The following is a 65000-nucleotide window of genomic DNA, read 5'->3' on the forward strand; positions in this document are numbered from 1 at the left end:
AATGCTAAGCTAAACAAACAATGGCAGGAAGTGGTGCATCGTGTAGATCCTGACTAAGCAGGTGAATACGACTCCCTTCCTTAACCACATCAGAAACGCCATACAATAAGAAAACACGCACACCATACACATGCAAGTATGGGGTAAGTATCCATAATAAAACACATAAGATAATAAACCAACCATCTAATCATCAATAATAACTGAAAATAGTATAATGATCATCATGTATGCATGAAATGTAAAATCTAAATGATCTCATCATATAACCACTGAATCCATAACATAAAGTCTGATATTGTCAAAACAATACCACTAAACCATCAACATAAAACTAGTCTATTAAAGTCTGATAATAACAACAATGTCCAGAAAAGATGTGAACGAGGGTAGGCACTACATCCACCCCCCCTTGGGTTAGGCTTACCCCTAGAAGCCTACAAACAAGTAGGGATATAACTCCCTCAATCTAGTTGCATCCTCCCAAGTAGCTGAAGAATCATCAGTAGGGTCCCATTGGACCCTTACCTGCTCGATGGTTCGACCCCTAAGGGTCAACTCTCACTGCTCTAGAATACGAACCGGCTCCAAAGCCAGCTGCTCATCCTCTACCTACAACGCATTCCAATCAAGAACATGTACAATATCAGGAATATACTGTCGAAGCACTGAAACATGGAAAACATCATGAATGTGAGCTAGGCTGGGCAGTAGAGCAAGGCGGTAAGCAACCAGGCCAATCCTCTCCAAAATATTGAATGGTCCCACAAAATGAGGTGTTAGCTTAGAACCCTTTCCGTACCAGATCAGACTCTTTCATAAAACTAGTCTATTAAAGTCTGATAATAACAACAATGTCCAAAAAAGATGTGAACGAGGGTAGGCACTACATCCACCCCCCCTTAGGTTAGGCTTACCCCTAGAAGCCTACAAACAAGTAGGGATATAACTCCCTCAATCTAGTTGCATCCTCCCAAGTAGCTGAAGAATCATCAGTAGGGTCCCATTGGACCCTTACCTGCTCGATGGTTCGACCCCTAAGGGTCAACTCCCGCTGCTCCAAAATACGAACTGGCTCCAAAGCCAGCTGCTCATCCTCTACCTACAACGCATTCCAATCAAGAACATGTACAATATCAGGAATATACTACCGAAGCACTAAAACATGGAAAACATCATGAATGTGAGCTAGGCTGGGCAGTAGAGCAAGGCGGTAAGCAACCAGGCCAATCCTCTCCAAAATCTTGAATGGTCCCACAAAATGAGGTGTTAGCTTAGAACCCTTTCCGTACCAGATCAGACTCTTTCACAGCCACACTCTCAAGAAAACCTTATCACCCACAACAAACTGCTTATCAGTCCTATGAGCATCGGCATACTTCTTCTGCCTATCATGTGCCGTAGTCAAGTGCTCACGGATACACACTACCTGTTGCTCCATATCACGAAGCATCTCAGGACCCAACAGGATGCGATCCTCAAGACTATCCCAACTCAATGGTGTACAACAAGGACGTCCATATAGTGCCTGAAATGGTGTCATACCAATAGAACTATGATATCTGTTGTTGTAAGCAAACTCCACTAGGTAGAGATAATCCTCCCAATGTGTCTACCTATCCATCACATACATCCGTAACATATCCTCCAAAACCTGATTCACCCTCTCTGTCTGACCATCAGTCTCTGGATGATATGTCGAACTGAAGTTTAACTGCGCTCCAAGCTCATGCTGCAGCGATGTCCAGAATGTAGATGTGAATACAGGATCCCTGTCAAAAATGATCTTTCTAGGAATACCATGTAACCTCACAATATCACGCATAAAGACATTAGCTACAGAAGCTACTGTGTAGGAAGACCTAATCGGTGAAAAATGCACCACCTTAGTCAACCGATCAACGGTGACCATGATAGCATCATGACGTCAAACTATCATAGGTAATCCCACAATGAAATCCATGGAGATGATATCCCACTTCCAAGAAGGAATGAGGTTAGGCTGCAAAAGTCCAGCTGGGTGCTGATGTTCTACCTTAACTCTTTGGCACTCAAGGCACCTAGCCACAAAATCAGCAATATCTCGCTTCATCCCAGACCAAAAGAACAAACGTCTCAAATTAGCATGCATCTTCTTGACACCTGGATGTGTTGAGTAAGGTGTACGATGGGCTTCTGCTAGTATCAATGTGCGAAGCTCATCTGAAAATGGCACATAAATCCTCCCCAAATGTCTCAAAAGAACATCTGACTCTCGAATGTAACTTGCAAACTTACCTTCCAAAGATCTCCCTGAATCTATCTCTCTGCACACTTCCTGATACCAGGAATCCGTAGGAAGTGCCTGAAGAATTTGACTCCTCAAATCCACACTAAGAGTCATCGATGATAACACATGTCTCCTGTGACTCAAAGCATCTGCCACCACATTCTCCTTACCCTGAATGTACTTCACCTCAAAATCATACTCGCATAGAAACTCCATCCATCGCCTCTGGCGAGCATTCAAATTAGGCTAAGTAAAAATGTATTGAAGACTACGATGATCGCTATGTAGCTCAAATCTGTGCCCCAACAAGAAATGTCTCCACCTTGTCAAAGCATGAACTACTGCTACTAACTCAAGATCATGTGTAGGATAATTTAACTCATGATCCTTGAGCTTGCGTGATTCATACGCAATCACCCATCCATTCTGCATCAATACTACCCCAATCCCTTCAAGAGAAGCATCTGTACATACCATGAAATCACCTTCTGGATCAGGTACAGCTAGAATCGGTGCACTGGTCAAAAGCTTCTTGAGCTTCTGAAAAGCTTCCTCACATTTCTCTGTCCATATGAACTTCTTTCCTTTCCTTTGAAGAGAAGTGATAGGATGTGCTATCCTAGACAAGTTCTAGACAAATTTGCGATAATAACCAGCTAAACCCATGAAACTACGAATCTCTGACACATTAGTCGGTGTCGGCCAATCTATTATTGCCAGAATATTTGCAGGATCCACTGAAATACCATCACCTGAAATAACATGCCCTAAATACTGAATCTTCGATTTGAAGAATTCACACTTAGCTGCAATAGCATAAAGCTAATTGTCCCTTAAACACTGCAATACCAACCGCAGGTGTTCCTCATGCTCCTTCTGAGTCTTGAATTCGATGTAGAACTAAAACCAAATCTTGAAAAAGAAACCGGTATCATAAAGCATACCCCAATTTCATATTCAAACATTTAACTTCTTGAAACCAATAACTGATACCAAGAATTGACTTGGAGCAAAACAAAACTGAGATCTTTGAAATTGTATTGTAATTGGTGATGACTTCAATCACAACTCTCTTTTAAACTATTGTTAAACCATTTCATACTCATCGTGACCAGCCACCACGGTAAGAATAGAGAAATTATAGATAGCTTTAGTATCTTCAAACCAAATAGCAATTAGCGCAGGTTTTGAATACAATATAGTTCCATAAAATTTGTTTACTCCATCTATGATGATTCAAAAATTTAAGAACATAGAAATGTGCATAAGAACAATGAAGAAACAAAAGATCTGAATAGAATTAAATTCTACCATTATTCCATCCCTGATTACATTGTTTCTCCACTTTCCTTGATTCTCAAATCTTCTCATACTACTACTATTCAGAAAAATTATATATATTCCTCTCAGATTTCTTTAATTACATATATCTAAAGATATTCAAAATAAGGTAACCCAATAACTAATTCTTAAAATTGACTTTTAACTTCCCACACTCGACTCATTATAATTCTAAATATATTAAAGATACTAGTAAAGTATCTTGGAGTTTATTCAAAACTCTTAACTTATAACCCCCAATTACATCATTAAATTAACTATATAAAACTAAGACTCATCCCAACATTATTAAAATAATCATTTAAAGTGCATTAGAATCCCAAATCTTGAAAATAATTGGAATCTCTGGATGCCCCTGTATCATTATGCCTTTGCCTTCTTCCTTGTAGCTCTTGTAGGTCCCTATTTAGCTAGTTTTTCTAGCTTAGCAGTAGGAGGAGTCTGATCTCCTTGTAACCTTGTGAGGTTGAGGAGTAACCTCAACTTTTATTGCCAAAATATCAAGTGTGTCTACCACCTCTACACTCTTCGTAATGTTGTCCTTGATTGGTTTTATGCTTGTGCTTCCCAATTGAACCTTTATTGAAACTTTGCTTCCCTCCTTCATCACTTCCCATTATTCTTTGATAATGCCCTCATTTTTTCTAATATTTTCCACAAATTTCTCTACCTTCATTTTTCTATATCATTTGTATAATTATTCCCTTGTCTAAATTTCTCGTTATAAGTCCCCCATATTTATGCTTCCTTATCTCTAGGTGAGACCAACATAACCTCAGCATGTTTTTCAAGAAATTCTTAGCTAACCTCATAACCAAGAATGGTGAATAAATATCTCTCTAGGATCAATAACCTCCATGCATGCCAAATTAGTTTCAACCATAAAGCAATTTATATCTATATACTTCTCCACAACTAACCTAGGTATTGTATGCACATATTTCATCTCTATTTGAAATCCCTTGAACAAACCAAGCAGATCACAAATAATGTCACCTTTGTATTACATGTGGTAGTGCTAAGTTACCAAAGCATTTGTTGGTACATAATTAGTCGAAGCATGTGGGTGCATGTTTCTTTTCTTCATTACAAACACAAACATTTTAGTTTAATCCAATGGCTTTGCTCAATCGTTTATTGCTTAATCATTTAATGTTTAATGCTGATCATATGAGCCCTGTAATATCTAACACCATAGAATTTTAGGGCCGCCAGCCGGCATCCCCACATTCCATATGAAATCATTTGAACATAGGGAGATCTCTAGAAAATAAATGATTTTAGAGATAACTAAAATAAATGTGAGTACTTCAAACTTATCATAAGAAGGAAATCACTTATTATTTTCTTTTTTACGTTATGGATGATTTCAACTTTCAACTTCACCAAAAGACCAAGGATGCATTGAAATATTTCACTATTTTGAATGCAATTGTAGTCAGTATATTCTAAATTTAAATGTGTCAGATTATAGCAATTCTAATTTTTGTAGATACACTGCTGGATATTTTTTGTGTAGATATTTTGTATTCAACATTTTGATTTTGTTGATAAGTTATCCCTCTCTAATTAATATACTCTTCAGATGGAAATAATTAACATACATTGTCTCACTAGTACATTTGACTCGAATTTTCAACCAAAACTTTCGACCATCTGATAGTTTGGGGTAATTTTGGTTGAATTGTGATGGCTTTAGTTAAAGATGAGCCCATGTTGGTCAAAATTTTGACCAACATGGGCTCACACTAAGCAAAAATTGAAAAAATGTTATGTTTTCCACCCTAATCTTATTGTTACCGCGTGACCCAGAAGACTCGTGCATTGGGGAATCCTTCTTTTTGCAGTTCTGGGAAGATGGGTTTAGTTGAGATTTATTATCCAATATTTCTACATTCTGGAGTGGGTCGAAGGAGTTAGATCATTTCCTTGATCACCTGCCTCCATTGCACATAAGAAACCTAGTTGGGGGATTATTCCTTTTCCCACTAAGGAAATTTAATCTTCTCTTCCTGGATCTATAAGAGCGGACTTCAGTCCACCTATCTTTCAAGCACATTACTTTCTGGATGCAAATGCAAAGGTTGATAGAAGGACAAGGCTTATGCCAGAAGTAAACGCATTACCGATAATACCTTGGTAGATTTGAGAGAGATCTACAATTTACTGGATTCACAAAGTTAGCAGGAGTAAAATATTTTCAAAGAAGTATCAAGATTTATGTCACCCGTTTGCTTAAACTTGAAAGCGATTTTGTCGAACTTTAAAGTGCATGCCAAAAATTGGCAATCCAATGTTTGATTAAGAGTAGATCACAATACTCAGACTACAATGCCAATGTGTTCACGTGACAATTAGCTCAGATTGTATCAATGAGTCCCGACTCAGAGCAATGTATATAATGGTTGACCAGGGAACTTGGCTCTTAGATGTAAATGTGTGAAATGACTCCAATGTAGCGGGGTGATAATTGTTTGATGTCATAGATTATGGCATGGATTTGAATGTCTCGTGGATCTCCAATTAAATGTTCCTTGTGTGTTTCACTGAACCATTTTCTACCACTGCGATTTATGGCCAGGAGTACGCGGCAAAAGGGTTTAATAGCGTCACATTGACAGAGATTTCAGAAAGAAGGCAGCGTGAAAGGATCAAATAACAGCTGGAAACATTGAAGAGTCTCCTTCCCAACGTTACAAAGGCGAGTTGAAGTTTTGTTTTATAGATTGACATTTCTTGCCTTGTTTTGAATATATTTATATGCACCCTATACAATGTTTTCCTTTTTTTGTACTAGACATTTCTCATTTGCTTGAACCTTGAATCATGGAGTTCTTCCTTCAAGTGATCTTTATGCTCAATACCCTAACAAAGTGGTGGGGGAGTTTTATAGTGGTCATCTACTAAACTATTTTAGCTAGGGATATGATGAAATTTGCGGGGGCAAAAATACCATAAAACATTAAAGTGACACATCATGCATTTAAATTTTTAAAATTTATTAAGTTCATAAAGATTTTAGTCAATTTTTTTTTTTTTTGATGTGTAGATTTTTATTTGAGATATATAGTACCACAAACAGAGCCCACTTGTGCCAAGTGCTGCAGTAAAAAACATATAACAAAATCCCAAATGAAGAGAAGAGATATTTCTTCTAATTTGTCTCCTTTCCCTCCCACTTGTCTAACAATAGCTACAACCAATCATCAGCTAAGAACATATATATAGAACTAGTGATGTCCACCCCCATTGTAGTAGTGAGGCCTTATTTTTCAGCATGAAGCAAGTGAAGATTCCCAGTTATCGAGTGCCACAAACTTGGCCACATCATCAAATATTTGTTCAATAATCTCTTGCCTCTCCTGTATTTTCTTAAAGCTTCTCTAGGGTGAGATAGTTCTCTTCTTGTTTCTGGTTTTCACCTTCAGGAGTCACTTGGGTGTCCTTGACCTAACACTGCTTGTCTTTCTCCTGCTGACATGGAGGCGAAGTGAAGGTCTCTCCCTTTTCTCCCACCCATTTGTAATTATCAGGATTATTTGTAAGTTTTATGAAGACCCACAATAATAGAAAAAATGCACCGACACTTACTTGGAATCCAAGCATTCGACATCGAGTGGAAGATGGACCAGACTTCTTTTGCAAGAAAATGATCAACACTATATAATTAGAGAAAGGGAGAGTCCTTGCATGTTTTCAATAGGTACTCTGTGTCAGGTGCTCTATCTACCATTGTATTGGACATGGAAATCAAGGTGTGCCTTAAAGAAAAAACAAATCTTTTCCCTTCTCAGAAACATACCAGATTGAACTCTCCATTAATCTGAAGTACTAAGAATAATACTTAATTGTCCGTGAGATACCTATTAGACTGGTGCCTAGACAAGAAAATTTTAAAAAAGTACTCTCATTCAGCTGGTCCATTAATCAGTGTAAAATGTAGTGTGCCAACCACATTTTTCCTAGTTGGAACATGGCAATACAACATCACACACTTCCCATAATTTTTGTGCACTTATCAATCATTCATAGGTCCATATCAAAAACGTTATATTCTTGTTTGGCATTCAAGCATTCATTACAGACAGAAAGATAGAGCAGACTTATCTTGCAAAAAGCAATTAAAAATTACATGATAAGCACAGTAACTTTTTTGACCAGAAAGCATTGAGATCAGTTATGAGTTACTTTATAGAGCAGAAAATCATCACACCACCAAGCATTGCAAACCATCATAAATAAGTTGGATAGGGGAAAGCAAAAATGTACAATCTTTGATAACATCTTAATGGTTTTAGGAAATCAGAAGCAAAAAATATTTTGAGCCATAATGAAATGCAAATGAATACACAAATCAAATACTTTGGCCCCTATAATTTGATTATAAGATTACACAAATAAAAGCAATGTATTTTTTTAATATTTGTAAGTAGTGCAACTACTTATGTGCTTCCTTTTAATTTACTTTTTATACATAAAACTAATTACATTTTAAACATTCTTTGATGTTTATCTAATAGAATGTACAATATGTTCAAGCATATATTTTCCTATCTCTTAATAACAAGACATTAGACTATTAATATGATTGTGACAAATTTGGAACATTATTTGAAGAGGATTATATTCTATGAGATAGTTTTGGAAGGATGATATGATGGACTAGAGGAAGAAAGTGATTTATTATTTTATTTAAGATTTTATTATTTGGATGAAAAATCAGAGGATGATTCAAAGTATTGACACAGAAAATACAATACAATTGAAACATTGATGCAAAATTTCTCATTCGCAACCCCTGTAATATCCTAGTTATATAATAGGGCTTTAGATAGTTATTAAAAAACATATCTTCTTTTCAAGATCTCTATTATTCTGATGATGGATTCTCAATTTATGCCAGTGCAATACAAGCATCTGATTTGAAATGTCAATGCAAAAAAATTCTTCTCCCTTAACTCTCTGTTATACTGACGATAAAATGTGATTTAAAATGTCAATCTAGAAATGTTTATCTCTGACTCTATATTATACTAATGACAAAATGGGATTTGAAATGTTGATGTAAAAAAATTCTTCTATTCTAACTCTGTATCTTGATGATAGAATCTAAGACAACGAATTACACATTACTTCATTTTATGTTGCATGAAAGTTGGCCCTAAAAGTGCATTTAGAACTTTTTTGTGATACTGTACAAAATCTGCAATACAGTTACTCCTCTATTTGAGAAGTATTTTCAGAAATCAAAGGTGTTTTTGATGTGGTGACTATGATGAGGGTGCAATAATAATGTGTGGAGCTTGACCAAAGACCAATTTTGCATATAATAATATGAACCATCATCTTCTATTATTTAAGCAGCGCCAAAGGCCAAGCTTAGAGGGATTTATGTTGCTTCACTAATGTTAGAGTAGAATGAGAGTTCTAAAGAAGTATTAGCCACAGATCAAGTTGATAGTGCTAATATATTTACAACAGTTATTCCAGAAAACAAAATTTTGGAAGCTACAGTTAGTTCATATTTAAATCTCCAGATCTCCCCATGCTCATCAAGCTCATTAAAAATAAGAGTATTTGGATATCGTGTCTCACCACTACAAACCATTATAATTCTGTCGTTGTACATTAAAATTCCCAAGATCTGATGCAGTTTACCTTGCGTCCTCGGTAGAACCCAGAGATACTTGATATTGCCATCTCTATTCAAATCACAGACAAAGACATATGTCCCATCTTTAGAAACCCAATAGATTTTCTGGTTCTGCATGAAAATACTTGTAAAAAGCCAATTGGCATATAGTCATAAGACCTTCTTTTCTCGAAGGGAGCATCTCTTATTTCCCTTCTCTTATTCACAGATTTATAAATCAGAACAACAAATTTCTTACTTCTGACAAGGTAAAGATTTCCAATTATAAGGGTTACCTGATAGGTTTTTGTCTTGGGATCACAGTTGAGATGAACAGCCACATCATCATTATAATCTTTTATGTAATATGAAAGTTTGGTTTCTCTGTTCAGTCTTACATCTTCAATATAATGGGACTGCATAGTTAGTGGATTGACCACTTGAAGGTTCCCATTTCTCTTACAGCTATACGCCAAGAGGCCTCCATCTCCAGCTCTTAGACACCACTGCAAGTCACTACATCTCCAGTCTTCATTAAATATCTGCTTGTACCTTCATCTTCTACTGACATCATAGAAAACAAGACCTTTGGAAGATCCAATGGTTTCGTCATAAAGTTCCATCACCAGCCACCTTTGTGCATTCCCTGCTCCCATAGATTGTGAAAGTAAGTAGATCCAAAAATAGTACATTGCTATGAAGTAGAAACTATTTTCATTTGGAACAGTGTGGAGAGGAAGTTTGCAAAATATCAAGGTCAAGATTTCCTCTAGAATATGACATGGGAAAAAAAATTCTTCCCTTCCTTCTACTCTTTTGTTTGATCCATCATCACTGCTTGATGAAGCCTCCCCTCTATTTTCTATAGCATTGGCCTCATCTATGAAATCTGTATGCTTACTGGTTCCATCTTCAATGTATGAGCCTTCTTCAAGGGTAAGCCAATTGGCATATGGTTCAGTTGATCCAAAGTCACCTTCATTTGGTGCAGCCATTGCCTTACCTTTGCTGTATGGAGACTTGCTTAAGCCTTCGCCACTCCCCTCATTCTCTTAACTCGAAATGTTATCCAAGCAGATTTTCTTCTTCTTAATATTTTGGATGAACCTTGAATCATCAAGTTCTTCCTTTGAAGCCATCTTTGCACTTAATACCCTAACAAAGTGGTAAATGGACTTTATGAGGCATTTATGTTATAGTGATATCATTTCACTTAAATGACAAAATTTTCATTCTTTTATTTATTTTTGTACAAATATTTATTTTAGAGGACATGTTTCAAACTTCATTTGAGGTTCAATGTGAGATTTTTGGGGAAGAAGCTATGTTAAAATGTTTTCTCAATGCTTCCACATCGTTCCATCATTTTTTTCATAATAACAATCGTGGATCTTAGGTTCATACAAAATTTCTAGATTCAAAAGAGGATTCATGGCAACATATTTGTTTGTGTCTTGGTAGACCTGGAAGCACCTACTAGGATGTCAAGGTAAATGATGAACACCTGAGGCCTACTCTAAAGTGGATCTCTCCTCTTTAAGAGTGGTCTTAGTCAATAATTCCATATGAATATGTTTTATTTGATTGAATTAATTTATCACTAGTATCTTTCATTCATGTTGGGAAAGTGTTTTTATTAGGGTTCTAGGTTACTTCCAATAATTTCATGCTTCCCAATCACTTTATATGATTCTACCTTTATATGCTAATTTAGCCACATTTCTATTGGGACATCTTTCATTGCAACTTGTTTTTTGTAATTAGTGCAAGGTAGTAGTACTCATGGTTGTGCAAAGATTTGGGATGGAATATTGTCACAAAGTGTTAAGTGAATGTTGCCTTTGTCAAGGCTCTTTAAGCAATGATGTTGGGGTGATATTAGAGTGGATGAAAAACTCCATTAATGGGTCTTAAATATATCTTTATATATGTATTACTGATACTCTAAGATGTATGCGGGCATGTTTTGGAAGAGGGTAGCCAGCTCATCTCACATGTTAATTTTGTAGTAGAATTTATAGGTAGTCTAAGGCCATCACTCTATTATCAAATTTATATTCTGTTCTCCTTTTTTTCTTAATGTTGAGTATATTTTGTTGTTACAATACTTGGAGGATTCCACTCCAGTATTGCGTTTGGTCTATCATTTTGTACATTTTTTAGATATATCATATCTGTTTATCATTGAATATTTTGCTTAAATAGAAACTATAAGATCATAATTCCAATGCAGCATTCACCTGAGTTTTTGGTTCTGCAGCTTTTTGTCTCCATTCCTCTAAAATTGCCTGCACCAGACCCTGCATGGAATTATCCGAACCCTGTACATTTCAAGCTTTGGCATTATCGGTGGTCACAAGCATAATTATGACTAATTTTTATGATTTATCTATGCTCATCGTACCTACTTAAATGCTTACCTTGTTATAAAAGACTGCATTGCACTATTTTTAATTAGTTCACGGCTTGATTTTTTTGGTGGTACTATATCCAATACATTTAACAAGTTAATACATATCCAAACTAAATGTACTGGATATGGTGTTACATGTCTTTGGGAAAGGGAGGGCTCTAGTTTCAATAAATCCTATTTGCTCCTATACTTTTGCTTCCTTGCTTATTGATTTATAGCTACAAACCAATGCTAAATGTACAATTTTTCACATTCATCTGCATATCTTTTCATTTTGAATTCTGTATGGATTCCTTCATAGATTACAATTCAAGTTGTTTTATCAATCATTAAAATTAACAGTTAGAGCAAGCACTAATTATCTAATTGGAAATTTCTTAAACAGGAGCCTCGGTTAGGTAGATGGGGTCGCATTCAAGCTGCTTGCAACGGTGTTGCTTTGTACCCTATAGATATTTCATGATGAGCATGAGGAGAAAATTGGTATTATCGTATCATATCTTTGTTGCTTCTCTCAATGATATGACTGGTATGTACGTTAGTGTATAGGAGAACTTGGTGCTTGTTTTGGGAAATCCTTTATAGCAACACATTCTCCTGATTTGTCAATGTTTTCTTTATGTCTAAGGTCGTATGCCACATTTCAAGTTTCAAGCACCAAGATCGTTCTGACCCCTAACTGTGGCCGACTAGAATATTTTATTCGGGAATATATCAAATGTATTCTTAGGAAGTTGGCTTGGCATGAGACGTAGTGCAGAGAGAATTTTCTAGTTTTGTCCTCTCAATCTATGCATTCTTTTATTTCACAACATAAAAATGCAATGTGTTGTAACATATAACTCACGAAACCATAATCAGGAGCTAGTGATAAATTGAATGGTTGTATGTTACTGCATGTGTGGCACCTTTTATGCTAAAATCAATCGTTGTATTATTTTTGGCATTTTAACTTTATGGTGTTATATAATGTGTAATGTAGATCAAAGATAAATATGTAGTTCTTTGGCAGCTCCTTTTCAAGTTTAAATCAATTGGTGTCAATTTTCATTGTAACTATATGTTTTATACTTTTTGCAATTTAGATTAATGTTAAATTTGGAGTTCAAGTGCAATAAAATAAGCAATGGGCACTGTATGGCACACATGCAAGGAGTTACAACTCACCGTGGCTATTAGAGAATACAATGAGTGCCTATCACGACAATAACCAATAGTATTCCACATTACACAAAGAAGCGAAGTTCCACTCAGTGGTAGAGAACTGCACACATCAGAATATTGCATGTGGGGTGAACTTTATGATTTTACATTTTGAGCTTATTTGCATGCTATTTCCATAGCTATACATTTGAAGATTGACAACATTAGTTGGCTTTTGATTTGCATGCTTTTATGCAAAGTCGTGTTGAGTCTATTGGTGCAAAAACAGTGACAATCACTTAAAATCATTGTTGTTGATGTGTAAGGGCATGACATAATTTGCTTCATCAAATTGTAAATGATGACATGCACACACAAAAACTAGGCAAGGTTAGTTTCTCCATTCATCAAACCTTGAGATGAATAGATTTAAAGGCCTGGAGCAAAGATGAAGGATGACAATAATCCAAATTGTTTGCCCTAGGATGATGAAATAATGTTAATATCATATTCTTTGAATGATATAGAAAGTGAAAAATGAATTGATACTTTGCCAATTGTGGATGGTAGAGAACTTGTGCTCTTGTAAGAGGTCAAAAGTTCAAATCTGTAGTGGGGAGGGGTTGTATACCTTATATTAAAAGCATTAATATAAGAAAAATAAGAATAGCAATCGACCAAAGAGTATTGTCCTAAATTCGAGTATTGTTGAGGCAGAGCATGCTTTGAGTACTTGAACAGTAGACTTGGTGAGCTGACTGAAAGAGTCAACTCATTGAGGTGACTGGGTGGGAGTGACTTGGCGAGCTGACCTAGAGAGTTGACCTAGGGGATGGGCTTGGTGAGAAAACTTAAAGAGTCAACTTGGTGAGTGCACTTGAATTGTCAGCTTGGCGAGCAGACTTGGGGACTTGGTGGGACATGTGGGCGAGCCGACTTGGTGAGGCGACTTGGTGACATGAATTGGTAGGTTGGCTTGGTAAGCCAACCTTAAAGAGTCAACTTTGTGAGTGTACTCGAACAATCAACTTGGTGACGTGACTTCTTGGGCTTGGCGAGCCGACCTGGCGTGCGTACTTGAACAGTAGACTTGGTGAGCTAACTTAAAGAGTCAACTCGTTGAGGTGACTCGATGGGGGTGACTTGGTGGGCTGACCTGGAGAGTTGACCTAGGGGGCAGACTTGGTGAGCAAATTTAAAGAGTTGACTTGGTGAGCATACTTGAATTGTCATCTTGGCAAGCTGACTATGGGAGTCGGCTTGGCAAGCTGACTATGGGAGTCGGCTTGGCAAGCTGATATGGCAAGTCGACTTAAAGTGGCAACTTGGTGGTGCAAGTTGGTGAGCTGACTTATCAAGGCCACTTGGTGAGGCAACTTCGTGAAGCGGCTTGGTGAGCTGACCTACTAAGTGTACTTAAAGACTAACCTTGATGAGGTGCTTTGGTGGGGTGACTTGATGACAAAACTTAAAGTGTCAACTTGGCGTGCCGACCAAGTGAGTTTACATGGTAAGCGAGCTTAGAGAAGCAACTGTATGGGGCAACTTCGTAAGCACATTGAGTGAGCCCACTTGCTGGGGCAAGGTGGTAAAAACATTGGGTGAGTCGACTTCGTGAGCTGACTTAATGAGTCAACTCGTTGAGGTGACTGGGTGGGGGTGACTTGGTGAGCTGACCTGGAGAGTTGGCCTAGGGGGCGGACTTGGTGAGCGAACTTAGAGAGTCAACTTGGTGAGCGTACTTCAATTGTCAGCTTGGCAAGCTGACTTGGTCGGGAGCTGGCCTGGCGATCTAACATGGTGAGTGGGCTTAAAGTGGCAACTTGGTGGGGCAAGTTGGCGAGCCGACTTAGCGAGGCCACTTAGAGACGTGACATGGCGAGCTGACTTGGTGAGCAAGCTCTATGAGCGGACCTAAAGATTGACCTTGTTGAGGCACTTTGGTGGGGTGACTTGATGACTGAACTCAAAGAGTCAACTTGGCGAGCATACTAGTGCATTTGGGTTCATTTTTCGACCTTCATTGATCAAATTTTGTACCCAATTTTCGACCAAATTTGACCAACCCATTGGTCAAAATTTATCTACTCGAAATTTTGACCAACTCACTGGTACATGATTTGTCTCAATCATATAACTAATTATATATTTTTCATATTAGTTACTGTCAGTGTTTTTCAAGCATTCTATAAAATAGTTCACATGCCTTGCATATGATATGACATTTTGCATGTATCCTGCACTCTCTCTCATTCGGCTAATGATGGATTACGTAGAGTGATCTGAAACCATGATGCTAAAAAACACACAATCAAATCCAAAATGAACTTGCACTACAAATGGATTGTGGAAATCTGATATTGGTAAAATTGCATGCATGTCTACCAGGACAATCACAACTTAAACATATATTTGTCCTGGTAGACATGCATGCAAAATTAACAATATCAAATTTCCACAATCCATTTTTAATGCAAGTTCGTTTTGGATTTGATTGTGTGTGTTTTTTAGCATCATGGTTTCAGATCACTCTCCGTAATCCATCATCAGCCAGATGAGAGAGTGCAAGATGCGTGCAAAATGTCATATCATACGCAAGACATGTGATTGTTTTATGGAATGCCTGAAAAAAAATTTACACCTATCTGTTGGTAGAAATTTCTACCTTTGTTGGTCAAAATCTTTGACCTTCATTGGTCAAAATTTCTACCTTATTTGGTCAAATTTTTTGACCTTCGTTGGTCGAAATTTCTACCTTCATTGGTCAAAATTTTTGACCTTCATTGGTCGAAATTTCTACCTTAATCCACGAAAATTTTTAACCCTCGTTGGTCGAAATTTCTACCTTGCTTGGTCGAAATTTTTGACCCTCATTGGTTGAAATTTTTTCTTTCATTTGTCAAAATTTCTACCTTTATTGGTCGAAATTTTGACCAATTCCTGCTAGAACTTGCACATGGCAATTGAGGTTTTTCAACCAACGTATTGGTCGAAATTTTGACCAACATAAGGTTGGTCGAAATTTCGACCAAAAAAATTCCGACCAATGGGTTGGTCGAAGTTTGGTCGAAAATTGGGTCAAAATTTCGACCAATAATGGTCGAAAAATGGTCTCAAATGTACTAGTGTATGAATACAAATCCATTCTTTAATTATAATTTCAATCCAAACGTTTCCCCTTCCAAATCTATTTTTAATAAAACAATTAATTTTAATCATGAGCCCTTGATATATACCAATTAACAAATTCATAATTATAAAACATATAATTATATTTACATATTATATATATATATATATATATATATACATATACATATACATATACATATAAATACATATATGAATATATAAATTATTTATCATTTGACAAAATCGATTTAATCAAATTCGATTAATGCCAAATCGAATATGGCAAACATTTTTTTTTTTAAAACAACACACACATTATTAATATAACCGCCGGTACGCAGGACCCTACGGTTGCAGGGCCTGCGGTGTCAGTGGTACTGCGTACCACTGCCGTCGCAGTACCTGCGATGGGGTACGCTGCGTCCGCAATGGGGTGCGGGTCTCGTCCCACCCCGACTCAATGCTTAAAAATTTTTATTCTTTTAACAATCGCTACGCGATTTTCATTTGTGAAAAACGTTTATTAAAACATTTCCGCCCACGGGTATGTCATCTAGTTTTTTAACAAACATATATATATATATTATATACATATGTATGTCTATATATATAAAGGTATATGTGTATATATATATATATATATATATATGTATATACGCTCATATGCTGTGATATTTTAATTATGTATATACGCTCATATGCTGTGATATTTTAATTCTGTATATATATATATATATATATATATATAATCTACCCATATTGAGAATGCACAGTAAATTATGAAATTCTTCAGAAGACATATGGAAGACATGAAGAAGACAGGAAATGCATGATGCGAAAATAGCATAAGTAAAAACACAAGAATCTACCCAGATTCTGATGCTAAATCGCTCTTCCTCAGAAGACCCACAGAGCAAGCTCCCTTCTTCAGAATTCTCGAATCCTCCAATGCTCCAATTGCACTCCAAACGCTATGACTAAGCTTCCAGGAATGCCTGAATATAAAGAGCTTTCAGGAAACATCTAGAATACTTCTAGAAATAGCTAGAAGGTGTCACCAACTAAGCATGGGTCTTTTCCAACCTTTTTGATGAGCCATAGGGTTGTAGACACCATGTGCTTAATTGATGCACTAACCTCCGTGTTGTTGACACATGAGAAATAGAAAAGTGTGTTAATTCTCATGCAAGCTTATAACTCCAATTCACTTTTTTATATAATTTCCATTTAAATATTTATAACTTTCATTTTAATTTTTATAACTTTTATTCTTATTATTTATTTATTACTTTATTATTATTTTATTATTATTATTAATTTTAATTTTTTAGTTTTCTTTTATTTAATTCATTTTCCTCAATAATTCACATTTAATTAATTACAATCAAAATATCAAATAACATGATATTTTATATTAATTTTCTCAAATAATTAATTTATTAATTAAATCCATTTATTAAGACTTAATTAATAGACAATTCACCATAGACCTCCAAGATAGAATATGAAAACCCATCATAGAGCAAATCACTCAAAATCAATCTAAAGGGTTAAAAATCATGAATCATGTCATCTGACACATTCGGTGGGTAAAATATCCAGATAGTTGTCCTACCTCACTAGGACAATTGGTTTAAAGGTTTGGGATTTGGACTTGAGAATTTATCTCCCTTCTCTTATCATTGAGATAGTATAATAGGGTACGCTCATCCTGGCAATTCAGGGAAGTCGATACCCGGTACCTACAACTTGCAGAAAAACCATGCATGTACATACAATATATATATATATATAATGCTAAGCTAAACAGACAATGGCAGGAAGTGGTGCATCGTGTAGGTCCCGACTAAGCAGGTGACTACGACTCCCTTCCTTAACCACATCAGAAATGCCATACAATAAGAAAACACGCACACCATACACATGCAAGTATGGGGTAAGTATCCATAATAAAACACATAAGATAATAAACCAACTATCTAATCATCAATAATAACTGAAAACAGTATAATGATCATCATGTATGCATGAAATGTAAAATCTAAATGATCTCATCATATAACCACTGAATCCATAACATAATGTCTGATAGTGTCAAAACAATACCACTAAACCATCAACATAAAACTAGTCTATTAAAGTCTAATAATAACAACAATGTCCAGAAAAGATGTGAACGAGGGTAGGCACTACACATTCAACCACTCCATTTTCCTATGGAGTCCTTAGAATAGTTTTTTGTCTACAAATACCATTTGTGGAGCAATAATATTCAAATTCATAAGTGTAATACTCGTCGCCATTATCAAATCTGAGACATTTTAATCTCTTACCAGTCTCATTTTCAACCAAACATTCCCATTTCTTAAAAGTTTGAAATTCATTAGATTTATGTCTAAGGAAATAAACTCATACTTTTCTAGTTGCATCATTAATTAATGTAACCTAATAATGAGAGCCACAAAGGGAAGATACCTAAGCTAGTCCCTATACATCTGTATGCACAAGCTCTAATTTCTTATTTTTCTTTTCATTCCCACTCTTCACAAAACTCGCTTTCTTTTTTTTTCCATACACACAAATTTTATAGAAATCCATATTGACACATTTAAACCTGGTAAAACTTTTGTTGAATGAAGTAATTTCATTTATTTCTCACTCATGTGCCCAAGTCTATTGTGCCATAGCATTGTACCAAAATCTACAGCAACTGCTTGTTCTCCCTACTCAACTAGAGCAACTATTCCTAAACATTCATTTTTCTCTTAAAAAATTAAAGTAGAAGGAACAATATGACTTGTACAAATATATAAGGTGCCTACTTTAACACATTTTCTACTACAAGGGAACCATTTGAAACCTTACAATTTTTGTCATTAAAAGAAACTACACAACCCTCATCACCCAGTTGCCCTACTGAAATTAAATTCTTACTCAACCTTGGAACATGTCTTACCTCTTGCAATAGCCAATGATTCTCATTCTGCAACTTAATCTTAATTGTTTCCTTTCCAACAATCTGACAGAGTTCATTATCCCCCAAATAAACAAGCCCAAATACCCTTGGACATAATCTAGGAAATAATCCCTATGGGAAATAGCATGAAATAAGGCCCCTGAATCTAAAACCCATGAATCATCAACATTTTCTAAAGAAAGAAGCAAAGCATCCTCTTTGGATTTGTTACTTAACACATTTTCCTCCTTGTTCCCTTATGGTTTACCTCCTTCATTTTTCTTTTGAGTCCAAGAATATTTCTTCTTATATCGTGGTTTCCTACAATACCAGCAATCTCTTGGTCCTCTAGATTGAGACCTCTTCCCCTTTGATTTTCTTCTTCATTTCCCACAATTTTCAAAATTACTTCCTCTCTTAGTTGTTATGCATCTTCTTTGTGTGTTCAAAGCACTTCCTGATGTAGATCCATCTAAGGCTTTCCTATGAGTTTCCTCACTCAGAATAACACCATTCACATCATCAAATTTTGGGGTATTAGATCGAAAAACAAAATTACTCACAACCTTTACCAAGCCATTCCAACTTTCAAGAAAAGAACACAAAATTAAGAGAGCCCTAATTTCTTCATCAAAATTGACATTCACAGAAGATAACTAACTAGTAACTGTATTAAACTCATTTAAATGATCTACAACAACTCCACCTTCTTCCATCTTCATATTAAATAAATGCTTCATAAGAAATACCTTATTTGAAGTGGAGGGCTTTTCATACAACCTTGCTAGGATTTACATCAACTCTTCAGTCATCTTCACTTTTGTAATATTAAATGCCATCAATTGTGCTAGGCATAATCAAATAGTCCCAACTGCCTTGCTGTCCAAAATTTCCAACTCCTCATCTATCAAAGTTCCATGTTTATTCAATTTTCCTTTCAATGGCCACCATAAATCCTTCTAATAAAGATAGTCCTCCATTTCCATTTTTCATAACTAAAAGTTACACCCATTAAACTTCTCAACCTTCAACTTACTCTCATCTATCATTGCTCCCACTCAACCATGAGACCTTCTTGCAGAGGATAGCTAAAAAGAAAATGATGACAATCTAGCTCTAATACCACTTGTTAGGATTAACCACAGATAGAAATAACAATTACATACAAATATAACCAATATCAAAAAATGTTAAATCGCACAAAACAGAACACAAGACACAAGGATTTAGCATGGTTCATCCAATCCCTAGGCTACGTCCACCAACAACAAGTCCAATATTATTATTATCCAATAATTACAATCTGTAATCCCTTACAGCTCAATACTATCGCAAGAAGCTACAATCTCATCATACACTATGAAATCCCAAACCCTAAGCCATTTTTTACAAGCTTTTGTCACTTACAAATTTAGGGCTAGAATAAGTCATCCAATCGTAGGAAAAAAATAATAGTCGACACCTTTTACAATAGTAGAGTCATTTTTGGCTTCGGGGGCCCCAAAAACCCTCATGGGGGCGTTGCCCCTCAACCCCACCATGTATTGTTATAGGGAGCACACCTGGGGTGCTACCCCCAAACCCCCATAGAAATAATTTGGGGGGAAATTACATTGAATAAATCTCCAAATTTGATTGGGCTCCACATCACAAAAAAATGATCAAGTTATTCCTATCAGTAAGAGGGAGAGTCTATATGGAGTAATTATTGTCAAATCAAGAGCACGAGTTGAGGTGTTGCTACATACTAGAGTATGTGTTTAGCTGATAGAGGGAGCATCCTAAGCTTGCTTGGATGAGAATAAAAATGAAACTAAGAAATAAAGAACACAAACATAGAGGGAGTTGATAGTATAAGTATTGAGGATTTTGGATTGTATGGTAACTAGTGAAGTATGTGAGGTGTTTCCATCAATGCCAAAGAGGGAGATTGTTGGAAACTATAATCGGAGCAATTGTTATATTGTCATTGATGTCAAACCTTTTGGTAAGAAAGATTTTCAAACCTACTAGAGAGACATTTACAAATAGTTTAGAGTGCCATATCATTTGATTGATGAAAAGGATTTGAAAAAAGTAATAGCAAGGTGAGCTAGTGAGTGTTGATGAGTAATGAGAAGTTAAGTATCATGGAAATACAATGGACACTTGATAAGTTAGTCCTTAATAGAATAATATGTTGTATAATCAATATAGGAAGTACAGAAGATAGATGGATGAAGCGTAAAGTTAAAACAAGTCATAATGATAAGCTTGATCGAATATTAGTAGTGATCAATCAATGAAGGAGTTGAAGCAGAAGATTAAGGAACGTATGTAGAAGTTGAACAAAATAGTTCAAGTTGAGTGTTAGTTATTGCCGAGAAAATGTATGAAGAAGTGTTAGTAGTGACCAAGAATAGTAATGGCCAAGCAAGCTTGTTGATCTAGAGTGAGACAGTATAGTGTATGTCAAGCTACACAATGATGACCAAGCAGAAGAACATAGTGATTGTCGAGTGACAACAAAAGTTATAGTTTGTGAAAGAATTGAATCTAAGACCAAAATAGTTGGAATTTTGAATTAGTAAAAGCACATGGAAGATAAGGATTGATGAGCTGGCATATTTAATGCACAAGGAGAGTTTGTTACACAATCAAAGGCAAGGATTTGATCAGAAGTTTCTAGAAGGAGAAGGAAAATAAAAAGATAGAAGGATTTGATGACTTTGACCTAATCCTAATATCAACAATGATGTTTAAGAGTGAAAAAACATTGAAATTTCCTATTTAAGGAGGCATGGGAGATATTTTTTAAGGTTGGTTCGTTGTTGATTGGCGATCTTAAGGAGAAGTTGTAAAGAGCAAAATAAAAGAAGAGAAGTGTGAAGAGTTTGGTGAAGTGTGAGGAGTTGTCAAGCATATCAGTGATGAAGATGTCAATGGAGGCCAACAAATGAACTAGCAGATGAGTGAATGGAGATCTAAATTTGCAAAGTGAGTTGTACTTTATAGATCAAACCTATTGTTACATTCTAACCATTGTATCAGTCAAAATCCTTTAATCAAGGTTGACCTAAAAATCATTTTGTAAATCCTTTAATCAAGGTGATATTCTGATGGAATGATCCAAATTCCTCTAACAAGGTCACTCTTAATAGGCTGATTAAATCATTTAACATAATCATATTTAACAGTGTGTTGTATAACCTTTAACAGGTTTGGCTCTTAACTGAGCTCACTTCAGAAGAGTGGACAATTGGTAGCATGTTACTTGGTGGTTTTTTTCAAATTGGGTTTCCATGTTAAATCCTAGTGTCAAAGTATTATTTATATGTGTAGATGTTATTGTTATGCATGCTATATTTTACAATACTTTATTTACTGGCAGTCGATACATAGAAAATAGAGAGTTAAAAAATTACATGAAAAGTTGATTTGTTGATCATATGCTATATAGACTAAGTGGGTATCTAAGATTGATTAATCAATTTGAACTTAGTAAAATTTGAATTGGTACATCTAGACCTAAGGATAATTGATTCACCCTCGTCCCCCTCTTAGTTATTCTAAATCATTATAATAAGATTTTGGGTAAACAATGAAGAACAACAACATGGTATATTAAATCCTTAAAGCATATCTACCACATTGACTTTGTTAGTCATTTTTTGAGTTTGAGGATGTTGAGATGACATGTGGGATAGCACATGTGTGGAATTATTTTGGTCAAGAAAGAAGAATGACAAGAGACTTGATTAGTCCTTAAAGGATAAATCTAATAAGTGTCACCAACTGAATAATGAAATTAGGTAGCTACAACTTGATCTAGAAGAATCCAGACAGAATGAGGAATATATTGGAAGGATGAATAATATGAAATAAGGAATTAACTTGATATTGCAAATGATTACAAGGATAATTTTCATGGTTAGATCATCCAAGCTTGATACACTACTTGAAAGAAAAAGAATGAAAGACAATACACAAGGTCTTGGATTTGAAAAAGCATAATTATTTGGGTCAAGTCAAAGCAATCTCTTATCAGAGAATAAAAATGGAAATCCCAAGCAGTGCTTAGTAAGATAACCTAATGCTCAAAATTTCAATGGTATATTCTTTGTGTTGAATAAAATTTCCATAGGATTACACAATGTAGAAATAGGATGAATAATGCATCTTTTTTTGGTCAATGTTTCAAATGCAATAATTATGATCACAAACTAAGTGAATGCAAAATGAACAATGCATTAAACCAAGGTAATGCCATATGTCATTCATGCAATCATTTTAAACATGTTGCTAAGTAATCCAGATCAAGAGGAAACCAAGTGAACTATAAGTACACTCAATCAAATGTGGTGTATTATAAATTAAACAATCATGTTCACATTGTAAAATTTTTCAGAAGTAGAAATATGAAGATGAACATAAAGGTTTGGTGGATAGGATTAACATGCAAAGCAATAAAAAAGGCAAGTTGAAGGTTGATGTTTATGAAGTTAGGAAGAAGATGAACAAGATATGGATAAGAAAAGGTGATAGAAATATATATAATCGCTCCACACATCAATATGGTGTGGACATTTCTTTAGGAAATTAAGCTAAAGTCTTTGGCCTAGGGGGAGCTTTTATGAAAATTCTGTAAAAAAATGTGACTTGATTCCTGTATGCAAAAGTTTGATTTAGATGTATCAAGGTATTACAACTATTTTTGAATCAGCTTTGAAGGAATCAAAGAAGATTTGAAAGGTTCGTAGAAGAAATTTTGTATCTCTGTCAGTATGACAGGGTATTCTATGAATTAGAGTATGGAGCATTTATTATAGCAAAAAGTGGATGTGTAAAGGTCAAAGGGAGTTTCATTGTTTAATTTATTACTTTTTACATTGGAAAGAAGCATTTGGAGAGCTCTTGAAGGTGAAATCAGTAAGACCTGGTGTGAAAGATGTAATTGGACTATTAAACCCTAGTTTCATTGACAAAGAGGTATTTTACAATGTAGTTTTAAATTCTTCACTTTTAGTATGGATAAACCTCATATTAATGATATAATTGAGTTCCCTAAATTGAAATTTAAGAAACAACAATACAAATCCATGAAGGATGATCCAGAATGGGAAGTATCAATTGTTCCTTATGTTGTGTTCTGGGTAGAAGATATAGTGCTTATATTCACACAAACTTGGAGGAATTAGGTAGCTATTAGGTTCACAAACTCTATTCATCTAATTTATCTATAAATTCCAAGTTGAAAGATGAATTCAAGGTGCTTAAAGAGAAAAGCCTAGTTCAAATCATAAAATTTGTAATGTTTGATGAGAATGAGTGGGTTAAGTAGGTGCTAAGAAACATTCATGTTGAATTTATATGCCTAGATAAATCCTATAAGATTATTAAGGTAGTTATCAAGATAGTTCTAGGTTTTAATGCATTCGTGAAGTGCCTATAATGAAATCTATCCAAAAAAAAATTATTATTAATGTTATTGTATCTCAATGGGAGAAAATAACAATGACCATTAATGACATTATTGAACAAGATGTGAAATTTGCAGTTATTATTATAGGTTGCAAGATCTATCATTATAGTAATTCAGTTTCAAGCATTTCTATTTAGTAAGTTCATATAGGATGGTAAAGGAAAATGAAGAATATGACCAGTGTGAATTATTGAGGAACTATTTGATGGAGAACCTATCTAAGATTTGTTTTTAAATGCTGGAAAGAAAAAAATCAAATATAGTACCTTAATCTTATGTCTATTATTTAACTTCATGAATGAAGCCTCTGGTGTTGAAAGGGTTTATGGTGTACTGGTAAACAATTTTAGCTTGGATCAGGCAGTTTCTTATATGGTTCATAACAAATCTAGGAAGAGTACTCTGTGGGGTTTCTTATAAGATTTTTGAAGAAAAATGTAATAAAGGGAAAGGATTCCAAGGACCATTTTGGAGAAGTATGAGGACATAATTTTCTCAATGGTAGAGACAAATCAATGCCTAATGGAAGCAGGAACCTAGAAGGTTTTGTACCCTGCTCATGTAGTATGAAGTAGATGAGTATATTCTTCATATTTATGCTCAACGTCTGTTGAGAAGTCCAATTGATAAATTTGAACAAAGGTATAGTACATTCAAGGAGAAGAGCTTGAAGGTTCATTTAGAAGTTGAAAGACCTAGCACATAAAGAAGGGTTTGGAAAGAAGTAGAGAATCTAGTATGGAGTTCTTGAATCCTAGAGTGGGCATTGAGAGAGGAAAGGAAAAGACATATGGAATTATAAAACATGAAGAAAGAAGGAAAGTTAGTTGATATAGATATATCTACTCCCATTTCTTCTTCATCAAGGCCAAGGAAGACAAAATGATCTTCAACATTTGCAAGTCCACCTAAGATAATGAGTCTCAGGAAATAGTAACAAACCAAACCATCCAGCGAGGAGGCAAAAAGAGTAAAATTAAAAATCACAAGTATATGTTGGAATAATCGCCAATGCTCTCTTTTAGGATTCGTGACATGGCTTAACTGACTCGTGTGCTTTATAAGTCTAGTGGTTGTATTAGGCATGGACAAGTCAATCTTTTGGTGCAACATCAACCCTAGCTTGTAGCAAGTGGTACCAGAGCTTGGTTACAAGTTTGAATCTTCTTGGGTAATGCTAAGGAGGGGGGGGGGGATTCTTACACTAGCCATTTGTTCCCCTTTGGAATTTGAGACATGGCTTAACCAACTCCCATGTTTTGGTTGCATTAAGCATTGAAAGCTTGATCTTTTGGTGCAACAACCCCCCTAGCTTGTAATAGTATAAGCCAACTAAAGATAATGATGAGGCTACAAAGTCTGATGATTTAGTGAAAGAGCTAAATTCAAAGGGAACAATAGTGAAAAAGGTCTCAAAGACAAATCCATCTAATGAAAAAAAAGTGTGTAAGAAGATCAAACTTTAATTTGGTAAGCCTAGTATGCCAATCAATAATAGTACAAAGAATTTAACTGTACATGGTAACTTAGGGCCACTTTGCAAATTCTTTGACAAGTTTTATAATGATGGTAAGAGGGTACTTGAAGAGGTCATTTTAAAGTATCTAGATAAATATAATAAGACACTTAATGAAACAATATCTGATATTTCCAAAGAAATGTAGGATCTTTTGGAAATGACAAGGTTGAGTGTTCAAGTTGGGGATAAGAGAATAAGAGATCATGTATTAATCATTATTTCTCTAGTTATAGTTGTGGACAGAAACTGTCTAGACATAGAGAACCCTCGATATTAAATCCATAAACATGGAGAAACAACACTAATAAATTGACAACACTAACAAATCAATGACAAATTGAGAATGTACACAAGTAATATAAGCTTAGAAAATGAGAGTGGTGGACCCAAACCCTCCTCACATGCAATGAAACAAAATGTGGGAAGCGCTTGAGGAAGCTGAAGTTTTTTCAAAAAAATAGTATATGCAAGATAATGATAAAAACATAGAAACCCCCATATTTAAAATAAAAAACTGAAGAAAATATCGGGATTCATATAAACTACAACACCAAGTAATAATTAAAATTGACATTGAATACTATATCTTGACCACTTTATCTATTTATTTCTTTATATCACATTATATGCAGTGATTTCAAGCTTAAACGATTGAAAACTATAACTATCAGTGCAAGAAAATCATTACAAACACATATTGAATGATAAATAACTATAAGATAAGAGCTACTTCATGGGATAACTGATAACCCAGAGAAACCCCATATTTAAAACGAACAAAAATGAAGAAAGTGTCAAGATTCATAAAAACTACAACACCAACTAATGATTAAATCGACATTGTACAATATTTATTTCCCATTCCCTCTAATTATTTCTTTCCATGACATTAGTTGCAGTGATTTTTAGGTGAAACGATTGAAACTCTCATGTTTCACGTTAGGAAAATCATTACAAACACTTATTGAATGATAAACAATTGTGAGAGATTTGCTACTTCGTGAGATGAATGGTAACCCTGAGAAAGCCCATATTTAAAACAAAAAATTGAAGAAAATGTCAAGATTCATATAAACTACAACACCAAGTAATGATTAAATCGACAATGTACAATAATTCTTTCACATTTCCTCTAATTATTTCTCTATATCACATTACATGCAATGATTTAAAGTTGAAATGATTGGAACTTACAACTAAGAGTGCAAGAAAATCATCACAAACACTCATTGAACAATAAATAACGATGATAATTTTTTTGCTTCATGATTACTCACCTAGTAGCAGAAGAAGAAAACCCTCAATGCACAAATTGAAACAAAAGGGGCAAGAGGTGATCATGAAACTTGAAGTTTGCAGAAAAATTAGGGAAAAAATAAACAACTTTAGGGTTTAGAGGGGATAGTAATAGGATAACCCACAAGTGGTAATGTGGCATTTAGTAAATTGAAAATATGTTAGGGTAATTAGGTATAGGGTAAGGTGCGGTTAAGTTGGGTCCTCCGATGGGTGTAATAAGATGAGAATTTTGATTAACGCAAGGGACAATATTTTAATTAGAATGACCACTTCACCCCCTTTTGTACCTAGTAAGTGGGTCCACAATATAAATATTTTATTTATTCATGCTAAAGTGAATGGTTATTGTGGGTGGAGTGTTTTTGTTTTGGTTAGTCACTTGACGATCATTGAAGGGTCTACAGGTTAGATTCTAGGTGAACATTTTGAAATGACACTTTTAGACCACTTTGCACTCCACACTCCCTACAAAGAAATTTGTAAATATCCAAAAGTTGAAACCTTATCTTTAAGCTCTTCATTCACTTGTTAAGGTTCATTATAAAAAACTACAAAATTGAACTTACAAATTTAGAAATTTAGATTTCCAAAATTAGCCTAAACGACTACTAAAATTATTCCCCTAACAATCTTCCAAACAAAAGTACACATATCTTATAGAGCCTTCCCAATGATGGTGTACGGTCTCAATACAATGTGGATGATGTCCTTCATTTTATGTCACATCACTAAAAGGCATGTAAAATTCCCCTAGTTAGAGTCCATTCATATAAATGTATGATGTAAGTGGAGGAGTTAAATTTAGGATAGGTGATGAAATATAACCCACTCTAACAACTAATCCCTAGATGTACAAGGGATGCAAACAAATAATGATTCAGAAAAGGTGAGGGTGGGAGACCACAACAATCATTTCTACGCCCACTTCTCCGAAGGTCAATTGCAGTAAAACTAAAGTAACAAGTAAACGACAAAACCCATCAAACCTAAAAGCACGTCTCCAAGAAAGTGGGACCCATTGAGGCGGCTGACGTGTCAATCCGGCGGCCCGGCAGAGGTGGCAGAAGTAGGTCCCACACAGCCATTGAAAAGGACGGACGATATACACGTCAGCACGCGTCCTTCTCCGCCGCAGTCATCTCAGGCGGCGTCAGATTCCAAGTTCCCGGCTCCTAATTTACACGGCACAATTCCACCACTTTGACGCCCCACTGCGAAACGGCCTCCAACGTTAAATAAACACTGAGATGCAGTCCCACACAAACTAACAAAGATCCTCTGTTTTATCGAATGAACCTGTTAATGACGGAGTATACGGAAAAGAGGAAGTCCTACACAAAAAACCTGTGCCGTAAAGCAAAATCCCTTCGTTCTTTTTCTCGAAAAGCCTTACTTCAACAAAGCGACAGCAACCCACATGATGAAACCCATGATTTTAACAACAATTGTTCTTGCATCTGGAGAAACATCACCATGAAGCTTCTCCTCCACAACTACTCTTTCAAGAGCTTGTTCTCTAGACGTGCTAAATATAATGAAGATTCTTCTTCTACCTCTTCTTCGTACATGGAGCTCAAGGACAAAGCTGAAGCCATGGCTTCAGCTGATGAAATCCCAATTCCAATGCATGCAGTTCCTCCTCGTCTCTGGAAGCCTTCATGGAGGTGTTTTACATTTGATGAAGTTTGTGGTGCCACCAACAATTTTCATGCTGGTATGTGCCTAATACTGGTTCCAGTTTAAATTGTGTTTATATGCCCAAAAAGGGAAAAGCTCATGGAGATTTGCTTGAGCATCCTGGAGTAATATGGGTTCGAAGCTCAAGATGTTATTGACGTATGTACATGTCTGTGACAGAATCCAATGAGCTTGTATGTGTACATAGTTTTCTGTTAACGGCATATGCTTGGTATAAGTAGTATATTAAGGACCAATGTTTATAAGATTATGTGTGTTGCGGAGAACCCAATGCATTTGGGTGACTGCTGTCTATGGACGAGTACCATTGTCCGAAAGTATGCTTTCCCCTACCATAATAGCATATTTGGGTTTTTGGATTAGGCTAAGGATTCATGAGGTTATCCATGTCTGAAAATGCATATCACAAAATCAAGTCTGTAAAACTGTACTTCTGTGTTTACGTTTGTATATATTCTCTGTTGTTATATGCACATATTTGGGTATTTTGGAGTGAATAAGGATTGAGTATCATGCGATTACATGTGGGCATGCCTCTTCCATAGCTAATGTGGATATATCTATCTATTAAAGGTATGTGTGTGCACTCGTGCGTCGGTATCCTTTCTGTTTAACAGGGTATGCCTGACCATTTTTGAAGTATAAATGGGTTTTAAAAGTATGATGCCATTAATGTGAATATGTGTCTATTGCAAACCTAACATGTTTGTATACATGCCAGGCGTCCTTTCTAGTTATCAGCACAGGCTTCAACACTTTGGAGTAGATAGATAGTAGGCTTAACTATCATGAGATAATATTTGTGAGTATATGTCTGTCATAGAACCTGATGCGCGTTGTGTATTTATCTGAATAGATATATGCTTGGCCAGATGGATTAGATGTAAGATCAAACACAACAGTCTTTTGCGTGTATATACCTGTCTCAGAGAACCCAATGCTTATGAGTGGCTACCCATAAACTAGTGCCTTTCTCTGATAGTATGCTTTTTCCTACCATGGTTGTATCATGTATGGCTTGCATTTTGAAGTAAATGTAACTTCAACCATTTAAAACTCATGAGATTATCTACACATGTATATGCCTGTGATAGAACCTCATCCTTATGGATGGCTGCTAGTTATGAACAAGTACCATTGTGAAAAACTCATAATATAATGGTTGAGATTTCTGCAATACATATAGATTCAATATTCATGAGGACATCTGGCTATCTAGATGTGCACCATTGGAAGTCCTGTTTTGTGATATAGCAGCAAAGTACCCTTATGAATTACATTTTGAAGTTCACCATGTCTAGTCAGGGGTCCATGACTCATAAATGTGACAGGATACACATGTCTGGGCATGTATCCTTTCTAGTCATCAGTGTTTGCTTGGTCATTCTGGAATAGGCATTGGTTTAGTACATCAGGTTATCAATGTGTACGTATGTTTATGTATGTTATTGTCATCAAACCCAATGCTTATGTGTGGCTTGTGGCTATGGACATCTACCATTGTTACTAATTTGAAGCGTGCCTTCTCTCTTGGTAGTGAGTAGGCTCCTATATGAGGCATTTTACCACAACTAGCCTCAGGTCAAAAAATATTGTGCGCTAGAATCCTGGAACCCAATGCCAGTGGGTGGCTGTGAGGTATATGTAAAGGACCATGGCCATTGAGAATCAGATTTGTGGTGTGGCATTAAACTACACTGCTGAATGTTTTAGTTATTCGATCTTTAGCAAGTCTAATAGCAACTCTTCAACCTGATTATGTGAGAGGACATTGTGATCATTTAATGCCTTTCCTTCTTTGTAAAGCAGCATTGAAATAAAATAAAATTTTAAGCAGATATAGGTTCAAATTTGCATGAAGCATCTATTGGCAGACATTCTTGAGTAGCCATATGTTTTAAACTTGATTATGTTATAGATGCATCTTTATGTTTGTTGTAGAAGCCAATGGCTATAACTGACTCCCATATGAATACAATCATCATTTTGAAGGTAGACTTCTCACATGATAGGGAGGTGCTTTGAAATGGGAGGTGTTAGCTTAATGAGATTCCCAGGTGATGGAGATGGAAACAATTCCTCCCTTTCTAGGCCAGCTGGAGCAAGACACTCCAAACTTTCCAAGACCACACTCAAAACTTTCCGAGACCTGGGCCAAAAAGCTGTTTCTGTAGTAGGAGCCAATGCAAATAGGTGAACATCAATGTATGCAAACTATCACAATTATTAATAATTCTACTGTGTGATGCGCAAGCAGAGTGAACTTTTGAATGTTTTGGTCAGTTGAAGTTTAACATGTCTAGCTTCAGGTATGTGCCATGTAGATAACGTCATATAACCATTTAATGAGTGTTCTTATTTGTAAAGAAGCCCTGTTACAATAGATGATTCATTGATGTAGAAGCAGATGTGCCTTGGGAAAAGGTAGAGGTTCAAACTCTGTAATGTTATATGACAGAACCCATTGCCTCTGGGTGGTTCTGGCAGATAAACATTAACATACACCATTACCTGAAAAAGAGTTCAGTTCATGATAAGAAGGCTTCTAAATGTGAACCAATTAAAGGTTAGGTGTGAAACCAGGTCGACATTGTCCCATTAAGAGTTTGCCAAGACCAAAGATAAGCCTCGTTTCAGAATGCTAGAATTATATGCCGGAGGGTAGCTATGAGTCCACCCAAACTGCCATAACTTTTGAGAATTCTGCTTTGTGACTTGAGAAATAATGTTTGATGAGACTAACCAGATGACCACCGCCCATTGTATTTCACAGATTTCCTTGGATCCTCTGATACATATTTGATAGCCATATCTGTCTCTAAAACATTCTTACTATCAGAACTGAGCTTTTCAGGGTGATAATCCCAACTAGAAGCAGGTAAATGTTCCTAGGATGATTTCAGATTTTTAACTGCAGAGGCATCCAGTGTGCATGTAATTCTCCTTATGGGTACAACCAGTTATCCTTGCGTGTAAAACTGTCCTCCTATGATGGATGATGGCACCATGCCAAATTTGACAGTGTCCCTCTAGATAGTTTAACATTTGGATTTTAGCAAAATCTGTTGAAAATTCTTTACCAGTTGTCTCTATGTCTATTTTACTTTATGATTATGAGTATATGTTTGGTTACTTTGAGTTGTTGAGTAAATGTAATAATATCTAGGAAGTTATCTGTTTGGCTATTTTATATAACACTTTGCTTATGGGTGGCTGCCGCATAAATAATGACCATCATCTAAAAGTAAGCCTTTCTAATGATAGGGATTCTACTCGCACAAGGCATTAACCTAGCAATGTTAGGTATGAAACCAGGCCATTATTGTGGCAATCACTCCTCAATACCACAACACTGCTGCTAGCTGGACTCGAGGCATTTAAGGCTTAAGCCCTACCAAGATCTGTCAAAGGTATAAAATTATTGCATTCAATGACAATGGATAGCCAACATGGCTTGTAAATCACCATAACTATTGAAATTTGAATTTTCTGGTTTTTGACAGTCAATAGCAGGAGAGTGCACGTCTGGATAATTTAGATCCTTGGTGTTTACCAGTGCATAACTAATAATCTAATAAATCCCAATGACTATTTGGTTCTGTGATGGTGAGCTTCAGGGCTCCACTGATAACCCACAGTTATTAGGGTTTTCCAAATCACATCTCAGCTTCAGGGATCTTGTCACCAGGGATAGATCATTTATTATAGACCAGGAAGTTGTGGTGAACAATAGATTACACCTAATCATGGAAGGGATTCCGTGTCATTCAAATAGGAAAAGCTTATAATGCCCAAGTCTGTGTACCTAGCACGTCTGGATAATTTAGATCTTTGGTGTTTAACAGTGCATAACCAATGACTATCTGGTTCTGTGATAGTGAGCTTCAGGGCTCCACTTATAAACCACACATGCAAAACCCACAGTTATTAGGGTGTTTCAAATCAGATCTCAGCTTCAGGGATCTTGTCACCAGGGATAGATCATTTATTATAGACCAGGAAGTTGTGGTGAACAATAGATTACACCTAATCATGGAAGGGATTCCGTGTCATTCAAATAGGAAAAGCTTATAATGTCCAAGTCTGTGTACCTAGCACGTCTGGATAATTTAGATCCTTGGTGTTTACCAGTGCATAACCAATGACTATTTGGTTCTGTGATAGTGAGCTTCAGGGCTTCGCTTATAATCCACACATGCATAACCCACAGTTATTAGGGTGTTCCAAATCAGATCTCGGCTTCAGGGATCTTGTCACCAGGGATAGATCATTTATTATAGACCAGGAAGTTGTGGTGAACAATAGATTACACCTAATCATGGAAGGGATTCCGTGTCATTCAAATAGGAAAAGCTTATAATGCCCAAATCTGTGTACCTAGCAAGATGGTTGCTAGTTGGACTATGAGAGACGTCCTTATTTGTGGTAATGGTTTTTCTATGGTAGATGTCCAAGTAGAAGCATATTAACCTTAGATTTTTTTGCTCTATAACCATAGAGGCATCCACCCTGAATGTACATGTTTCTCCATGAGCATGTATAGTTATCCTTGGAGAAAAACCAGCTGTACTATGGAGATTTATTTTGACAGCATGTCCAATTGCAATGACATTCTAGACGTCTGGGTGTTTGGGGATCTATAAGGGCTAGTTGAGCGAATTTTGTCACCTTCATGTAAACAATGATCTCTATAGTTATGTTTTAACTTTAGGTGTCTTAACCCTTTTGTTTACATACTATATGGGGGTTAGGAATTCCATCCAGACTGAAACCCTATTAGGCAGTACAAATCTCTGTGGGATTGAACAAATGCATGAAAAGCTTGAAACTTGCAGCATTGATTGGAAGAAATCTGTCATTTTTCTTATTCTTTTAAAAGTCAAATGGCCTGACGAGACAATAATTTTTACCCATCTCCCAAAAAATTTAGCAGGGAAGTATAGGCCAATCCTTTAAGCTATTGATTGTAAAAAATATATAAAGTTCTAAACCACTATCATCTTTATTCTTATTTTGTGAAGAAATTGTAGGAAAGTGACCTATAATACGAAAACTAAATTTTAATTTCTTCAAATAACTGACACCAGTTTTTCTAGAGTGTTTTACTAATTTGTTTGGTTGCTAACTCATCTTCCCTGCCCTTCCTAAATACATGTATGCCTGTGCAATGTCTCTGCTAACTAACTAACCAGCAGGAAAGGTTATTGGAAAAGACCATAAATTTTTTACTTGGATTCTTACTACCGTTGTTGCTTTTGTAGATAATTTGGTGGGCAGAGGTGGATATGCAGAGGTTTATAAAGGAGTCCTACCAGATGGACAGATGATAGCAGTTAAGAGACTAGCAAAGGGAAACACTGATGAACAGAAAGAGAAAGAGTTTCTAACGGAGTTGGGAATCATAGGCCATGTGTGCCATCCCAATGCAACCTCATTAATAGGATGCTGCATTGAGAATGGACTTCATCTTATATTCCATTTCTATGTAAATGGTAGCTTGGCTTCACTTCTTCATGGTAAGTTCCATCGTCTCAAAATAGTTGTAATATCTGGGGCTACTAACTTTCCTTGTTTGACTAGTTGGGGTTTTGTTATTCAGCTAATATATAATCATACAGTGGAGCAGAAGAGATTGATAACAGAAAGTGACAAGTGTTGAATAATAGTTAATTTATTTGTGCATAAATCTAAATTTTACAGTTATTGCTGAACAGAATCCTATTTAGGTTTTCCTGCCAAAAATGAAGGAATTGAAATTTTCCAACAAACATCTTCAATTGTTTTTCACTAAATGTTTTTTTATTGAGCACTTCTTGAGTTTTTTCTCATTTTCAAGGCAACCAATGTAACTTTGGTTTAATTTCCATGGATTTTAGAGAAACAGTGTGATAAAGATCTAAATCTCAAAAATATATTGGAAACAGGCACCAGGACTCCAGTACTGGAATGGTCAATTAGGTACAAGGTAGCAATTGGAACAGCAAGAGGGTTGCATTATCTGCACAAATGCTGCCAGCGACGTATCATACACAGAGACATAAAGGCTTCAAATGTTTTGCTAGGGACAGATTTTGAACCCCAGGTGAGGAAACACATATTCATTGCTGCAATGAAATGGAACTTTGTGGGATTCCTTTAATGTGTAACTTATAAAACTCTTAGCAGCTTCATTTCTCAATCAAAAGATAGTTCTCTGTGTATCTTAGAGTCGTATATGTTTATTGATTTTCACACAATGATTGTTTGGATTTCAATAAGACACTGACAAACATTTCATCTCAGTTCAAAAATATCTCTTTATGAAGAACTTTTGCCTTTTTTGGGTTATTAATCTAATCTGTGGTTGGGCTAGTGCAGATATCAGATTTTGGTATAGCAAAATGGCTTCCAACACAATGGACTCATCATTCTGTCACACCAATTGAAGGAACATTTGGGTGCGCAAATTTTCTTTTTTTCTTGTTTACTGGACTCTTGTGATAAGGTTCTCATAATTGTCAGTCTTTTTTTTAAGCTTTTTATTCAATGTGTTCAAATGTCTTAAACAGGTACTTGGCACCGGAATATTTCCTACATGGCATTGTTGATGAGAAAACTGATGTTTTTGCATTTGGGGTACTTTTGCTTGAGATTATCTCAGGTCGTAGACCTATTGATGCTTCAGAGAAAAATCTGGTGTCTTGGGTGAGTGAAACTATTCATCTAAATAAATTTTTGCCCATCTCTAAGTCCAAGTCTCCCTTTCCTAGCCTAAACCCAAAGAAAACAAGTTCTATTTAACCACTTCATGTTGTAAAGAAGGGCATAAGCTGACTATTTGATGACATGTCTAAGACAAGTTTCTGCTAAGCATTGGCATTGAGAAAACAGGTTTCAAAATGCAAGCATGAATTTTTATCGAAAATTGCTTTTCCTTGACTTGAATTAAAGGAAACATAATTCATATGTTCTTTTATGGACCCCTTAACCATTTTTGTTAAACACACATGAAAAATAGACCAAATGAAATAAACTGATTGCCGAGGAGTATACTAAATATTTATACCAAACTTTGCTATGTTTGCTTCAGGCCAAGCCCCTATTGGAGTCTGGAAACATTCATGAACTTGTAGACCCTCGACTTCGGGGGCAATATGACATTCACCAGATGCAAAGGATGGTATTCACTGCATCATTGTGTATAAGGCATTCAGCAATCTGGCGTCCATCGATGATTGAGGTCTTTGGCTTTTACCTTAACAAATCCAACTTCTTATAAAAACACCTCTTATATTAGCCTAATTTGGTACTTAAATAACTGTAAATCAGTTGATAATATTGCTGCTTGGCTTTTATTTTCAGGTCCTACAGCTATTGATTGAAGGTCAAAATCACGAGACAGCAGATAATTGGAAAATGCCACCCTCCATTATGGATGAAGATGATGATGACTTCTGGGCATTCGATGAATCCGAAAGCGAAACTGATGTAACAGATGAGAGGAGATGACAGGAGGGATATTTCCACAGCATTTTTGACCCTGACAATGGTGTCTTAACCTATTGTCCTCTACTAACTGATGAGAAATGCCTGTGTAACACTAGAGCTTGATATAATCAGTTCAAGGAAAGGAAAGCAAAGGAAAGGAGCGCAGCATTTATAGTCCACTAAACCAGTCATCTGTTTTTTAGGCTTATATGTGGTGACAGTAATATGGGACTACCACATTCTCCTTGAAGAGGCACGTAACTATGCTACAAACAAGGCATTCATACCTTACCCCTCGTAGGTTTTGAACTTGTGACCTCTCTTTCAAAAGAATAGAATGTATTCTAGTTGCAGATTTCTTGAGTGTATCCAAAGCGAAAGGATATTGTATATGTTTTTTATTCTTCTCAATCTAAGAATGTGCATATGGTTGGTATAATACAAAGCATCCATCTAACCATGCTAGTAGTATTTTTTCTCATTTGGTTTCCTATTCTATACACAAGGTTTTAAATTCATTCATGCAACGTCTTTCAAGTTCCGAGTCAATTCTTCCTCTCCTGCAATTCTTAAGAGATCTACTCCTTCCTAACCCACATCATTATTGAGGGCTAGTCTGTAGGAATGTTCAAAGTCCTGCAAGCCATAAACTTTTGATAATGGGCATGATATTGCATTGTAGACTTGCTTCCATGGAAGTCCCAAAGACCTCATATGCCATGAATATGTTTTGAATGTCTCGTTAGTTGTGGATATGTGCAAAGTGCTGCTGGCATTCTCATTAACAAGAATTTTAGCTCCTAACCACACAGGATGCTTGTTGGTTTATTGAGAGCATTTAAATACAAAATATAATTGAATTGTATGATAGATCAGTTATAGTTGGGGTCACTAGCATGAAGACAAATTATCAAATCTTTTGAGTGGCCATATAAAAATCCTCCTTTGACAAATCTGTAATATGAGACACGCCAACATAGGTTTTGATGCATCTGCATACACATTTTTCTTCTCTATTGTTATTAGCTTATTTTGTGGTTAGGCTCTCCTGTATCCACACTATTTTTTGGCCTTACCTTCTTGGCCTATTGAAAGCGTCAATGCATATGAAATATGATTGAATTATCTGACCCTTCAGAAAGATTATCATGGGACATATGAGAAATAGTTGGCTAGCAAACAAAAGTATGTACATTATTCAAATCTTTCGAGTGTCAATAAGAACCGACCTTTGACAAATCTTTCATATGAGAGAACAGATTTTTCTAATCCTTATCAATTTCTTTCGAGGTCAAACTCTCTCGTGCACTCTTCACATGAATTCAAGGCCCTACCGTTTGAAAACCACACATAATTGAATTGCGTGACACTGTAGAAATAGTTGGCTAACTAGCCATAACTATCTTTGACGACATAACAAATTCCCCCATTGACAGCTCAAGATATTTAATGTATGTACAAACTTCTTTTACATTTCATTATTTTTTCATTTTACAGATTCTTCATGTACATGATATTTAGATTAATGCTGGTACGTTTAAACTTGGATCTGCACCATACCTACCCAGGCTTCACATGCATTATTATAAGCAGATGACAGCCATGAGCCTAAGGCCAACATAACTAACAATCAGGGCACACATTATTTCAATAGACATTGACAGTTAGGGAAAGGTTATCAATAATCCCTGTAGTTAACTTGACACCTTAAACCAAATTTCTTAATATTTATGCACAAATTTAATAGTAGTGGCTCAAAAATATCCATTACAAGAATCCAAGTCAGTGACTATTATAATATATTTTAAAAATGGACGTTTGATTATATTTTTTGGTGTGAGCAGGTGTACCCTAGAGCTAAGGAATAAAATGTATATCTTGCACTATTTTTCCCCTTTTCCATTTTGTAAATTGTTAGTTACTTTCCCTAAACTTTTATATTCTTCTTTTACGTTTTGTATATGTCAATTGTAAATATATATTTGTAGCATTTAGTTCAATTTATTTGGCACTCAAATAGAATCCGATTGTCAATTGTTTTTAAAGATTTTTTATTTTATTTTGACCAATTTTTTGAAAGATATTTTTCTTAAAAATTGGTAATTGTCTTGTTGGTCTCTATATGTCAATAAGTTTGAATTGGGTGATTGTGAACATGTATTTAAAAATATTTGTAGTCAATTAAAACAATTGTAAAGAGAGGAATATGTCATTTCTGATAGATCTATATATCAAAAAGTTTGAATTATATCATTATAAATAAATAATTAAAGAATCTTATGTAAGAAGAAAAATTTGAAATAAAATGAAAAGATTGATGGGAGTTACAAAACAAATTTAATTGTAAAAATCAATTTAAAATAGCAAATTCTATTTGAATAAAACAAATTAAGATGTGTAATGCCATTTGGCAATCATAACTATTAAGAAACAAAATAGAAAACAAATTTGATGGGAGTTACAAACTTTTTTTAAAAATCAATTTAAAATAGAAAATGTCTTTTGGCATTCAAGAAACTTTTTTCAAAAAAATTAGATAAGTTGTCAAATAAGATTCTCAAATATAAAATAGATAAAAATTAATATTAAATATGCCAAGTGGCATTTTGCTTTTGCAGAATTGATTTTTCAAATTTTTTTATAATTTTTTTTTCTAGATTTTATATTTCTAGAAGTTAGAAAAGTGTATATAGGTGAATTTAGTAAAAAAATAAAATAAGAAATTAGATACCTCTTTTTTAAAAATTATAATTAGGATGTTTCTATATTTTCTTTATATTTTTATATTGGAAATGTCATTATACTTACTTAGAAAAGCAAATATAATAGTATAGAAATAATTTAGTTATATAATGATAACAATTTCTTTCTTTTTATCATTAATCATAGTTAATGAGTTCTTTGAAAGTAATTTGAATACCATGAATGATAAATCCTAGAGAAAAATAATTCAATATGGAATATACGTGTAGTATAGGTTTATCATTAAAAAAAGCGATCATCAAATTTTTGAATTTAATATTAATCTATAATCTATTGTATATATGTATTTTTAAATTTTTTTCAAGTATAATTGTGTTGTGCTTTTTGGCTTAATGTTTCAAATCACAACTTCGCCCTTAATTGAAACTTAAACTCTAACAATAAATGTTCATGTTTCAAATCACAAATTACCTTAGATAAATTGAAAGTTACCCAATAAAATTGAGAATTGGCACTAATACTAAATTAAGTTGAAATCTAAATTTAATTATAACTCCACTTGTAATCTTAATAAAATATTAAACATTATTAGAGGGCATAATGTGTGTGTGTGTGTGTGTGTGTGTGTGTGTGTGTGTGTGTGTGTGTGTGTGAGAGAGAGAGAGAGAGAGAAGGGGGGGAGGGAGAGAGAGTGGGAAGGGGTAAAAGAGAGAGGGATAGAAAGGGAGATAGATATTAGACAACATATCTAGAAAGAAGGAGATAATAGTGAAATAATGGGGGAGAGTGAGAGAGGTGTATTAGAGGGCATAATGAGAGGGGGTAGGTGTGTGTGTGTGATTAGGTGTCATATATAGAGAGGCAAGGAAAGGGGTAGAGGAGGGAGGGAGAGATTGAGAGAGAGTTGGGAAGGGGTAAAAGAGAGGAAGAAAAAGGGAGATAAATATTAGACAACATATGTAGAGAGAGAGAGAGAGAGAGAGAGAGAGAGAGAGAGAGAGTGGCATATCTAGAGAGAGACAAGGGACCCTATTATGTTTTCAGTAGAGAGCTTAGAGAGAGGGTTCGAGAGCGATACGATGGTGAAATGGGGGGGGGGGGGGGGCAGATAGTATTGAAATAATAGGGGAGAGTAAGAGAGGTTTATTTATTAGAGGGCATAATGTGTGTGTGTGTGTGTGTGTGTGTGTGTGTGTGTGTGTGTGTGTGTGTGTGTGTGTGTGTGTGTGTGAGAGAGAGAGAGAGGGGGGCGATTAGGGGTCATCTAGAGAGGCAAGGGAAGGGTTAGGGGAGGGAGGGAGAGATTGAGAGAGAATTGGGAAGGGGTAAAAGAGAGAGGGAGAAAAAGGGAGATAGATATTAGACAACATATCTAGAGAGAGAGGGATAATAGTGAAATAATGGGAGAGAGAGAGAGAGAGAGAGAGAGAGGTTTAGTAGAGGGCATAATGTGTGTGTGTGTGTGTGTGAGAGAGAGAGAGAGGGAGAGAGAGATAGAGAGAGAGCTTAGAGATAGGGTCAGAGAGAGTGATCATGATGGTGAAATAAGGGGGGAGGGGGAGAGAGAGGGGGAGGGAGGGAGGGAGGGAGTGAGGGAGTGAGAAAGAGAGGGAAGGGGAGGGAGAGAGAGATTGAGAGAGGGCGGGGGGAAGGGGTAGGGGAGGGAGAGAGAGATTGAGAGAGAGTGGGGAAGGGGTAAAAGAGAGAGGGATACAAAGGGAGATAGATATTAGATAAAATATCTAGAGAGAAAGGGACATAATAGTGAAATAATGGGGGAGAGTGAGAGAGGTTTATTAGAGGGCATAACGAACGAGAGAGAGAGAGAGAGAGAGAGAGAGGGGGGGGGGGGGGGGGGGGTGATTAGGTGCCATATATAGAGAGAGGCAAGGAAAGGGGTAGGGGAGGGAGGGAGAGATTGAGAGAGAGTTGGGAAGGGGTAAAAGAGAGAGGAAGAATAAGGGAGATAAATATTAGACAACATATCTAGAAAGAAAGGCATAAGAGTGAAATAATGAAGAGAGAGAGAGAGAGAGAGAGAGAGAGAGAGAGAGAGAGAGAGAGAGAGAGAGAGAGAGAGAGAGAGGCATATCTAGAGAGAGACAAGGGACCCTATTATGTTTTCAATAGAGAGAGGGTTACAGAGCGATACAATGGTGAAATAAGGGGGGAGGGAGAGAGGGAGAGAGAGAGAGAGAGAGAGATGAGAAAGCATATATATAGAGAGAGGGATAATAGTGAAATAATAGGGGAGAGTAAGAGAGGTTTATTAGAGGGCATAATGTGTGTGTCTGTGTGTGTGAGAGAGAGAGAGAGAGGGCGGGGGGGGGGGGGGGGGGTGATTAGGGGTCATATATAGAGAGGCAAGGGAAGGGGTAGGGGAGGGAGGGAGAGATTGAGAGAGAATTGGGAAGGGGTAAAAGGGAGAGGGAGAAAAAGGGAGATAGATATCTGACAACATATCTAGAGAGAGAGGGATAATAGTGAAATAATGGGGGAGAGAGAGGTTTATTAAAGGGCATTGTGTGTGTGTGTGTGTGTCAGATATATATATATATATATATATATATATATATATATATATATAGAGAGAGAGAGAGGGTGGGGTGATTAGGTGTCATATATATAGAGGCAAGGAAAGGGGTAGGGGAGGGAGGGAGAGATTGAGAGAGAGTTGGGAAGGGGTAAAAGAGAGAGGAATATAAAGGAAGATAAATATTAGACAACATATCTAGAGAGGGAGGGATAAGAGTGAACTAATGGGAGAGAGAGAGAGAGAGAGAGAGAGAGAGAGGCATATCTAGAGAGATACAAGGGACCCTATTATGTTTTCAATAGAGAGAGCTTGGAGAGAGGGTTAGAGAGTGATACGATGGTGAGATAAGGGGGGGGGGGGGGGGGGGAGAGAGAGAGAGAGAGAGAGAGAGAGAGAGAGAGAGAGAGAGAGATTAGAACACATATTTAGAGAGAGGGATAATAGTGAAATAATAGGGGAGAGTAAGAAAGGTTTATTAGAGGGCATAATGTGTGTGCGTGTTTGTGTGTGTGTGTCTGAGAGAGAGAGAGAGAGAGAGAGAGAGAGAGAGAGAGAGAGAGAGAGAGAGAGAAGGGGGGTGATTAGAGGTCATATATAAAGAGGTGAGCTAAGAGGTGGGGGAGGGAGGGAGAGATTGAGAGAGAATTGGGAAGGGGTAAAAGAGAGAGGGAGAAAAATTGAGATAGATATTAGACAACATATCTAGAGAAAGAAGAATAATGGTGAAATTATGGGGGGGAGAGAGGGGTTTAATAGAGGGCATATCGAGAGAGAGAGAGAGAGAGAGAGAGAGAGAGAGAGAGAGAGAGAGAGAGAGAGAGAGAGAGCTATACGATGGTGAAATAAGGGGGGAGGAAGGGAGGGGGAGAGAGAGAGGGGGGGAGAGAGAGAGAGAGAGTCATATTATGTTTTTGATAGAGGTATAGAGGGAGGCCTAGAGAGAGAAAGAGATGATTAGGGGCAATATCTAGAGAGATAGGCCAGAAATCCTATTATGTTTTTAATAGAAAGAGAACTTAGGGATAGGGGTAGAGAGAGGGTTATTAGAGAGTGTATATATGTATATATATATATATATATATATATATATATATATATATATATATATATATATATATATAGAGAGAGAGAGAGAGAGAGAGAGAGGATTAGGTGGAATATCTAGAGAAAGAGGTAAGGGATCCTTTTATGTTTTCAATAGGGAGTGCTTAGAGATAAGGGTAGAGAGAGGGGAGAGAGTGAGTGAGGAGGTGATTAGGAGGTGTGTGTGTGTGTGTGTGTGTGTGTGTAGAGAGAGAGAGAGAGAGAGAGAGAGAGAGAGGAAATGGATAGGGAAGGGAGGGAGAGATTGAGAGAGAGTGGGGAATGTGTAAGAGAGGAGGAGAGAAAGGAGCATAGATATAGGCAGTATATCGAGAGAGAGAGAGAGAGAGAGAGAGAGAGACTCATAGTATGTTTTTAATAGATAGAGGAAGACTTGGATAGGGGGTAGTGAGAGAGAATGTGATTAGGGGGCATATCTAGAGAGAGAGGCGAGGGGTCCTAATATATTTTTAATAGAAAGAGAACTTAGGGATAGGGGTAGAAAAAGGGTTATTAGGGGTATTGTATAATTGGAGGTAATGGATAGTAGGGGGAGGCAGAGATTGAGAAAGAGATGGGGGAAGGGATAAAAAGGGATAAAAAGAGATGGCGAGAGAGTAGGGGACATTCATATATATATACAGAGAGAGAGAGGGGGGGGGGGGGGGGGGAAGGCGGGGGTGGCGCAAGGGATCCTATTATATTTCTAATAAAAAGAGAACTTAGAGATAGAGGTAGAGAGAGGGTGATGTCAAAGAGAGAGAGAGAGGGAGAGGGGTGGGGTGGATTTTCAATAATATTAGAGGTAGGGGTAGAGAGGGATAGAGAGGGATAGGATGGCGAGATGAGGGAGGGTTGAAAGGGAGAGCAAGTGATTAGAACACATATCTAGAGAGTATATAAAGGGCATGTGTGTGTGTGTGTGTGTGTGTGTGTGTGAGAGAGAGAGAGAGAGAGAGAGAGAGAGGTTCATATTTTTATTTTATTTTAGAGACGGAGACTAATAGTAGGGGATAGACAACTAGAGAGAGAGGGGGGGTTATATTAATATGGTATATTATAATTATAACCCTAACCTAAATAAAATTTAATTATAATTATTTTCAAAAAATAGTAATTGTCACTTTGCTATAAAAATATAATAATTCATATAATAGTTAGGCTAATATTAATATAATATAACTATATACTTAGATTAAAGTTTTTTAAAAATGTCTTCCATGGTGTATGATAACTGCTACTAGCTTATATATACTTATATATATAATATGCCGAGAGTCATCCTTCTCAAGGCACCTAATTTAATTCAAATCCCAACCCACACAGAAAAAACCATAGGATTTCAATTAAAATAGGTGCTTATATATAAGTATATATAAGCTAGTTATATATAATTAAAGAATAAAACAATGCAAAGATACCAAGCTTTCCAACGATGCTATGATAAATGAGAATTCTCCTATATGATACAACACGTGCTTTTCAATTACTTAATATCATTAAAAAAAGGATAGGGGTAGTTGCTAGTTTCACAATCAAACATTTCTTATTGAATAACAAGTTGAGGTGTATGAAGAAAACTTTCAAAGAGACATGTTGTTTTATTGTTTTCTTAATCCTTATTCAAATAGCATTAAAATTTAGTTATTATTATTCAAATATTAGTTATTATTTGATTATGAAGTTGAAAAAAAATGGTTTGGGATGTAATTTGAAAAAATAATAACCATGAAATGTAAGAAAAATGATTTTTTTTTTTGAAGGGAAGAGGTTGGAGTCAAGATTAATTATTATTATAAATTATTAACTTTGAGAAGTAGATCGAGTCTAGGACCAAATCCAAGACCTCCTAGATAAAAGACTTACTGTCATATAAATTTTATTTTGCGTCATGATCTTAATTATTATTCTATTATAAAAATAAAAATAATGGTATGTGTTATGTTTTCCATTTTTTATTGATATAAAATTTATTTCAAAATTAATAATATTTAATTAAAAAACTAATGCTATGATTCATTGTAATAAAGTAGCTACAAATTGTATATATCTGTGCATATTTTTATTTAGTTTTGTGTTGATTTTGAGAGGATGTCTTATTCTGATTACATTTAGTGGCATTTCCCAATTATGCTTTTTTTATAGTAGTAATTTGTATTAATGGAAAAAATGAGTACATATATATTTCTAGTCAACTTGTGACCATGGTATCGGGCACTAGCTAATCTCCAAACAAAATGCACTAAAGATAAAATAAAGTTAAACATGTTTTTTTGTTCAGATTCACGAAACCACTGTGATTTTTTCTCAAAGTATTTTTTTTTTTTCGATCACAAAATATGCAGATTATGAAGATCAAATGGTGAATTTTATTTTAAAAATCTTGTGTTTTCAATTTTTTGAAACTTAGTCAGTAGTACATTTTGTAGAGAGGATAGCCACGTCCATGACAATACAACCAAAACTTGCCTAATATCACTACAAATAGCATAAAAACCCAAACAGGCCCAAGCAAAAAATCAGAACATGTCATCGACTTGGAGTCACTTGAACCACTTGAACCAACTAGCAAGGGTTGCAATTAGCCCAAACCACCACCACAAGTGTTGCTCCATGTGTAATCTAACCCCAATTTCGGCTCTACTCAAGACATCCTCCAAGCCCACACCCCAATTTGGCTCCAAACAATCTCTTGTCGTGCCCAAGATTTCAACCTTAGACTCTGCCACCATTAAGGCCAGTGCCAGAAAGAGGGATGGTATGTCTAGATTTGACCACGGCCTCCTGTCATGTACCAAATAGTCCTCTCCAAATTTGCCTCCATGATCCTAGATCCCAGTCACGGCAGATTACCAAATCACTTTCTTACTCTGCGAATGCAAAATAGGAGGTAGAAAATAGCTTCAAAAACAAATCTAGCAAAGCTTCAAGAAGGATCACTTTCCAATGGACGCTTCATCATTACTTGGACTCGCCTAAGGGCAGCACGCATGCTTGCCAAATGCACATTCCAGCATTTATCCTCTGTCAAATTCGTCTCCATTTGATTATGCTTATTCAAATACCAAGTGTCCTTCTCTCCTTTAGCAGTACCATTTACTATCAATTGCGAGTCCCCCTCGAAATCTACCTTGTGAGCCCCTAGCTTAAGGCCAAGCAATTATGCTTCAACTGCAATAAGGCATTCAGTCTAATTGTTTGTTCCATCTGCTACTCTTTTTACTATTAGAGCCAAGATACTACCATCCTCACTCCTAGCAACTAGTCCAACTCTCAAAAGACTAGGATTCTCTTTTGAAGCACCATCAAAGTTGATCTTAATCTATTCTAGAGCCGACAAACCTCACTAAATCTTCTCTTTTCCAATATAAAGAGGATTATCCCTCTAAAGTCCATTAATGGGCATTCCCAATTATGTTACGCTTCTTGACATATACATATTTATTTTGATACGCTCGTCTTGAATATCCATTTATTACAGTGATTCATGCATTGATTCCCATATATACCTTAATTTTAATACATTTTTGTCTAAGATTGTTTTCATTGCCCTGGCATCAACCTCAAGCCTATAAACCTAAACCATAAGATGCCAAATTTTAAGCTCAATTTCACTCTCTTACTTATTTTATTATTTATTTCAAATCAACTAAATAGACATTTGCATAATTTACTAATATCTCATTAATTTGATTGATTTCCAATTATTATTATTTTATTTTTATTATTTTTTGTGGGGTGGGGGTGAGGGGTGCTAAAACACATGGAGTGTGTAATATAATGAGATATAATAAAAGAGTACAATAAGAAAATGCATATACTAATAGACTAGTGAAATTATGGGAATAGTGTTCAACCAAGTCCACAATAAAGGAACATGGAGCAAATACATTAACTAATGTTTCGATAAAAAAAATGGGAGTAATCCTTAACCACAATAACATCAATCACATGTAAACCATGAAAGAAGCCCAAATAACCATCTAGGAAAGATGTTGCTACAAGTATTTCGCATAGAGAGAAGCTTGGATCCAAATAAATAGATTGTTCACAACTACTAAGAATAGAGACTACATGACACCATAGACATAACATATCAAAAAAAAAAAGAGGACACCACCATTGAGGCAAACTAATTAATCTTGACTACAATTAGTGCCAAACCAAAGAAAAATCCACATATATTCATTGTGTCTTCTTTTCAAAATAAATCCTCTTTATTAGCACAAGATATGTTCGTTATAACATAGTCATCATATATTACACATGATTTGAATATATGATCATCTTTCTTCACAACCCTCTCTAGAAATATGTCACCATGGAGAGTATGAAATCAATTCAATATCAATACTTCCTAGAGTTTGAGACACCTTTAGCTAGTATTGGGATGACACTAGTTTGCTCTAATGATACACACCCAATAAGGGAAAGTGATTGTTTATAGAAGTGGATAAAGAAAATCTCATTAATTACTTCATATGAATGAGACTTAGCAACATTGTAATGTATAATATAGGAAATCCAAACTTTGTCATCCTCTAAGTTCAAGAGGTTGAGGCACTCATGTTCAAGAGATTTCTCGATGCAACCACATGGGACACTGAAGACATTTTCCATCTTCAAACTAGAGATAAAGGCAAATGAGAACCATTGTAATGAAACAATATAGGCATTGTTATGTCCAACTTGAACCCATACTCAAAATATTGTATGAATACAAACTCCCAAGTCTTTTAAAAAAATAGATGAAGGTGAACATAACACCAAAGACACGACAAGTGGTTGCAACAAGAAGGGGAACAAATCTAGTGATCAAGAACAAGGAGATTCACAAAAGTTTTGGAGGCTTGTACCCAAAAAATCTCGAAAGGAACATACTAAAAAGACTTCCATTGGAGCAACTAAAAATAATCTAGCCTTACACAACATTATCCTAGAGTGTTGGAATGTGCTCAAACTTATTGTTCTCAATCATCAATATGAATGTAAATATATTCATATCAATTGGATTATCCAATAACAACAAATTCTTTTTCATCTTATGATCTCCCTCACCGTGACTCAAAATACTCCCAATCCTTAACATTCAAAGAAGCCAGGTCAGTTGGGTGAATTAGAAGCCAAAAATGCATAGTAGACCATATCACTTAAAAGTGATTGAAAAATACAACTATGGTCCTTCCTAGATATCATCAATTGTTTGGATCTTAAGGTGAAGTAAATAAATAGACCTATCATTCTTAGTTTATAGATATGTAACTTTTGATGTATTAATAGATTTATTTAGTCATATTATGCATTAATCTAAGTTTCTTAACCTTCATTTACTTCTCACATAAACATATCATGTTAATTATTCTAATATCTATGACTTTCACTCTATCATGTAGATATAGCTTATTCATTCTAACTATATAAATTAATCAATCTAGGTAGTACTTTTAGAAAAGTTTATTCTCATTTTTAATTTGGTGACTTGTTTGTACTTCCAAATCACAAGAATTAACCTTAGGGTCATTCCTTGGTTGATTTAAGGGTTTCAAACCTAACATGATTTTGATTCATCATCTATTTTGAGTTTCCTAAGACTCAATATATATTTTCTTATTCACTTGATTAACATAGTGATTTACCTATTAGTATTGAGGAACATTGTGTGGGGGTAGGGGTGTTGGTGACCATTTGAATTAAGGAATTTGAATGTATGTTGTTGATGGTTCCTAGTCTATTTGTTTGTATTGTGTCCACCCAAACCATGGGCCTCTTTCATCTGTGTTCACTATGAATGTGTTGAATGCTTATGTTGTGTTTGATTCCCCCATTCCTATGACTAGTGAGATTGGTGTTAGTCCAAACTCTATTGATTAGGCTTCATCTAGCCAAGGTGTCTTAGGTGGCTTAGTAGTTCCCTCAAGGCATCTTCCTATTAGGGTTACATTCTAGTTTTGTGTGATATAACTTTGAAGCTAAAAGAGGGTATGTATGAGGACATAAACCACAAGGTATCTTTTTTTTCTTATTATGTTGTCATTTGCTATTTTAGCGGTTATTGGTCTAGCCTCCCTAAACTGCATGTCTAGATTTTTGAGTTTTGGGAGCCTATCCTCTTTGGTTGAGGTTTTTCCATTACAAAATTTTTAATTATAGAGGATAAAAAGAAAATATTATGTGACCAATTTTAAGAATAAATTTAAAATATCTACTTCTAGTAAAATCCTAACACCCTGACTTCATTCCTTCTTTTGAAAAGATTAATAGGAATTTGATGTGGGTTTGTCTTCCTTACCTCTCACTTTATCTCTGGGTTGATTCTCTATTTGAGGATATTGGTTATGCTCTTCAAGATTTTCTTTTGGTTGATGAAGAATCTTCAGACATTCTACATTTTACCTATGCTCAAGTTTTGGTCAAGTTGGATGTTTCAAATAAGTTGCTTGTTGAGATCATGATCCAATCTCCTAAGCATAGTTGGGTTCAACCTTTAGATTATGAAGGGATTCCCTTCAAAAATTTTACATGTTTTAAAATTGGGCATATGATTGAATATTGTGGGTTTGAGAAGAAGAGTTCTTTGGCTTCTTAGTGGATTAACATCTTGAACCAACATTGTGTGGTTGAGAAAAAATCTTATTTAAGCTTGAGTGGCATAAGATTTTGGGGTTTCTTCTCAAGCTTTTGTTCTATTGGTTTGGTTGTTGAGGATAATTTTATGTCCCTTCCTCTATTTGCAGAAAAGGAATTATGGGACTATTGGAACTATTGGCATTAATGTTTTTGGGATGACTATCATCACTAGTTGTACACATGTTTTTTCCTAGGACATTATTTCCTCTAATAGGGAATTGTCTTTGTTTAGTCTTTTCACTTACCTTGCAATCATTTGAGTTGGTGTGGGTTTGATCTTGTGTGCCCTTTTCATTTTCTACAACTTGTGAATTCGAGTTGTGATTTATTTGAAGATTATGTGAGTGATTTCATGATGTCCGTTGACTTTCATTTTTAGTTGTTACAGGCATCAAAGGTGTTGCTCACATTTTATGCAAGGTCATTTGCATCCTTCGAGCTATTTTAAAGGTTGGTGCCTTTTTCCTTTTCCTATAATTTTGAGTTTATTTGTTCCCTTTTCTTTTTGTCATGTTTGTTTGGTGGTCACCATTTGCATTTGTCTATTTTAATTTTACATTTGTTTTTTTTTGTTTTCATCTTTAGTCTATATCACAATCCAACCTTGCTCTACTCACATTTTGTAGAGGTGAAATATTTCTATTATACAAATAGCCCAGGTACCATGAACTCGAGCTCATTCATTCTATGAAATTAAGCTTGTGTGCCCTTTGCATTTTCTATTGTAGTTTTGCATTTATTTTTCTTTGTTTTTGTCTTTAGTCTCTATCAAAATGGAGCCTTTCTCTACTCGCATTTTGTAGAGGTGCAATATTTTTTCTCTATAAATTGCCTAGGCACCATGAATTTAGGCTCGTTCATTTTATGAATTTAAGCTTATGCACCCTCTGTAATTTCATTGTGTTTTTTTAGTGGTTACATTTTTCTTTTGTCTATTATGATTTTGTGTGTGTTTTTCTTTGTTTCAATCTTTAGCACCTATCACAATGGAGCCTTACTCCACTCACATTTTGTAGAGGCAAAAGATTTTCACTCTACAAATTACCCAGGAACTATGAATTCAGGCTTGTTCATTGTGCAAATTTAATCTTGTGTGTCCTCTACATTTTCTACAACTTCTGAGTTCAAGTTATGATAAGTTTGAAGCTTTTCTAGGTAATTTCATGGTGTATGTTGACTTTCATTGTTGGTGGTTGCAGGCATCAAAGGTGTTCCTCTCATTATATGCAAGGCCATTTGTATCCTTTGAGCTAATTTAAAGGTTGGTGCCTTTTTCCTTTTCCTATAATTTCAAGTTTAGTTATTCCCTTTTCTTCTTGTCGTGTTTGTTTGGTGGTCACCTTTTGTATTTGTTTGTTGTAATTTTGTTTTTGTCTTTACTCTCAATCACAGTAGAGCCTTTCTCTACTCACATTTTGTAGAGGAAAAAGATTTCCACTCTGCAAATTGCTTAGGCATCATGAATTCAATCTAATTCATTGACTTGAATTCATGGTGCATAGTTTCAATTTTTATAGAGACTTTCTCTCCAATCCTTGGCATGCATGTCTATGTTTGCATCAATTAGTGTCATTTGACCCTAACTCCTTTTGGCTTCCTTGTTTGCATTCAAGTATTTAGGGCTCTCAACCTCTTTCTCTCCAATCCTTGGCATGCATGTCTATGTTTGCATCAGTTAGTGTTATTTGACCCTAACTCCTTTTGGCTTCATTGTTTGCATTCAAGTAGTTAGGGCTCTCAACCTTAACTAGTTTTGGTTTTACTTGTTTTTCTTTATTTTGGTCGGTTGTAAAGTGCATTTTCATATTCTCTCTATACGGTCACATGCATTCCTTTAAGGTGTGAATTGGGACACCCATGAGCCTAAGTTTATTTAATTAGGCTTTGAAGTGTTGGAACGCTAAGTAAAGTTCCTATTATTCAATTATTCTTGGATCTACATGTGAACTTGGTCTAGTTTAAGGTCTTCATCATTAAGAATTTGCAATTTTACTTATTCAGCCCCAATCCAACTTTGGTGGCCAATTGATGGTGCATTGGTAGACCCTGACTGTTCTTGGTGGTGGCAACCAATATTTTGGATTTTGTCATTACTCACTATGTATATCAATCTATTAATGGCAGAACATCTCCTGCCATCAGCCAAATATGCCTTCATTAAACATTTAAAACATGGCCACATCATTCCTCTTAGACAATACACAAGGCCTTCAACTCACCTTATGTGTCACACATGTGATTTATTAATAGACATTTGAATGGTTGTACTACAACTCAACAATTACACTAGCATTGTCAAGGTTTTTACTTCTAGCATCCTCTACCATAGTTTTGGTGTCAAGGAAAATTAAAAGAAACATTTTCTAGTACAAATTCCTTAACATATTAATGCTTATTTCTTTATAGGTTCTCGAAATTTGTAGATTAGCATTCCCTCTTTTACCATAAGGTAGTTTCATATCTCAAAAGATATGCTTTCCTAGAATTGTTACACCTTTTTACTAAGTCATACATTATCGTACTTTTGATTTTTTGGTATTCAAGGTTTAAAGAGGAAACTATTTGTTTTAATTCATGTAAGGTAACTCCATAACCTAGAAGCTAGAATATCCTAAACACTTAGTAATATCTAATTGTTTTGAACTATGTATTGATTCATGTCTGGTTGCACAAGAAACCATGCCTTCTTGGGGAGAATTTTGCAACCTTCTAGACATGGGACCCTCTACCTCCTCAAGTATGTCTAAGGAAGAGAAGGAAATGTAGAATCTACCATTAGTTCTCAAGTGCCAAAAGAATGAATGTTTTTTCCCTTCTAGGATAGACATGTCATTGAGGAATATAATAAGAACCAATATTAGAGACTGGACAAACCTCTAGGAACTTTGAAAGGATTTTCTATAGAGGAAGAACACGCAAGAGCTAAGGAAATCCAAGATATCTATCTTTGACCTCATTCAAGCACCATATTTCCCATACTTTATGTAGTGTTTGAAGCTTATTTTCTTGTTTGATCAAAATTACATGTTAGAGAACATGATAATAGTTGGACCTAACGATGAGCCCCTATGTCATCATTGATTCTCATTCCATTGTGATGGCTCTCCATACCCCTAATTGGGGAGGGATTCATGCAAAAGCCATCACATCGGTTGATGGCATACAAGAATTCAAGAAGGGAGAACAAAAAGCTTGGGCATTTTTTAATCGTTACTATCTCAAGAGGCCAAGGAAGGATGTCCAAAAAAATATCTATTACCTTGTCCCAAATAGATTTCATTGAGCCCATCTAGGTCTGCATATTCTTCCTTTGCAAGACCTTTAAAGAGCCCAATACCAAGGAGTTTACCCCTTGAATGTATTATTAAATCTACATTATGATAGAAGAAAATATTAAGTTTGATTGACTCATTATCATCTCTCAACACATACACAACCATAGGAATTTGGAAGAGAAGTCTTTTTACATGAATTCTTATGTTATCTGGTTAATGGTGTGGTAGATGCTCGAACTTTGAGGTCTTAACTTTGTGTGTGTAATGACTTCAAAGCTAGAGGATTCTTCTCCTTGGGTATATTACTTATAAGTACCCTTTGATGATTACTTTGGCCATTTTGTGGTTTTCAATGATTGTTTCTTGATCAACCAAATGATCATGATCACTAGAGATGTTGGGTTTTGTCTCTCCGAGGAGGCAAAGACATTGATTGAAGGATGGGGTGCCTATTGCATATAGAATGAGAAATTACCTACATTTGTATTGGCAATTTCACAAGTCCCCCCACATGCTTCCCTAGGTTTTTCCAAACTTAATATTGAGCTTCACTTGGTTTTGAGAATAGTTTAATATTCTCTACTAATCAAGGCCAACCAGGTGAAGGTGGAAGCTCACTTGCCCCACCCCCTCCCCCCCCCCCCCCCACCCGCACCCTCAACATCTAAATTCCTTGTTAACATCTAAAATTCATTTATTCTATTAATAAAATATAAGATTCATGAATTATCACATGATAACATTCAATAAGACATTAGTTTCATTAGAACATTCACATTAACATTGGAACATAAGATTCATTAGAACATTCACATGAACATTCAATAGAACATAAATAAAACATATCTACATAAACATCAATCATTATCCAATAAGTTACATGTATCATTTCTTTTCTTTTTTTTTACCCTTTCCTATATTTTTGCAAAGGTATATCCATGTCGTCATCAATATTTCTTCTCACCCATGAACGTGTACTCATTGTTCTTTGCAAAGGAAAGTCCTCTGCAATAACAAATAAAAGGGTTACATTTAAAAAATTGAGACTTTAAAGATTTGAAAGAATATTGTACCGCTCTTTACCTTGTCCAACCACATCATCTTGCCTGTCGGCTTGGACCTCATCTCGCTCATCAGGAACAACCTTTGCATCCCTTGCAACTACAATATAAGATGTTTTTTTAATCCCAAAACATATTATAGTTAAATTTGTATTACTAAACCAAATTCAATTTAAAATGTTTACTTGTATTAATAATTCAAAAATAAAAAAATTGAATAGAAAATATATACCTTGAGTACTAAGATCCACATTCGAATCGCCGCATCCATGGTGCTCGGTTGATGTATCAGGATTGGCAAGCTGCAATCCAATGTAAATAATTAGTGCATTTATTAGCAATATACACATATAAATATAAGACAAATACTTAGAAATGTTAATCATTCATTTTAATATGTATAAATATATTCATTTTAAAGTTTTAAACAAATATATAATCATTGTTTCCTTACTTAAAACATATATAACAACTTATATTTTTGGAACTTAATATCAAATATAGTAATTGCTAAAGTATTCAATTTGAAATAAAAATCAATTGACTGATTTACCTCGTCAATAGATCTAGCTAAAGAACCTTGCACACTCATTGCTTAGAGTCATTCATCCACAACTATATAGCCTTGTTTGTAGGCTAATTTCTTGTCCTCTTCAGAGATTTTTTTTAAAAACACTCCATGGCCTACATTTTTGCTTGGTATCATGAAATTTTTTTGTAATCAATTTCATCAAGAACAAATTGTTTACAATTTATAAATATTTGCATATAATTTTTCATTTATTTATACTTGCAACTCGTGCAGTAAATTTTGAATATCCACCCAAGCTGAGCTTGTGCTACCCGTGCTTCTATTTTCTTGCTTTTGTTGCCTTTGATGTGTCAAGAAACATATGTGAAGTTTGAAATATGTTAGATCACATAAGTATTAAGAGAAATTATTACATAATTTCATTCTTAATATTATGACATACCTTCTTTCCTCGGGTGGTACCGGTTGTCCATCATCTAATGCTTTTTGAATAGTGGCATCCTTTATAAGATTCTCTCACTCAATAATGGGAATATAGAGGGGCCGCTAATAACAAGAGTTTTTTTAATTTGGGCCTTGTAGTTGAACCTGATATACTTCAAAGCTTGGCCCGCTTTCTCAAGGAACCTAAGTCTTTGAAAGGCGTTGGGTCCAAAAAGTGATGTCATGGTATTAATGAGTTGGTCCTTTAACTCTTTCACTTGCAAATTCCACCTTTTAAGAAAAGAAAAAAATTGTTAGATTCATAAATGAACTGAAGCTGCTTTTTAATTTACTTGAAGAAATTGATCAAATTAAGGAAACATGATCTAGCAATGAAATCAAAATATGATACCCTATGTGTATGGTTGGCCCAAATATATGCAAACATTCATCATTAAGTTTTTCATAAAAAATATTATTCCCTACAAAATAATAATGTGATTAGTAGTTATTGCAAGGGATTGCATAGGAGGTTAGTGCATTTGATTGAGTATAAGATTGTATAGTAAAAGAAAGGATCAATCTTTAAAGTACCCGAAAGTTGGGGTACTTTCAGAGGAAGACCATCTTCATTGCTAATGAATAATTGATCACAATTCTTTAATGTTCACATACATCTAACACAGTAACACCCAGGAATATCCTCATCACCTCCTACATAAAATGAATCCAATCTTACAAAATTCCCCCTAAGAAATAATAGTTCAAGAGAAATAAACACATAAAAATGAGAGAGAGAAAGAGGAATTGACTTACCAATAGGCGGTGCCACTGCATCTATTGCCAAGCTATGTGTTGCCGAATTTGCAGTTGGTAATGCCTCTTGGGTTATGTTCCTTATACTAGGTGGCGTAGTGAATAGAGGATCAATGGTAGGAGCTAAAAATTGAGATTGTTAGAGCATAATAAAACAAGATTGTTAGAACTATTAAAAAAAAAAATGTTTGAGCAAAACACAAGTGTAGGATAGAACATGTGATGTACTTGAATCACCTAAAGTATCATCCTCTAGGGGATCACCCCTTAACATCCTTACCACCCTCTGAAAAAATAACACATGCAATTTTTTTAATGACATAAATAAAAGAGTATACTTTAAAAATTGTTATTGAACTTTTGTTATAATTAAAAACTACATTAATACTTACTAAATATGTGTGAACTATGGTCAACAACCTATTGATTGTATCTTCTGTTGTAGGAGTCTAAGGTTGAGTTAATGTCACGTCTAATAACTTTTTCCTATATCATTAATACACTTTTTCAATGCAACCAGAAGATCAGTGGCTGAATTAAAATCAATAGTAAATTCAACCAACTCATCGTGGCATGACTCCTCCTCCTCACAGACTACTTTTTCCTTTCCCTTGTCCTGATCAACACTCATTTGCAAGAGAAATATCATTATCTCTATATTTAAAGTCAATCCAAAATAGTAGTGAATAATAAAACATAATAAAAAATATGTATTAACATATTTCTGGTATCTAATTTGTACAACAACAATGAGTTTTATGTTAGAAACCTGTGTGTTCCTTCTGTTTATTTTGTTAGAGTAGTGTTGTTGGACGCATATGCTTTGTAAGTCGTCCCGTGAGTATATTTTATTATCCCACATGCATAGGTAGTATTACTTTTCCAGATCGTACTCAGTATATAAGAATAGGTTGAGGCCCTTGATGGGCACAGACGAATTTATTGTATTGAGCTTGCTCAAAGGAGGTTACCCCCTCGAAGTGGCCTGCGATCAGTAGATTCATTCTGAGTTCTGCTATCACTTTGTATTCTGTTATTTCGAGCATTCTCACGATATTGCTATAAGGAGGTTCTTCACATCTGGTATCAGAGCACTCTCTTGGGCTCGCTGGGTGGAAATTACATCAAATTTTTTTTTTTCTGTCGTGGCCTTCAGGTTCCTCTCACTTCTAATATCTCTTGTTATTGCAATAACTCTTTTCAGTTGTTCTGTCTGTGAGTAAATTTTTCTAAGTCGACTGTTCAAAAAAAAAAAAAAAAAAAAAGAGTAAAAATTTTTCTGTTTTTTAGTCGTAGCTTCCTTGTTTGCTTTCTGTTTCTGCTCATACTTCCGCAGAACGTCTGCAATATCATTTCGCATACTTCCTTCCTTGGCGACCCAACCCCAAATTTTACATATCAAAGCCCTAAATCCCTCATTTATCTAATTTTAGGGTTTGCCCTATCTTTTTCACCTCTCATCCAATCGCCACCAAACTGAGCCACAAGATTCAATTCCTCATTTTGCTCCCTTATCCCTCTTGGACTGTTCGCCTCATTTCGCCTCCCTACCCTTGAAACCCTCATTTTTCTTTTTCCCTTGTCCCCAGATAGTCTCCCACCACCCGTCGAACACCCATTTCCTATATGAGTTTTACCCAAATCCAAGTTTGCCGTAACTAAAAAAGTTTTTGTTTCTCATCTTCTACCCATTCCAAAAAAAAAAAAAAAAAAAAAAAAAAAAAAAAAAAAAAACACCTTGCTTTATGGTTGTTACGCGTACAGGAGCAAAAATCATGGAAGAGGAAATTGCATCCCTCAAAACCAAACTTCAAGATCTGGATGACAAAATTCTGGGTCTTAACTTTCAGCAGTCAGCCATGAGCCGAAACCATTCAGGAGATACTGGGTCCTCTTCTGGCAATTTCCGTGGACCAAAGCTTGATTTTCCACGCTTCGATGGTTCTGATCCGACTGGATGGATCTATAGGGCAGAGCAGTATTTCAGCTTGCATAATACTTTGGATAACCACAAAGTCCCCCTTGCATCTTTTCATTTGGAACATGAAGCTCTTCAATGGTTCCGTTGGTACATCAAGGCTAATGTAGGCCCAACGTGGAGAGAATTGTGCACCCTCATTTTGGAGCGCTTTGGCCCTAGTTCCTTTGATGATTTCACAGGAGCACTCACTAAACTGCGTCAAACAGGCACTGTAAGAGAATACCAGACAGAGTTTGAAAAATTAGCTAATCACACAGAGGGCTTGTCTGATGAATTCTTCCGTAGTTGTTTTGTCAGTGGTATGAAGGATGCACTTCGCTCAGAAGTCAAAATGTTTCGACCTACTACAATGATGGAAGCCCTTGGGTTGGCTAAGTTAGCGGAAGACAAGATTAGTGCTCTACAACGCTCCAGATCTAATTTTGTTCCATTCAGAAATACAGGTTCTCACAACCCTCCAGTCATACCAGCTCCCAGAACTACTCCGATCAAGCACTTGTCTGAAATAGAGATGCGAGTCAGGCGAGACAAAGGGCTTTGTTATAATTGTGATGAGAAATGGTCTCGGGGCCATAGATGTGTTCAGCAAAAGCTCTATCTCTTGGATGTGGATTCTCCACCGGAACTGGAAGAATATGTAGATGCTCAGGAAACAGTGGATGATGAGGTTGAGCCTCACCAGCCTGAACCTCCTTCACCAGAAGCTCCACCAGAGATATCTGTCCATGCTTTGGCAGGAGTCACTACTCCACAAACCATGCGGGTCCAGGGTTTCTTCAAGAAGATCCCTCTTACTATACTCATTGATTCTGGTAGCACTCATAACTTCATTGATCTACGAATAGCCAAACAGGCTGATTGCTTTATCCATCCCTGCTCTAGCTTTGAAGTCATGATTGCCAATGGGGGCACTTTACCTTGTAAAGGGAAATGTCGCAATGTGCGTCTCTCTATTGGAGATTATAACATGCGCTCTGACATGTTTGCCTTACCCTTAGGTGGCTGTGATGTGGTTTTGGGTGCCCAATGGTTACGCACTCTTGGCCCCATTCTCTGGGATTTTGCTGAACTTTGGATGCAGTTTTCAGCCGAGGGGCACCAACACACTTTGAAAGGCTTACAACCAGGGTCTCTCAGCATCATCAGTTCACACCGTATGGAAAAACTTCTTAAGAAGAATTCACATGGTGTCATCGCTCAGCTCCATTCCATTCAGATGCAGCCATCAGCAGTCTCTAGCACTCCTGCCGATCTCCAACACATTTTGGACAAGTATTCTGGTGTATTTGCTGAACCTGTGGGATTACCTCCTTCTCGTCCAGAGGACCACCGTATTCAGCTCCTTCCTGGCAGTGTCCCGCCCAACATCAGGCCCTACCGCTACCCATTTCATCAGAAGACCGAAATCGAGATACTTGTCCGTGACTTACTGAAGCAAGGTATTATTCGCCCTAGTACCAGTTCCTTTTCTTCTCCAGTTCTGCTTGTTCGCAAAAAAGATGGGTCATGGCGACTCTGCATTGATTTCTGAGCACTTAATCATCTCACTATAAAGGACAAGTTTCCCATTCCAGTTGTTGATGAACTTCTTGATGAACTTCATGGGGCTCATTTTTTCTCCAAGTTAGATCTTCGTTCTGGGTATCATCAAATTCGGGTTAATGAGGAGGATATACCTAAAACTGCCTTCCGCACACATGATGGTCACTATGAATTTTTAGTCATGCCCTTTGGCCTCACGAATGCTCCTTCAACATTTCAGGCAGTGATGAATAACATATTTCAACCATACCTCCGGAAATTCATTCTGGTCTTCTTTGATGATATCCTCATATATAGCAAAACTTGGGCTGAGCATCTCCATCATCTGGAGCTTGTCTTGCAACTTCTCTCTGATCATCAACTCTGTGCAAAACTATCTAAATGTGTGTTTGGCCAGGAGGAAGTGGAGTATCTCGGGCATATTGTTGCACACCATGGAGTGCGGGTGGATCCTACAAAAATAGATGCCATGAAAACTTGGCCGCATCCTAAAACTCTCAAGAGCCTTCGGGGTTTTTTGGGGTTGACTGGCTACTACCGCAAGTTTGTCAAAGATTACGGGAAAATTGCAGCACCATTGACAGCTCTGTTAAAAAAGGATGCCTTCTCCTGGACCCCTGTTGCTGAGACTGCATTTGAACAACTGAAACAGGCTATGTGCAGTACACCTGTTCTCGCGATGCCAGATTTTTCCAAACCCTTCACTATTGAGAGTGATGCTTGCGGCAATGGATTGGGTGCTGTTCTCCTGCAAGATGACCATCCTATTGCGTTCACTAGCAAAGCCCTCTCTGGTAAGAATCTAGCCCTCTCTACTTATGAAAAAGAAATGATGGCTATTTTGCATGCTGTACAGAAGTGGCGGCCATACCTCGTAGGGAGTCATTTTTGCATCAGAACCGATCACCAAAGTCTGAAATACTTCTTGGAACAACGAGTATCCTCTCCTACACAACAGAAATGGGTCAGCAAACTCATGGGGTATGATTATGAGATCACCTACAAGAAGGGTAAGGAGAATATTGTGGCAGATGCTCTTTCTCGCACATTTGATAATCAAGCTTCCCTTTCCGCTATTTCTATGCCCATTCCCAATTGGTTAGCGTCTGTTCAGCAGGGCTATGACAGTGACTCTTCTTTATCTCAAATCATTCACTAGCTAGCCAATAATCCTTCTGCTATACCACATTACTCTTGGGATGGTGCTTCTCTTCGATACAAGGGTCGGCTAGTGCTTCCTCAGAACCCAGCTCTACATCAGGCTATTTTTTATGAACTCCATGCTTCTCCTTCAGCAGGACACTCAGGCTTCCTCAAAACTTATGAGCGAGCAAGGAGAAACTTCTTTTGGAAAGGGATGAAACAGACGATTCAACAGATGGTGGCTGAATGTGATACTTGCCAACGCCACAAGGGTGAAACGACCCTCCTTCCTGGCTTGCTCGAACCATTGCCCATCCCTACACGGATTTGGACTGATATTTTTATGGATTTCATTGAAGGGCTTCCTAAATCCGGTGGCAAGACAGTGATCTTGGTTGTGGTTGATCGTCTCTCAAAATATAGTCATTTTTGTGCCCTCAGCCACCCCTATACTGCCTCCTCTGTTGCACAAATCTTCATGGACCAGATATTTCGTCTTCATGGACTCCCTTCTTCCATTGTCTCTGATCGTGATGCAACTTTTACCAGTCATTTTTGGACTGAACTATTTCAGAAAACTGGCACCAAACTGAAGATGAGTTCGGGCTATCACCCACAAACTGATGGTCAAACTGAAATTGTCAATAAATGCTTGGAAACTTATCTTCGTTGCTTCACTTCCGAATAGCAACATCAGTGGGCCAAGTGGCTCCCTTTAGCTGAATGGTGGTACAATACCTCTTACACACTGCCTCTAAAATGACTCCATATGAAGCAGTCTATGGTCAGGCACCTCCAGTGCTCCTTCCCTACACTCCCAACAGCTCACCAGTCCAGGCAGTTGACATGGTTCTCCGCAGCAGGGATCAGATTCTTCATACCTTACAGGATAATCTTCACATGGCCCGTAATCGGATGAAACAGCAAGCAGATCAACACCGTTCTGAGCGCTCATTTCAAGTTGGGGATATGGTTTTTCTTTGTCTATAGCCATACAAACAATCCTCCCTAAAGCTGAAAGGGCGTCATAAGCTGGCCCCAAAATTTTATGGGCCTTATAAGGTTCTGCAGAAGATTGGTTCAGTTGCTTATAAACTGGAACTTCCTCCTTCTTCCCGCATTCATCCAGTCTTTCATGTTTCTTGTCTAAAGAAAGTTCTGGGTACCACTGTCAGAGCACAAACTACTCTCCCTGAAATGGATACGGAAGGATCCATTATCCTGGAGCCGGTGGCAATCATTGACCAGCGCACTCGCCAGCTTCGCTCTCGCTCCATCTCTGAGGTCTTGATTCAGTGGCATGGCATGCAACCAGAGGATGCTACCTGGGAACCCCTTCTTCAGATTCAACAACAATTTCCACACCTTAAGCTTTGAGGACAAAGCTTTTTTCTAAGGGAGAGGGGATGTTAGGAACCTGTGTGTTCCTTCTGTTTATTTTGTTAGAGTAGTGTTGTTGGACGCATATGCTTTGTAAGTCGTCCCGTGAGTATATTTTATTATCCCACATGCATAGGTAGTATTACTTTTCCAGATCGTACTCAGTATATAAGAATAGGTTGAGGCCCTTGATGGGCACGGACGAATTTATTGTATTGAGCTTGCTCAAAGGAGGTTACCCCCTCGAAGTGGCCTGCGATCAGTAGATTCATTCTGAGTTCTGCTATCACTTTGTATTCTGTTATTTCGAGCATTCTCACGATATTGCTATAAGGAGGTTCTTCACATTTTACCTGTCGGGAAGAAGAACCATCGTTGTCATGTGGATCTTGTGGGTGTTGATCCATATTGTATCCCCGCATTTCAAAAAAAATTATTAAGACATGTTAAAACATGTGTTATTATTCTAAGTTATCAAAAAATTATACAAATTTAATGGTATGTTTATCTTCATTACTTGGAGTTTATTTTAAATGTGTATAGTATTTACCACTCTACCCATGATAGTGGCTTTGTTTGTATCTAGAAGCTCTTCACCTCTACATATTGATTTTATGATATATACAAATATGTGATTTCCCTCGCGCACCTCAAATATGCAATTGGGTGGTTTCTTAGTTGACGTAGGTCATGTACTATTTATAAAACCTACAATATTCTCTGATACTTTTGACCTTCCATCAATATATATAGCTATTATTTTACTTTTTTCACTAAATTTTTGTTGTATATAATTTTTTGCAAGTGCATACCTACACATACTTTTTTTTAATCTAACAACCTACATCCAACTACTATAATCATAGCAAGGTCTGACATACTCCATCAATTCAACAACCTTGTTGTAAGAGACCTTTATGCCATCCATGGAAAATAGGCCCAAACCATGTGATGAGGATAGTGCTATGTGATATATCCTCTCTCCAACACAAAAACCAATGTTTATTGGAGGAAGTTCATTGGGGAGCCATTGTTTCTGTAGATGTTTATACCTAAATGGCACATCGAAGTCACCTTTACTCTCATCATCATAAGAACATAACCTCCCTTGAGCAAGGAAAAATTTCATGTGCTTATTGAATTTCTTTGTGATATTTTGACCTTGAGTCAATCTCCTTGATTTAGACATACTAAATGTCTCACTTTCTTCTTCCATTCCTACATTTTCCCCGCTCGAGGAAGACAAATCTAACAAATACCTATTCGCTGGTACCTAGACTCCACGAAATAAGAGAGATAGGTGGCAATGAGATAGATATTTTACAAATGGTAAAGACATTAATCTCTATGGGGTGTACTGACTTATACCTGATGATCCATGACCCTGTGTGGGATGCTCATGAAAGGGCTTCGTGTTTCTGCAATAGTAAATCAATTGTCTTATGTTAGCTAAAAAATTCATGATATATATACTCAAAATTACATCGAATATTAGCATCACATATGAATTATAAATAGTAAAAGGTTATAATCATCATCATCATCATCCTCCTCCTCATCATTGTGATCAGTAGAAGCATCATTTGCTTAATTTTTATATCTGCACATATGGTTTTGAAAGAAAAATTTGGTGAAATTAATGTGTCTATCTGCAAAAAAAATTGGACATGTTGTACTTAATGTTTATATCTGCAGATATGGTTTTGAAAGAAAAATTTGGTGTAATTAATGTGTATATCTACAAAAAAATTTGACATGTTGTAATTAATGTTTATATTTGCACATATGGTTTTGAAAGAAAATTGGTGTATTTATGCCTCTTCATTTTGATTTTGTTCAAGGGAAGCCCGTCAATGGTAATAGAAAACATGAATGCATTTTCTAAGAGTTTACAATTGTTCAACAAGTTAATGTTTTACAAGAAAATGCACCTGAAGAACTATTAGCTCAGAAGCAAGAACATGGTGTTGATATTAGATCTACCTTGCTAACTCCTAATGGATTGGGCTATTATTATTTGTCCCCATCACATTCACTTTTATAGCCATGTTAGGGAGGTGATCTCACCTAGTTCATCCTCATGACTTTGAAGTCCTTAATCATGATCTTGGGTGCTCAAATGAATGTCCAAGACATTTGTGCCTTAGGGCCCTATTTGATCATTATTTGAAAGGGCCTCAATGTCGACCACAAAATGTCTCTCAATATGTTTAGTGTTTTAGAGGTAATGTCACTCAACTCTTCACTGAAGTTATTCTTCAACATCATTGGCTTCCATTGTTGGGCCAGTGTATGGAGCCTTTATATCCAACCATTCATTATAAGTTGGGAAATGCACTTCATGCCTAGCATGCAAGTGATGCATCTCCTAAATCCTCCAACTAACCTAAATCCTTGCTTCTCCAAGCTATATTGTCTCTCTATTGTTATATATTGTAGATTAGATTTTCAATTTCTTTGTCGATGTATTTATGATGCATAGAAAAGCCCATATCATCTTAGGATAACATTAAGGAGAGTGGTTGCACAACAAAATACCTTCTTAAGTACCCTTGCACAATGAAATCATCTCATCTTGAATCAATTGTTAAATATAGTATACATGTTGATTTCAATACACTTAATCCTTGGATGCTCCAATAGATTGCACAAAATATGAATAGCACTCTAATTATCACATAATTAGTCACACAAGAAGATAGATATCAAACTAGTATTATTTATTCATCATTTTATACATAATTAGTCACACAAGAAGATAGTTATTAGACTAGTATTATTTATTCATCATTTTATACATAATTAGTCACCACAATTAAAATTAAAGTGTATTACCTCACCTACAATTGGATTTAATATATTTGATTTAAATGTATGTTTAGTAGCTCCAAAGATAAAAACTACATTAATTTAAAAGTTGTTATGACATTATAATAATTTAAATAGATGGAAAAAAATTAATCTCTTCATACACATAGATGGAAACAAATAACTTTCCTAATTTGTATCGACAAATAAAATTTACATGAGCAATATGTATAATTTACTGACCTTTTAATTATAAATGCACTCTAAAATCAATAGCAACAATTACATACATTAATCTAGAATTACTATGTAGTCCATGCCCAAAGAGGATTTATTGATACTTCCTACAACTTCCACCAATCCATGCAAATTGGAAAAGCAATAAACCCTCACAACATTCACTACAAATATATCGTTAGGGATAAAAACAATATTCTCTAGTATCAAACAAGAAGAAAAAACCTTAGGACTTGTAATGGCGAATTTGACCCCAAAGTAAAGCTTCAACAATAATGCAAGTGATAACCCACATGATGTTTTGCATGTATCAGGAAAATGAGTGGAAGCTTGAGCACCAATATTGAGGAAAATGAGCGGCACAATTTTCATGGACCCAAATGTTTTTCTTTTTTAACAAAGTAAAAAAGTGGAATAGGAATAAGTATTCCAATTCTACCTATTTAGGTGGAATTGAGATACTCATTTTTTTGGGCATAAATAAAATATGTATTCCTATTGTATGCGTACATTCCCAATTGCT

At 36.0% G+C, this 65000-nt stretch overlaps 1 protein-coding gene across 1 annotated transcript; it reads left to right on the forward strand.

The window, feature by feature from the left end:
• Positions 1-28352: 28352 nt before the first annotated feature.
• LOC149538104 (putative receptor-like serine/threonine-protein kinase At5g57670) lies at positions 28353-36775 on the forward strand. Its single transcript, XM_089799470.1, has 7 exons — positions 28353-28879; positions 34125-34379; positions 34788-34945; positions 35221-35300; positions 35412-35547; positions 35933-36082; positions 36205-36775. Exons 1-7 carry the CDS (start codon positions 28456-28458, stop codon positions 36349-36351), a joined length of 1350 nt encoding a protein of 449 aa, XP_089655596.1. The 5' UTR covers positions 28353-28455; the 3' UTR covers positions 36352-36775.
• Positions 36776-65000: the final 28225 nt, after the last annotated feature.

This window comes from Cupressus sempervirens, chromosome 9, assembly GCF_028749045.1.
Source record: "Cupressus sempervirens isolate cs-2001-9-10 chromosome 9, ASM2874904v1, whole genome shotgun sequence".
NCBI classification, from domain to species: Eukaryota; Viridiplantae; Streptophyta; class Pinopsida; order Cupressales; family Cupressaceae; genus Cupressus; species Cupressus sempervirens.

Coding starts and splice junctions, on each gene's coding strand:
- LOC149538104 (XM_089799470.1), top strand. CDS start 28,456: ATGAACCTGTTAATGACGGAGTATACGGAAAAGAGGAAGTCCTACACA. Junction 28,880..34,124: donor CACCAACAATTTTCATGCTG/GTATGTGCCTAA, acceptor TTGCTTTTGTAG/ATAATTTGGTGGGCAGAGGT. Junction 36,083..36,204: donor GGCGTCCATCGATGATTGAG/GTCTTTGGCTTT, acceptor TTTTATTTTCAG/GTCCTACAGCTATTGATTGA.